Source organism: Coregonus lavaretus (assembly GCF_964263955.1).
Source record: "Coregonus lavaretus genome assembly, chromosome: 21".
Lineage (NCBI taxonomy): Eukaryota > Metazoa > Chordata > Actinopteri > Salmoniformes > Salmonidae > Coregonus > Coregonus lavaretus.
In genome coordinates, this window is record NC_140008.1 from 31,827,756 (window position 1) to 31,899,844 (window position 72,089).

The 72,089-nt window shown below is 43.1% G+C and overlaps 1 protein-coding gene across 1 annotated transcript; it reads left to right on the forward strand.

Annotated features, from left to right (window-relative positions):
• The first annotated feature begins 29,369 nt into the window (after positions 1-29,369).
• LOC311149139 (uncharacterized protein) lies at positions 29,370-53,438 on the forward strand. Its single transcript, XM_084186229.1, has 11 exons — positions 29,370-29,542; positions 30,178-30,244; positions 30,350-30,441; positions 31,270-31,436; positions 31,628-31,788; positions 45,533-45,697; positions 50,860-50,895; positions 51,262-51,321; positions 51,772-51,836; positions 52,010-52,176; positions 52,422-53,438. The coding sequence occupies exons 2-11, from the start codon at positions 30,234-30,236 to the stop codon at positions 52,608-52,610; spliced, it is 1,113 nt and encodes a 370-aa protein (XP_084042355.1). The 5' UTR covers positions 29,370-29,542; positions 30,178-30,233; the 3' UTR covers positions 52,611-53,438.
• Positions 53,439-72,089: the final 18,651 nt, after the last annotated feature.

Below are 72,089 nucleotides of genomic sequence, written 5' to 3' on the forward strand. Positions count from 1 at the left end.
CATCCTAAGGGTCCCAGAGATCAAATGTAGCATAGTTTTGTTTGATAATATCAATTTTTATATTCAAATGCAGGAACTAGGTTCTACAGTTTGAACACCTGCTGTCTCTGGCTCCAATCCCACCCCGCCCGGCAATCTAGATGTGTGAAAGTCAGTGTATAAGCTAATGATCCATCATGTATGACATTCCTGGGAGTGTGTAAACCTACATTTTGTATTACCGTATCATTTTTGTATGTTCTCTATAGTTATGTAAACTCAGCAAAAAAAGAAACGTCCCTTTTAAGGGACCCTGTCTTTCAAAGATAATTCGTAAAAATCCAAATAACTTCACAGATCTTCATTGTAAAGGGTTTAAACACTGTTTCCCATGCTTGTTCAATTAACCATAAACAATTTATGAACATGCACCTGTGGAACGGTCGTTAAGACACTAACAGTTTACAGACGGTAGGCAATTAAGGTCACAGTTATGAAAACTTAGGACACTAAAGAGGCCTTTCTATTGACTCTGAAAAACACCAAAAGAAAGATGCCCAGGGTCCCTGCTCATCTGCGTGCACGTGCTTTAGGCATGCTGCAAGGAGGCATTAGGACTGCAGATGTGGCCAGGGCAAAAAATGTCTGTACTGTGAGACGCCTAGGACAGCGCTACAGGGAGACAGGACGGACAGCTGATCGTCCTCGCAGTAGCAGACCACGTGTAACAACACCTGCACAGGATCGGTACATCCGAACATCACGCCTGCGGGACAGGTACAGGATGGCAACAACAACTGCCCGAGTTACACCAGGAACGCACAATCCCTCCATCAGTGTTCAGACTGTCCGCAATAGGCTGAGAGGGCTTGTAGGCCTGTTGTAAGGCAGGTCCTCACCAGACATCACCGGCAACAACATCTTCTATGGGCACAAACCCACTGTCGCTGGACCAGACAGGACTGGCAAAAAGTGCTCTTCACTGACGAGTCGCGGTTTTGTCTCACCAGGGATGATGGTCGGATACACGTTTATTGTCGAAGGAATGAGCATTACACCGAGGCCTGTACTCTGGAGCGGGATCAATTTGGAGGTGGAGGGTCCGTCATGTTCTGGGGCGGTGTGTCACAGCGTCATCGGACTGAGCTTGTTGTCATTGCAGGCAATCTCAACGCTGTGTGTTACAGGGAATACATCCTCCTTCCTCATGTGGTACCCTTCCTGCAGGCTCATCCTGACATGACCCTCCAGCATGACAATGCCACCAGCCATACTGCTCGTTCTGTGCGTGATTTCCTGCAAGACAGGAATGTCAGTGTTCCGCCATGGCCAGCGAAGAGCCTAGATCTCAATCCCATTGAGCGCGTCTGGGACCTGTTGGATCGGAGGGTGAGGGCTAGGGCCATTCCCCACAGAAATGTCTGGGAACTTGCAGGTGCCTTGGTGGAAGAGTGGGGTAACATCTCACAGCAAGAACTGGCAAATCTGGTGCAGTCCATGAGGAGGAGATGCACTGCAGTACTTAATGCAGCTGGTGGCCACACCAGATACTGACTGTTACTTTTGATTTTGACCCCCCCTTTGTTCAGGGACACATTATTCAATTTATGTTAGTCACATGTCTGTGGAACATGTTCAGTTTATGTCTTAGTTGTTGAATCTTGTTATATTCATACAAATATTTACACATGTTAAGTTTGCTGAAAATAAACACGGTTGACAGTGAGAGGACGTTTCTTGTTTTGCTGAGTTTACTTGTATCAATTGACCAATTTGGCACATTTGGGCAGACTTGATACAAAATAGTCCAGTATTGCAACGCTTCACTGGATCAATATGAAACTTTGCACACACACTGCTGCCATCTAGTGGCCAAAATCTAAATTGCGCCTAAACTGCAATATTATATTGTGGCCTTTCTCTTGCATTTCAAAGATGATGAAAAAAAAAATATATATATGCATGTTTTTTGGTTTGTATTATCTTTTACCAAATCTAATGTGTTATTCTCCTACATTAATTTCACATTTCCACAAACTTCAAAGTGTTTCCTTTCAAATGTTATCAAGAATATGCATGTCCTTGCTTCAGGTCCTGAGCTACAGGCAGTTAGATTTGGGTATGTCATTTTAGGCAAAAATTGTAAAACAGGGTCCGATCCTTAAGAGGTTAATTCAATGAGCATGCCCTGCACTGTTGTTTGGTTAGAGGGTTTTCTGTAATGCAGTAATCGCACGTGATGATTATGTGTTTCATATACAGTGATTCGCATTGGGGGCATTTGCAGTGGTGTGAAAAAGTGTTTGCCCCCTTCCTGATTTCTTAATTTTTGCATGTTTGTCACACTTAAATGTTTCAGATCATCAAACAAATTTAAATATTAGTCAAAGAAAACACAAGTAAACACAAAATGCAGTTTTGAAATGAAGGTTGTTATTATTAAGGGAAATCAAAATCCAAACCCACATGGCCCTGTGTGAAAAAGTGATTGCCCCCTACAACCTAATACCTGGTTGGGCCACCCTTAGCAGCAACAACTGCAATCAAGCGTTTGCGATAACTTGCAGTGAGTCTTTTACAGCGCTGTGGAGGAATTTTGGCCCACTCATCTTTGCAGAATTGTTGTAATTCAGCCACATTGGAGGGTTTTCGAGCATGAACTGCCTTTTTAAGGTCATGCCACAGCATCTCAATAGGATTCAGGTCAGGACTTTGACTAGGCCACTCCAAAGTCTTCATCTTGTTTTTCTTCAGCCATTCAGAGGTGGACTTGCTGGTGTGTTTTGGATCATTGTCCTGCTGCAGCACTCAAGTTCGCTTCAGCTTGAGGTCACGAACAGATGGCAGGACATCCTCCTTCAGGATTTTTTGGTAGACAGCAGAATTCATGGTTCCATTTATCACAGCAAGTCTTCAAGGTCCTGAAGCAGCAAAACAGGCCCAGACCATCACACTACCACCACCATTTTTTGCTGTTGGTATGATGTTCTTTTTCTGAAATGCGGTGTTACTTTTACACCAGATGTAATGGGACACACACCTTCCAAAAAGTTCAACTTTTGTCTCGTCAGTCCACATAGTATTTTTCCAAAGGTCTTGGGGATCATCAAGATGTTTTCTGGCAAAAATGAGACAAGCCTTAATGTTATTTTTGCTCAGCAGTGGTTTTTGTCTTGGAACTCTGCCATGCAGGCCATTTTTGCCCAGTCTCTTTCTTATGGTGGAGTCATGAACACTGACCTTAACTGAGGCAAGTGAGGCCTGCAGCTCTTTGGATGTTGTTGTGGGGTCTTTTGTGACCTCTTGGATGAGTTGTCGCTGCGCTCTTGGGGTAATTTTGGTCGGCCGGCCACTCCTGGGAAGGTTCACCACTGTTCCATGTTTTCTCCATTTGTGGATAATGGCTCTCACTGTGGTTCGCTGGAGTCCCAAAGCTTTAGAAATGGCTTTATAACTTTTTCCAGACTGATGGATCTCAATTACGTTCTTTCTCATTTGTTCCTGAATTTCATTGGATCTCGGTATGATGTTTAGCTTTTGAGGATCTTTTGGTCTACTTCTTTGTCAGGCAGGTCCTATTTAAGTGATTCCTTGATTGAGAACAGGTGTGGCAGTAATCAGGCCGGGGTGTGGCTAGAGGAATTGAACTCAGGTGTGATAAACCACAGTTGAGTTGTGTTATAACAGGGGGGGCAAACACTTTTTCACACAGGACCATGTAGGTTTGGATTTTGTTTACCCTTAATAATAACAACCTTCATTTCAAAACTGCATTTTGTGTTTACTTGTGTTATCTTTGACTAATATTTAAATTTGTTTGATGATCTGAAACATTTAAGTGTGACAAACATGCAAACAAATAACAAATCAGGAAGGGGGCAAACACTTTTTCACACCACTGTAAATGACCTTGGAACATGTTTTAAAACCCAAACTTAATGAAATGTCACTTAAATATGGACAAATATGAATAATTGTTAATGTTTAGACAATTATTTTTCATATATCATTAATAAATACAGGTTGTTGACACTTTATACTATTACGTGGGGCACTTGGAAGTACGCTTTTAGTGTTGGTGACGAGACATTGATCATGTAATGAGTTCGCAAATCAAATGCCCAATGGTGGTGCCACCGGACAGCGAAAAACAAGTAAGTAAACCTTTATATATTGTAATTTAAATTATTTTGTAGTAGTTAAGTGTTGAGTTAGATTATACTGTAGCTACCTCAGTCGTTATTTCAAATAATTTCGGTGACTTCACAGCAATTGCTAGCTAGTCGAAATTTGCTAGCTAGCAGGCTCAGCTAAATAAAAATCCCCTTATATACATCCATGTCTCATAGTCACATCATGAGATTTGTAAATGAAAGAGAATTATAATAACACGAATTGAATGGAGTTTCCCATCTTCCCATTTACAGTTTCTGGCACAGCACAGAAATGCCCTTAACCATATGGTGTGACAAAGGCATTTCCTAACAGACCTGCTAACTTTCTTTGTTGTTACTTTTAAGGTTAGAACCAACATGCAGTACCTCCAGCAGGCAGAGAGGAAAGAACCATTCGTCTGCCAGTTTAGGGACAAGCTACACTATTCACATTCCTTTGTAATGTTCACTGTATTTGTATTGCTGGACTTTTTTGAAACTTAATGTATGTGTATTGTTTTAAAAATGTACAAATAAAAGGAAATGTATTGTTTAAACATGTCTTTAATGTTCATTTGTTTTAGCTGTTAGTGACAATTCCCTAAGTGTTAATACGTTTGTGTTTACATCATTAAGCCTTTATGTATTTGTTATGAATGACCAAAGGTGTTTGACTTCATAGTAAGTACAGCGTCATATGGTACAAGGCATTTATGTATGTGTTATAAGTGACTAAAGGGGCCTGACTTTAAATTAAATACAGCGTCATGCGATATGTAGTCTTTATGGATGTGTTATGAATAACCAAAGGTGTCTCACTTCAAACTAGGTATTACAGGATACTATATAAAGTGTAAATAAATAGGTTTTTAACGTTCTGCTGATTTATGAAGGTTCTCTCATGATCCACAGGTTACTGTAGGGTGTGAGAGGTACTGTTTTTAAATGGGTTGATGGACCTGCAAAGCTTTTGTGTGTGTCAGAGCCACGATGATTTGGAGTAGTCCAACCTGACATTGCCGCAGCAGGTTTTCCTCTTCTGTTCCCATGCTGCAGACCAGGGATTGATTACAACCTGTTACATTGGTGCCAACCTTTTGTGGCTGATCTTTCAGTGGGGGAGTGGGTGAATGTGTCAAAGGCCTGATGGGCCCAACACTGCATGGTATAGCTCGTTTTTGTTGTGTGCATGTTTGTGTGCTGAGGAACATGTAACTTGCTTCCAGAAGAAAGACACTTTCAATGTATTTAGGTTGAGTTTGGGGGCTTATACAGTTGAAGTCGGAAGTTTACATACACACACTTAGGTTGGAGTCATTAAAACTCGTTTTTCAACCACTCCACACATTTTTTGCTAACAAACGATAGTTTTGGCAAGTCGGTTAGGACATCTACTTTGTGCATGACACAAGTAATCTTTCCAACTATTGTTTACAGACTGTCACGCCCTGACTCAGGGGACGCTTAAATGTTGAGTCAGGGTGTGTATATTCTTTGTTGTGCGTTTTCTATGTTTATTATCTAGTATGTGTATTTCTATGTTGGCCGGTGTGGTTCCCAATCAGAGGCAGCTGTCGCTCGTTGTCTCTGATTGGGGACCATACTTAGGCAGCCTATGGTCACTATTGAGTTGTGGGATCTGGTTCTGTGTAAGGTATGTTGTGTGTGCTACCTTGGACTTCACGTTTCGTTTCATTTGTTGTTTTGTCGTGGTGTTTATCAGTAAATAAACATGTACGTATATCACGCTGCGCCTTGGTCTGACCCGTCCTTCAACGAACGTGACACAGACAGATTATTTCACTTATAATTCACTGTATCACAATTCCAGTGGGACATGAAGTTTACATACACTAAGTTGACTGTGCCTTTAAACAGCTTGGAAAATTCCAGAAAATTATGTCATGGCTTTAGAAGCTTCTGATAGGCTAATTGACATCATTTGAGTCAATTGGTGGTGTACCTGTGGATGTATTTCAAGGCCTACCTTCAAACTCAGTGCCTCTTTGCTTGACATCATGGGAAAATAAAAAGAAATCAGCCAAAACCTCAGAAAAAAATTGGAGACCTCCACAAGTCTGGTTCATCCTTGGGAGCAATTTCCAAATGCCTGAAGGTACCACGTTCATCTGTACAAACAATAGTATGCAAGTATAAACACCATGGAACCACGCAGCTGTCATACTGCTCAGGAAGGAGACGTGTTCTGTCTCCTAGAGATGAACATACTTTGGTGCAAAAATAAATCCCAGAGCAACAGCAAAGGACCTTGTGAAGATGCTGGAGGAAACAGGTACAAAAGTATCTATATCCACAGTAAAAGCGAGTCATATATCGACATAACCTGAAAGGCCGCTCAGCAAGGAAGAAGCCACTGCTCAGAAACCGCCATAAAAAGCCAGACAACGGTTTGCAACTGCACATGGGGACAAAGATCGTACTTTTTGGAGAAGGTCTAATGAACCAAAAATAGAACTGTTTGGCCATAATGACCATTGTTATGCTTGGAGGAAAAAGGGGGATGCTTGCAAGCCGAAGAACACCATCCCAACCGTGAAGCACGGGGGTGGCAGCGTCATGCTGTGGGGGTGCTTTGCTGCAGGAGGGCCTGGTGTACTTCACAAAATAGATGGCATCATGAGGATGGAAAATTATGTGGATATATTGAAGCAACATCTCAAGACATCAGTCAGGAATTTAAAGCTTGGTCGTAAATGGGTCTTCCAAATGGACAATGACTCCAAGCATACTTCCGAAGTTGTGGCAAAATGGCTTAAGAACAACAAAGTCAAGGTATTGGAGTGGCCATCACAAAGCCCTGACCTCAATCTTATAGAACATTTGTGAGCAGAACTGAAAAAGCGTGTGCGAGAAAGGAGGCCTACAAACCTGACTCAGTTACACTAGCTCTGTCAGATGGAATCGGCCAAAATTCACCCAACTTACTGTGGGAAGCTTGTGGAAGGCTACCCGAAACGTTTGACCCAAGTTAAACAATTTAAAGGCAATGCTACCAAATACTAATTGAGTGTATGTAAACTTCTGATGCACTGGGAATGTGATGAAAGAAATAAAAGCTGAAAGAAATAATTCTCTCTACTATTATTCTGACATTTCACATTCTTAAAATAAAGTGGTGATCCTAACTGACCTAAGACAGGGGATTTTTAATAGGATTAAATGTCAGGAATTGTGAAAAACTGAGTTTAAATGTATTTGGCTAAGGTGTACGTAAACCTCCAACTTCAACTGTATGTGCTGTGCACACACAGCACATATAAGCCTGGGATATCAACTATTCAAAGTTGGTCTTAGTGGGAGTGACCACATAATTCTATAGGAGAGACCTTACTGAGTAAAGTATTTGTCATCGTCACTAGTTAAAAAAAGTCATAATTATGTCTAATCCCTGCCCATTCCTACAAGTTATCTTCAAAAAATGTGATTTTAAACCTAACCCTACCTAATGAAGGCCAAGTTGGCCGGAAGTGTCTGGGAATGAGATTAGGTGTATTGTGACTAAAATGACATCACTTTAGACTGTATTCCAATCCTTTGACCCAAAATGTCACCATTTATAAAGCACGTTTATATCATATTCAACAGTGGGTTATGTAACATTTGACATAGGTGATTATGTCACACAGTTATGCCATATCTATGAACCCTTTATAAACCTCATGACATAGGGTTACAGATACTTTATAGCACATTTATGTAGTGTTTATGAAGGCATTATGAAGCTTCTATAAGCTGAACTTCATTTAAAGCGGGACCCAACGTTTAGAGAGCCCTTCAGAATTTGTGTTGCTGCTTTTACTTCAGGATAAAATAGCCCATTAGACGTTCATTCTTTCCACATCCGTTGCTTATTACTCACGTTCTTCATAACGTGGAATGTTAATGGAGTTAATCTTGTTGATGAAGAGTTTCTGCCCATCCTCTTCCTCCCAGACATTCATCACACAGAGAATGACTTCCTATTTCTAGTAAGCTTCAGTGAGGAGGACGGAAGTAATGGCTGCTCCAACATAAACTATACAAACTATACCATACAGACTAATATTTACACATGGCTCCATTAGATAAACTGGCAGCTAATTGTACCATTCCACAGCTTATAACAACTGGTGGCCTCCATTAGAGCCAATGTAATTAGTTGAAATGTGCATAATTAAAGAACAAACAATGGTCTAATCATTTATGAATACTCAATCAGAGGATAATTACCAGAACTTGATCTGAATCTTCAGGCAGCAGGCAGGAAAGGAGAGGAGGAGAGGACATAGTCAGATTGCAGGACATTCTCTCTCTCTGTGTGTGTCTGTGTGGGTCTCTCTCTCTCGCAGCTGAAACCAAAACACTGTAATTTAGTCATTGGGAAACGACTGTGTTTATTAATGTCTGGTGGCTTGTGATGTGAAATTGTAAAATACTTTTCATTTTTCTCATTCGTGTCCGTAAATATGTCTGGCACAATGGTACCCCTTCTGTTGGTGTGTGGTGAGAATCAATCAATCACATGTTTTTATAAAGCCCTTTTTACATCAGCAGAAAACCAGCCTAAAACCCCAAACAGCAAGCAATGCAGATGTAGAAGAAGAAAATAAAATATCCCTAGAAAGGCAGGAACCTAGGAAGAAACCTAGAGAGGAACAAGGCTCTGAGGGGTGGCCAGTCCTCTTCTGGCTGTGCCGGGTGGAGATTATAAGAGTACATGGCCATTAAGGCCAGATTGTTCATCAAGATATATAAACGTTTATAGATGACCAGCAGGGTCAAATAATAATCACAGGTCAGCACCTCAGGAGTAAATGTCAGTTGGCTTTTCATAGCTGAGCATTCAGAGGTTGACACAGCAGGAGAGAGAGAGAGAGAGAGAGAGAGAGAGAGAGAGAGAGAGAGAGAGAGAGAGAGAGAGAGAGAGAGAGAGAGAGAGAGAGAGAGAGAGAGAGAGAGAGAGAGAGAGAGAGAGAGAGAGAGAGAGAGAGAGAGAGAGAGAGAGAGAGAGAGAGAGAGAGAGAATTTAAATTCACACAGGACAGCAGATAAGACAGGAGAATTACACCAGATATACAGTAACATACTGACCCTAGCCCCCCGGCACATAGACTATTGCAGCATAGATACCGGAGGCTTAGACGGGGAGGGTCGGGGGACACTGTGGCCCCGTCCAACGATACCCCCATACAGGGCCAACCAGTCAGGATATAACCCCACCCACTTTGCCAAAGGACTGCCCCCACACCACTAGAGGGATATCAACAGACCACCAACTTACTACCCTGAGACAAGGCTGAGTAAAGCCCACGAAGATCTCCTCCACCGCACAAGCCCGAGGGGGCACAAGACCGGAGAGACTCAAGCCACTCAAGTTGAGTATAGCGCAAAAAAGCCTGGCACGATGTGACGCACCCCTCCTAGGGACGGCATGGAAGAGCACTAGTAAGCCAGTGACTCAGCCCCTATAATAGGGTCAGAGGCAGAGAATCCCAGTGGAGAGAGGAGAGCCGGCCAGGCAGAGACAGCAAGGGCAGTTCGTCATTCAAGTGCCTTGCCAGTCACCTTCGCACCCCTGGGCCAGACTACACTCAATCATAGGACCTACTGAAGAGATGTGTTCAGTAAAGACTTAACCTTTTCACATGTGAGTTCCAAATATCTCTAACGGTCACCCTGGCGTGAGTTGTTTCATGCACGTGATGTCAGAATGCACTCACTGTTACGCAACAGGACAGTTGACACGCACTGCCTGCTAATTATCTATAGGCTATGTTTCAACTAGTCAATTTCCAATTATTTTCTAACAAGTTGTATTTTCTAACAACAGTTTGAATTGAGGTGTGTTCAGCCTCCTCATTAATTAACATAGAAGTAGCCCATTTCAGTGTTGCGGACAATTTATGTTTGAGGATTTACTGAGCCGGACAAACTTCCCTCTTCGAGGAGAGCCCTTCCCCATTTTTCCGCACATCAAGTATGCAGACATTTGCACAGTCTTGCACATTTTCTGACTGGCGCTCGCATTGCCTTCCTTACAAATAACAACTTTGGACGTGTGTGTTCCTATAAAAATAAGTGCCTTATTTTCTGTATATCGTGTTCTCGTTTCTACTGTAGCATACAGTATGAATGTACAGTACCAGACAAAAGTTTGGACACGCCTACTTATTCAAGGGTTTTTCTTTATTTTTACTATTTTCTACATTGTAGAATAATAGTGAAGACATCAAAACTATGAAATAACACATCTGGAATCATGTAGTAACTAGAAAAGTGTTAAACAAATCAAAATATATTTTATATTTGAGATTCTTCAAAGTAGCCACCCTTTGCCTTGGTGACAGCTTTGCACACTCTTGGCATTCTCTCAACCAGCTACATGAGGTAGTCACCTGGAATGCATTTTCATTATAAGGTGTGCCTTCTTAAAAGTTAATTTGTGGAATTTCTTTCCTTCTTAATGTGTTTGAGCCAATCAGTTGTGTTGTGACAAGGTAGGGGGTATACAGAAGAAAGCCCTATTTGGTAAAAGAGGATGTCCATGTTATGGCAAGAACAGCTCAAATAAACAAAGAGAAATGACAGTCCAACATTACTTTAAGACAAGAAGTTTAGTCAATACGGAACATTTCAATACCTTTAAGCGCTTTGATGAAACTGGCTCTCATGATGACCGTGACAGGAATAAAAGACCCAGAGTTACCTCTGCTGCAGAGGATAAGTTCAGTCGAGTTACCAGCCTCAGAAATTGCAGCCCAAATAAATGCTTCACAGAGTTCAAGTAACAGAAACATCTCAACATCAACTGTTCAGAGGGGACTGTGTGAATCAGGCCTTCATAGTCAAATTGCTGCAAAGAAACCACTACTAAAAGGACACCAATAAGAAGAAGAGCCCGGCTTGGGCCAAGATACACGAGCAATGGACATTAGACCAGTGGAATTTTTTACTTTGGTCTGGAGTCCAAATTTGAGATTTTTGGTTCCAACCACTGTGTCTTTGTGAGATGCGGTGTTGGTGAACGGATGATCTCCGCATGTGTATTTCCCACCGTAAAGCATGGAGGAGGAGGTGTTATGGTGTGGGGGTGCTTTGCTGGTGACACGGTCTGTGATTAATTTAGAATTAAAGGCACACTTAACCAGCATGGCTACCACAGCATTCTGCAGCGACACGCCATCACATCTGCTTTGGGCTTAGTGGGACTATCATTTGTTTTTCAAAAGGACAATGACCCAACACACCTCCAGGCTGTGTAAGGGCTATTTTACCAAGAAGGAGAGTGATGGAGTGCTGCATCACATGACCTGACCTCCACAATCCCCCGACCTCAACCCAAATGAGATGGGTTGGGATGAGTCGGACGGCAGAGTGAAGGGAAAGTAGCCAACAAGTGCTCAGCATATGTGGGAACTCATCTTGTCTCCGCTTACCATCTTTGGTTGACACGAAAAAACAAACATGGCGGCGCGCACAAACTACCCTTTGTCAGATTACTTTCGATTTCAAGAAAGTGTTTTACTCAATTATTTCGATCAATTTGGAGCTCACCCGTGATGTGATGAATTACAAATAGTAATTTCTATTAGCTAATTCATATTGTGGTTTCTGTCAGCTAAGAGATATCTAAATGTGACTGCTTGTGTTACGTTAATCTTTCCTCAGTTAGCACTAGGACTAATGTAGCCTACAGTCTCCGGTTTGGATGATTGTGTATGCTATCGCTACTTCTGTGAATGTCTGAATATTGCATCCCAAAATAAACTGGTCACATTCAGGACATAACTTTGTAAGGACTGTGTTTGTGCAAAATGTTTCTGTGAAAAAAAAGTGCTTCTAGCTCAAATGCTGACTGTTACATAAATTGAAACTGGACATTCTAAATAAGCATTCTAATCACACCGGTTTGAGCGTACGCTGCAGGGACCACTGTAGAATGATCACACCCATTTGTTGGTACGTGTTTAAATGTTAAAGGCCTTGACTATGTTCATGAATGTGTCGAGAGATACAGGATTTAAAAAACTTGAGTGTCTCCATTAATCCTAGGAACTGGCAGTTCTGTGCAGACTCAGTACAACTGAGCTTTGGAGAAATACGCTGTAATGAATACTCAGGGAGAAAAAGGTGTAGATTTACGAGCAGAGCGTGGCAGGTGTTTATTTCGCCTTCGCAAAAGGCAGGAATCGTGGTCACAGGCAGGCAATGGTCATTCACAGGTAGGCAAACAGGCAGGAGAATCAAAAACTAGGAAGGAAGACTATAACTGGTTCTCACAAACGAGCTAGGAAAAGGCTTAGTAGAGTCAAAACGAACAATACCTCAAAAGGCACAAACAGAATGAACTGGACTACATAAGGAGCTAATGGGACCAGGTAAGTAACAAACACAGGTGAAATCAATGAACAAAAATGAAAGACAGGGCTACGTTCAAGAACACAAAGAAACAGGGCTATGGTCAAGAACAGAAGGTTAACTAAGGAAATAAATACAGAACCTTACAGAACCCCTTTTTTTGCAGGGGAGGCGGAGCCGGATGTCTCTGGTAGAGAGCCACACACGCTGTCTGGGGTGACAGAGTTGCGTAGGTTGGCGGCGTCTGTCGGCAAAGCGTTTCTGGGTATCAGAGGCTTCCTGCAGATGCCGGTGAGCAGTCTCCCATACCCGCTCACTATGCAGAAACCAGTCGTCGACAGCTGGGACAGTACCAGGCTCCGCCTCCCAGGGAAACATGGGGGGTTGGTAACCAAGTACACACTGAAACGGAGTAAGATGAAGGGATGAATGCATGAGTGAGTTCTGAGCGTATTCGGCCCAGGCCATATACCGACTCCAGTTGTGTGGAGAGGCAGAACAGAGGTACTCCCTATCCGGAGGTACTTCCCTATTTCTTGGTTCAGGTATTTTGTCTGCCCGTTGGTCTGTGGATGGTACCTGGAGGAGAGGCTGAGGACGACCCCCAGTCATTCATAGAAGGTTCGCCACACCCGGGAGACAAACTGGGGCCCACGGTCAGGGACGATGTCCTCCGGAATCCCATACAGACGGAACACCTGCAGGAACACTCAGCCAATTCCATGGCGTTAGGTAAATGAGGAAGAGGAAACAGACGACACATTTCTGAAAAACGGCCTACTATGACAAGGATGGTGGTGTTACCAGAGGATTCAGGAAGGTCTGTGATGAAGTCAGCAGCTATGTGGGACAAGGGTCTGTGAGGGATTGGCAAAGGTTGAAGCTTACCGGAAGGGAGATGACGAGGGCTTTTGGTTTGGATGCAGACTGGACAGGAGAGTACGTAATCCCTTATGTCAGATGCCAGTGAGGACCACCAGAACTCACGGGCTAGAAGTTCATGGTTCGTGTAATGCCCGGATGTCCTGACCCCAAGGACGTGTGACACCATTGCATCAGTTGGGGTCTAACAGCTGCTGGTAGGTAACTCTTCCCAGCTGGTGTCTCAGGAGGATCCGGGTCTAAGGTTAGGGCTTCTTGTATATCAGAGTGAGCCTCCCACTGTACCGGTCCCATAATGCAAGAGGAAGGAAGAATGGGTGTAGGGTCTGAGTTACTGGTCGGAAGGTCAAACCGGCGGGAGAGAGCATCAGCTTTTAAGTTTTTCTTTCCAGGGATGTAAGTAACATGAAATTGGAAGTTTGTGAAGAAGAGAGCCCATCGGGCTTGTCTGGAGTTGAACCTCTTGGCCCCTCTGATATATTCCAGATTACGATGATCTGTTAGGATGAGAAAGGGATGTTGTGCACCCTCCAACCAGTGGCTCCACTCCTCGAGGGCCAGCTTGATGGCGAGGAGTTGTCTGTTCCCCACATCATAATCCCTCTCAGCAGCGGATAACTCCCTGGAGAAGAAGGCACAGGGATTTTGGAGGTGTTCCCACCCGCTGAGAGAGTATGGCTCCTACTCCTACTTCGGAGGCATCCACCTCCAGGGTGAAAGGAAGGGTCGGATCATGTTGGCGAATGACAGGAGCTGAGGTGAAGAGACGTTTTCAAGTTGTTAAAAGCAGTCAGGGCAGTATCAGTCCATTGAAGGGTCCGGGTCTTATGGCTGGTAAGGGCAGTGAGGGGAGCGGCAGTAGAACTGAAGTTCTGAATTAACCGGCGATAGAAGTTGGAGAACCCAATGAAAAGTTGGAGTTCCTTAACGGTGGTGGGTTTGGGCCAGTTACTGACGGCAATGACTTTGTTCTCATCCATGCTGACCCCTCTAGGTGTCAGTACGAAACCGAGGAAGTTTACAGAGGTTACATGGAAGGTGCTCTTTTCAGTCATCACATACTGTGGGGAGAACAAGTATTTGATACACTGCCGATTTTGCAGGTTTTCCTACTTACAAAGCATGTAGAGGTCTGTAATTTTTATCATAGGTACACTTCAACTGTGAGAGACGGAAAAAAAAATCCTGAAAATCACATTGTATGATTTTTAAGTAATTCATTTGCATTTTATTGCATGACATAAGTATTTGATACATCAGAAAAGCAGAACTTAATATTTGGTAAAGAAACCTTTGTTTGCAGTTACAGAGATCATACGTTTCCTGTAGGTCTTGACCAGGTTTGCACATACTGCAGCAGGGATTTTGGCCCACTCCTCCATACAGACCTTCTCCAGATCCTTCAGGTTACGGGGCTGTCGCTGGGCAATACGGACTTTCAGCTCCCTCCAAAGATTTTCTATTGGGTTCAGTTCTGGAGACTGGCTAGGCCACTCCAGGACCTTGAGATGCTTCTTACGGAGCCACTCCTTAGTTGCCCTGGCTGTGTGTTTTGGGTCGTTGTCATAGTGGAAGACGCAGCCACGACCCATCTTCAATGCTCTTACTGAGGGAAGGAGGTTGTTGGCCAAGATCTCGCGATACACGGCCCCATCCATCCTCCCCTCAATACGGTGCAGTCGTCCTGTCCACTTTGCAGAAAAGTATCCCCAAAGAATGATGTTTCCACCTCCATGCTTCACGGTTGGGATGGTGTTCTTGGGGTTGTACTCATCCTTCTTCTTCCTCCAAACACCGTGAATGGAGTTTAGACCAAAAAGCTCTATTTTTGTCTCATCAGACCACATGACCTTCTCCCATTCCTCCTCTGGATCATCCAGATGGTCATTGGCAAACTTCAAACGGGCCTGGACATGCGCTGGCTTGAGCAGGGGGACCTTGCGTGCGCTGCAGGATTTTAATCCATGACGGCGTAGTGTGTTACTAATGGTTTTCTTTGAGACTGTGGTCCCAGCTCTCTTCAGGTCATTGACCTGGTCCTGCCATGTAGTTCTGGGCTGATCCCTCACCTTCCTCATGATCATTGATGCCCCACGAGGTGAGATCTTGCATGGAGCCCCAGACCGAGGATGATTGACCGTCATCTTGAACTTCTTCCATTTTCTAATAATTGCGCCAACAGTTGTTGCCTTCTCACCAAGCTGCTTGCCTATTGTCCTGTAGCCCATCCCAGCCTTGTGCAGGTCTACAATTTTATCCCTGATGTCCTTACACAGCTCTCTGGTCTTGGCCATTGTGGAGAGGTTGGAGTCTGTTTGATTGAGTGTGTGGACAGGTGTCTTTTATACAGGTAACGAGTTCAAACAGGTGCAGTTAATACAGGTAATGAGTGGAGAACAGGAGGGCTTCTTAAAGAAAAACTAACAGGTCTGTGAGAGACGGAATTCTTACTGGTTGGTAGGTGATCAAATACTTATGTCATGCAATAAAATGCAAATGAATTACTTAAAAATCATACAATGTGATGTTCTGGATTTTTTTTATAGATTCCGTCTCTCACAGTTGAAGTGTACATATGATAAAAAGTACAGACCTCTACATGCTTTGTAAGTAGGAAAACCTGCAAAATCGGCAGTGTATCAAATACTTGTTCTCCCCACTGTAAAGGTTATGGTCAAGGAGCCCTTGAATAACCTTTTGTACATGTTGTATGTGTTCCTTCAGGGAGTGGGAGTAAATCAGGATGTCATCAATATAGACGATGAGAAAGCAGTTGATCATATCCTGGAAAACCTCATTCATAAAGGATTGGAAGACGGCGGGGAGCGTTAGTAAGGCATGACCAGGTATTCGTAGTGCCCTCGTGCGGTGATAAAGGCTGTCTTCCATTCGTCGCCTTCACGTATACAGGCAAGGTTATCTGCACTTCGCAGGTCGAGTTTTGTATAGATGTTGGCGCGACCCACTTGTTCAAGGGTCGCTGGGATCAGAGGAAGAGGGAAACGGTTCTTGACCGTGACGTCATTCAGGGAACGGTAATCAATACATGGACGGAGACCACCGTCCTTTTTTCCAATGAAGAAGAAGCTGGATGCAGCCGGGGAAGAAGGACGAATGAAACCGTTTGAGTCCTTCATCAATGTAGTTCTCCATTGCCTCATTTTCCGGGATAGATCATGGGTAAACACGGCCCGTCGGTGGGGACACTCCAGGGAGTAAGTCAATAGCACAGTCCACTGGGCGATGTGGTGGCAGAGTGGAGGCCTTGATTTTGCTGAAGACATTGCTGTACTGGGCCTATTCAGATGGTATAGTGGGTGGCACTGCAGAGGCAGAGTCCTCAATGGTGGTGGCTCTGCAGGGTAGGCTGAGACAACTGGTGAAGCAGGTAGAAGACCAGGACAGTAATTCACCTTGTCGCCACGAGAGGGCATGGTCGTGACGACAAAGCCAGGGGTGTCCGAGGATGAGTGGCTGTTTGGGGGATGATAGTTCCATGAGTTGAATGGTTTCGGTGTGGAAGACTCTAATCTGGAGGGTGAAGCTCTATGTCAGGTGCGTAATGAAGCTCTTGCCCAATGGTTGCCCGTCCAGGGCATTAATCCTTAAGGAAGGGGTGACAGGTGTTTGATCAATGTCAAGCTCTTGTACTAGCTGCTGATCGATAAAATTACCTGCTGCTCCCAAATATATCAAGCCCTCTACGTACTTAGTAACCCTCTTCGCGGTTATCAATACTGGGATAGATAATTGCTTCTGGGAGATATTTAGAAATAAGGACACGCCTACCTGCATGGCAGCGGAGGGACCCTTCTCATCTCTCTGTGGGGTGTGAACAGGGCAATGGCTGAGTAGATGATCTTTCCCTCCATCCAAGAGCCCTTCTTGGATCCGCCTTTGACATTCGATACACGGGAGAGGAGCATGGCCCAACTGCATGGGCTCTGGAAAACTCAGACAGGATGACGGAATCATGGAAAGACAAGGTTTCAGGTTCCTGGGTGGCAGAGTTCTTCGACGGTCGGCGATAAGGTGGTCGATTGAGATGGACATACGAATGTATTGATTTAAATCCTGAAGGTCACCTCTACAGGCCAGCTCCACCTGAAGTTCCCTGCTGAGCCCTCTTCGGTAGACGTAAGCAAAGCAGCCTCACTCCATCCACTCCCTGCAGCCATGAACTTGAGGGCACACTCGGTAGCTGAATTGCGTCCTTGTTGAAGTTCTATGAGGAGGTCACCTATAAGGCGACCGGAAGGAGAGTGATCGAATACCTCTTTGAAGAGGGTATGGAAATGGGTCTCGGATCCGAATTCTGTGCTGTTGGCAGTCCATATGGCGGTGGCCCAATCCTGGGCTTTGCCTGTGAGTAGAGACACATCAAAATCCACCCTGCTCTTGTCGGTGGCAAAGTTAGTGGGATTGTGCTCAATGTATTAGCTGCATTGCATCAGAAATCCCTGACATTTCCCAGGTGAACCGTCATACTTTCCAGGCATGGATATAACTGAAGGAGGGCTACGGGTTACGATACCTGGCATCGGAGGTGTAGGGATAGGCTGGCGGAGAAGATGGCAGATTTCCTCCATACACTCCTCTTGCTGGGTTAGGCACCGCTCTAGCTCCGCTGAATCTATTCCGTTTTTTGGTGAGGTATTCTGTCATGAATACTCAGGGAGGAAAAAGGTGTAGATTCACGCGCAGAGCGCGGCAGGTGTTTATTTTGCCTTCACAAAAGGCAGGAATCGTGGTCACAGGCAGGCAATGGTCATACACAGGTAGGCAAATCAAAAACTAGGACTGAAGGCTATAACTGGTTCTCACAAACGAGCTAGGAAAAGGCTTAGTAGAGTCAAAACGAACAATACCTCACAAGGCACAAACAGAATGAACTGAACTAAATAAGGAGCTAATGAGACCAGGTGAGTAACAAACACAGGTGAAATCAATGAACGAAAATGAAAGACAGGGCTACGTTCAAGAAAACAAAGAAACAGGGCTACGTTCAAGAACACAAGGTTGACTAAGAAAATAAATACATAACCTTACATACACAGATTCAAAGAGGAGTCTGTAATTTGCTTTCTAATGATCATGATCTTTTCATTGAAGAAGTTCATGAATTCATCACTGCTGAAGTAAAGGCCATCCTCTCTTGGGGAATGCTGCTTTTTTGTTAGCTTTGCAACAGTATCAAAAATACATTTTGGATTGTTCTTATTCTCCTCAATTAGGTTGGAAAGTAGTCTGATCGAGTGGCAGTGAGGGCTCTTCGATATTGCAAGGACTGTCTTTCCAAGCTAGTCGGACGACTTCCAGTTGGTGGAGCGCCATTTCCTTTCCAATTTCCTGGAAGCTTGCTTCAGGGCTCGGGTACTGTATTTAATGTATACCAGGGAGCCAGTTTCTTGTGACAACAGTTTTTTGTTTTAAGGGGTGCGACTGCATCTAGGGTATTGCGCAAGGTTACATTTAGATCCTCAGTTAGGTGGTTAACTGATTTTTGTACTCCGACGTCTGGAAGGGCATCGAGGGATCTTTGGGTTGTCCGAGAATTTATAGCACGGCTTTTGATATTGCTTGGTTTGGGTATGAGCAGATTATTTGTTGCGATTGCAAACATAATAACATGGTTGTCCGAAAGTCCAGGATTATGAGGAAAAACGTTTAGCTCCACAATATTTATTCCACAGGACAAAACTAGATCCAGGGGATGACTTTTGCAATGCGTAGGTCCGGAGACATGTTGGACAAACCCACTGTGTCGATGATGGCTCCGAAAGCCTTTTGGAGTGGGTCTGTGGACTTTTCCATGTGCATATTGAAGTCACCAAAAAGTAGAATATTATCTACCATGACTACAAGGTATGATAAGAATTCAGGGAACTCAGTGAGGAACGCTGTATACGGCCCAGGAGACAAGTAAACAGTAGCTATAAAAAGTGATTGAGTAGGCTGCAAACATTTCATGAATAGAAGCCCAAAAGACAAAAACGTAGACATTATTTTTTTGGGTAAATTGAAAATTGCTGTCGTAAATGTTAGCAACACCTCCACCTTTGTGGAACGCGCGGGGGATATAATCATTAGTGTAACCAGAAGGAGAGGCCTCATTTAACACAGTGTCGTGACTTTAACATTAATCTGAAGACTGTTATTTCTAATTAACTAACTATGTTTAATTGTTACCCGATTTAAATTATCATGTAAAAATTAACTCATTAGGATCTGGGGCACCACAAGAAAGGTTCTTTAAAGAGTTACCATCTCCCAAATTAAACTATAAAAGGTATTTACCTATCACATCTATAAACAGTCAACTTCTTTATCATAACCTCGTATCATATCATAATTCTGAACAGTCGTAACCTCCTTGCATCTGCAAAAACCTGAGCCTTACTTATGATTCAGTTCTACACAAATTGGTTTAATTATTTATTTACTAGCTAATTAAATGGGAACACAGGATAAACATGCACCGGTTATTGACTGGAGAAAACAGGTCCCTAGCGGAATGACAACAACATGGCTGCTTGTTAAAAAGAAAAGATGGAGAGGGACAGAGAAATAATACCCTGATACATTCAGACACTACGCTCACCTACAGTACCCATATACTTTGCATATGACCCGCCACCCGCTTTGAGTAAGAATTCATGAATGTATTTACGTGAAATGCCTTGGTTTGCCGGGAATCTCTCGGTGAACCGGACCGCCTGGGAAGGGGGTTGGGCCTTTTCACAGCACGCTTGTAAGTCTCTTATTGTTTAAAATGGTTCCAACAGTCGTCTACTGTTGTCTTTCTTCGGAGTTGTCCGGTCTCCGATAACTTGTCATGTAGTCCTGAACAAAACTACATAATTGATTACTCACTGTTCAAAGTTATGTAAAACAATTATCTCTTAGAACTTCTCAAATCACATCCCTCTCTTAACAAAAACACTTTAATCATTTTTCATATTACATGCACAACGCATAATATGGAGACTTCATACATGCAGTGGGTATACTTTCCAAGTTACAGTATTTCCTTTATAACATTTTTTATGACATCACAAAATAACAAACAAAAGGATATTAGTGTTCTATAGATATCCTCTGACCATTCCCAATGTTCTACGTTTGAAATAATAAACAAAGACATTCCTTTTGTGAATCTTGAGGAGGGAGAGAGAGATCTTCTTCCCTTGATTTATGACAGTGTGTGAGTTGTTAACCCCCCTAGTGCTTTCCTTCCCCCTCTACGGGTGAGAGGGGTTCTGATTGAAGTTATTCATTGCAAACCAGATCTGACATATTTGGATTCTCGTGAACAGTCATGACAACAGGCTTGAGCCATGTTTCAGTCAGGCCAATCACATCAAGGTTATGATCAGTGATTAGTTCATTGACTATGACTGCCTTGGAAGTGAGGGATCTAACATTAAGTAGTCCTATTTTGAAATGTGAGATATTATCACAATCTCTTTCAATAATGACAGGAATGGAGGAGGTCTTCATTCCAGTGAGATTGCTAAAGCGAACACTGCCATGTTTAGATTTGCCCAACCAAGATTGAGGCACAGACACGGTCTCAATGGGGAAAGTTGAGCTGACTACACTGACTGTGCTAGTGGCTAACAGCCTGGCCTGAACCCTATCTGATTGTGGAGCTAGAGGAGTTAGAGCCCTCTATGTTGATAGGTAAGATGAGAGCACCCCTCCAGCTCACTCCTCTAGGCTTGGTCCTGTTTGTGGGGGAGTCCTAGAAAGAGGGCCAGTTACAGTGCCTTGCAAAAGTATTCATCCCCCTTGGCGTTTTTCCTATTTTGTTGCATTACAACCTGTAATTTAAATGGATTTTTATTTGCATTTCATGTAATGGACATACACAAAATAGTCAAAATTGGTGAAGTGGAATGAAAAAAATTACTTTGCTATGAAGCCCCCAAATAAGATCTGGTGCAACCAATTACCTTCAGAGGTCACATAATTTCTTAAATAAAGTCCACCTGTGTGCAATCTAAGTGTCACATGATCTGTCACATGATCTCAGTATATTACACCTGTTCTGAAAGGCCTCAGAGTCTGCAACACCACTAAGCAAGGGGCACCACCAAGCAAGCGGCACCATGAAGACCAAGGAGCTCTCCAAACAGGTCAGGGACAAAGTTGTGAAGAAGTACAGATCAGGGTTGGGTTATAAAAAAATATCCGAAACACTGAACATCCCACGGAGCACCATTAAATCCATTATAAAAAAATTGAAAGAATATGGCACCACAACAAACCTGCCAAGAGAGGGCTGCCCACCAAAACTCACAGACCAGGCAAGGAGGGCATTAATCAGAGGCAACAAAGAGACAAAAGTTAACCCTGAAGGAGCTGCAAAGCTCCACAGTGGAGATTGGAGTATCTGTCCATAGGACCACTTTAAGCCATACACTCCACAGAGCTGGGCTTTACGGAAGAGTGGCCAGAAAAAAGCCATTGCTTACAGAAATAAATAAGCAAACACGTTTGGTGTTCGCCAAAAGCCATGTGGGAGACTCCCCAAACATATGGAAGGAGGTACTCTGGTCAGATGAGACTAAAATTGAGCTTTTTGGCCATCAAGGAAAATGATATGTCTGGCGCAAACCCAACACCTCTCATCACCCCGAGAACACCATCCCCAAAGTGAAGCATGTGTCACACCCTGGCTCTGGGGACTCTATATGTTGAGCCAGGGTGTGTAGATTCTATGTATTCTAGTTCTGTGTTGTAGGTCTATGTGTTCTATTTCTATGTTGGCCAGTGTGGTTCTCAATCAGAGGCAACGAGTGTCAGCTGTGGCTGGTTGTCTCTGATTGGGAACCATATTTAAACAGTCTGTTTTCCATTCGTGTTTGTGGGATCTTGTTCCGTTTGGGTTGTGTTAACCGTAGGACGTCACGTTTTCGTTTTGTTGTTTTGTTCGTGCCTTCATTATATAAATAAATATGTTCGTTCATCACGCTGCGCCTTGGTCTACTCCATATAACGATCGTGACAGAAGATCCCACCATACCAGGACCAAGCAGCGTGTCCAGGAGCAGGCAGCCTGGACGTGGGAGCAGATCTTGGACGGGCAGGGGTCCTGGACCTGGGAGGAAATCCAGGCCGGGATGGATCGCCGTCCATGGAGGGAGACGGTAGAGAGGCGACGTAGAGAGGAGCAACGGCGTAAACAGTGTCGTCGTCGGTCGGACGAGAGGCAACCCCAAAAAAATTTTAGGGGGGGGGCACACGGCATGGGAGACTGGGCAGCAGGAGGCTGCCACAGGGCGATTTGGGAGATTTGGAGAGGAGGCCACCGGGTTTGGGGGGCCAGAAGGCAGGTTGGCGGAGCCTGGATGGAGAGCAGAGCCAACTCCCCGTACTCAGGCATGGCAGCATGGGACTGGGCAGGTTCTGCGGTATGCGGAGCTGCGTACTGTGCCACCAGTGGTCCGGCATAGTCCGGTACGTCCTGTGCGAGCACCCCGCACGTGTCGTGCGAAGGTGGGCATGCAGCCAGGACGGAGTGTGCCGGCTCAGCGCTCGTGGTCTCCAGTGCCTCTCCTCAGTCCCGGATATCCTGCGCCAGTGTCACGTGCTGTTATGCCAGTACGGGTACACAGCCCTGTACGTCCTGTGCGGATGCCTCACACAGAGTGTGTGAAGGTAGGCATTCAGCCAGGACGGGTTGTGGCCGCTCTTCACTCCAGGCCTCCTATCCGTGTCCACAGCCCGGCCCCGCCTGTTCCTGCCCCTTGCACCAAGCCTACGGTGCGTGTCGCCAGCCCGGCCCGGCCTGTTCCTGCTCCACGCACCAAGCCTACGGTGCGCGTCGCCAGCCCGGCCCGGCCTGTTCCTGCCACTCGCACCAAGCCTACGGTGCGCGTCGCCAGCCCGGCCCGGCCTGTTCCTGCTCCCCGCACCAAGCCTACGGTGCGCGTCGCCAGCCCGGCCTGTTCCTGCCACTCGCACCAAGCCTACGGTGCGCGTTGCCAGCCCGGCCCGGCCTGTTCCTGCCACTCGCACCAAGCCTACGGTGCGCGTCGCCAGCCCGGCCCGGCCTGTTCCTGCCACTCGCACCAAGCCTACGGTGCGCGTCGCCAGCCCGGCCCGGCCTGTTCCTGCTCCCCGCACCAAGCCTACGGTGCGCGTCGCCAGCCCGGCCTGTTCCTGCCACTCGCACCAAGCCTACGGTGCGCGTTGCCAGCCCGGCCCGGCCTGTTCCTGCCACTCGCACCAAGCCTACGGTGCGCGTCGCCAGCCCGGCCCGGCCTGTTCCTGCCACTCGCACCAAGCCTACGGTGCGCGTCGCCAGCCCGGCCCGGCCTGTTCCTGCCACTCGCACCAAGCCTACGGTGCGCATCGTCAGCCCGGTCCGGCCCGTGCCTGGGTCACCGGTGCCTGGTCAGGTACCGGTCAGCTGCTCCACACCGGAGCTGAAGCAATCCGCTCCTACGATGTCCAGTCCAGCTCCAGCCAGCGGGGCCAGACCGGACCAGGGGCGCTACGGGGGGAGTATTGAAGGGTGGTGGTCAAGCCCGGAGCCGGAACCGCCTCCGAGGAGGAATAACCACCCAGCCCTCCCCTGGTTTGTCTAGTTGAGGCGCGGTCGCAGTCCGCGCCTTTGGGGGGGGGTACTGTCACACCCTGGCTCTGAGGACTCTATATGTTGAGCCAGGGTGTGTAGATTATATGTATTCTAGTTCTGTGTTGTAGGTCTATGTGTTCTATTTCTATGTTGGCCAGTGTGGTTCTCAATCAGAGGCAACGAGTGTCAGCTGTGGCTGGTTGTCTCTGATTGGGAACCATATTTAAACAGTCTGTTTTCCATTCGTGTTTGTGGGATCTTGTTCCGTTTGGGTTGTGTTTACCGTAGGACGTCACGTTTTCGTTTTGTTGTTTTGTTCGTGCCTTCATTATATAAATAAATATGTTCGTTCATCACGCTGCGCCTTGGTCTACTCCATATAACGATCGTGACAGCATGGTGGTGGCAGCATTATGCTGTGGGGATGTATGCACTCACTAATTGTAAGTCGCTCTGGATAAGAGCGTCTGCTAAATGACTAAAATGTAAATGTAATGTTTTTCATCGGCAGGGACTGGGAAACTGGTCAAAATGGAAGGAATAATGGATGGCGCTAAATACAGGGAAATTCTTGAGGGAAACCTGTGTCAGTCTTCCAGAGATTTGAGACTGGGACGGAGGTTCACCTTCCAGCAGGACAATGACCCTATGCATACTGCTAAACCAACACTCAAGTGGTTTAAGGGGAAACATTTAAATGTCTTAGAATGGCCTAGTCAAAGCTCAGACCTCAATCCAATTGAGAATATTTGGTATGACTTAAAGATTGCTGTACACCAGCGGAACCCATCCAACTTGAAGGAGCTGGAGCAGTTTTGCCTTGAAGAATGAGCAAAAATCCCAGTGGCAAATGTGGCAAGCTTATAGAGACAAACCCCAAGAGACTTGCATCTGTAATTGCTGCAAAAGGTGGCTCTACAAAGTATTGACCTTGGGGGGGGGGGGAAATAGTTATGCACCCTCAAGTTTACACTCGCCAGTTTTAGTCTCAGCCAGCACCATCTTCAGATTAGCCTTTATGTCGGTAGCCCTGCCCCCTGGTAAACAATGTATAATTGCTGGATTATTCTTTTTAAGTCTAGTCTTGGGGGTAATTGAGTCGCCAATGACTAGGGTTTTCAATTTGTCAGAGCTAAGGGTGGGATGCTTCGGCGACTCAGACCCCGTAACAGGTGGAGGAGAGACTTGAGAAGGCTCGGCCTCTGTCTCCGACTCGTTGCTTAATGCAGAGAATGGTTGAAAGTTTCTGTCGGCAGAATGGGAGACACCGTTTGAGCATGCCGACAGCATTTCTTTCCAGAAGCCTTGAAAAAATAGTCCGGCTGCGGGGACTGTGCGGGGGGATTTAAACTACTATCTGTACTTACTGGTGGCAAAGACGCTATTTCATCCTTTCCCACACTTAAATTACCCTTGCCTAACAATTGTGTCTGAAGCTGGGCTTTCAACTCAGCTATCCTCACCATAAGGTGATAGTTCTCCTGCAAATTATGAGTACAGCGACTGCAATTAGATGGCATAGCATTAATGTTACTACTTAGCTTTTTTTGTCTGGTGGCGGTCCTGCAGAACCATGTCCAGATAAAGCATCTAGGGTAAAAAAAAATTGAATGAAAAAAGTTCAGCGAGGAAAAACTAAGACATTGGTAAATATGTTAAATGCAGAGTTTTAATGAAACGGTTATTAAAAGTAAAAAATTAAAAGTTTGGCAGGGATCCAAGTAGCAACAAACAGCACAGTACCATGGAGACAACGCGGAAATGATTGAATGAGATTACGGAGAACAACTAAATAAACAGCAAAGACTGTGTTGAATAGGGATATTGTACAGTGGCTGTGCATGTAAGTGTTATTGTGTGGTGAGCCTGCAGACAGACTGATGTTATTGAGGATAAACACAGACCCACTGAGACTGACAGATTACATATTACATACATACAGCCAGACAGCAGCAGCAGCAAACCAGACAGACAAAAAACACATTAAATGGGAACCCTGACAGCGAAAAGGTAATAACTTTCTAAGTATTAATATTGCTGCTCTGCATCAGGAGTGTGAATAAGGGAAACAATAAGGAAATGACTTGTGGTTGAACACAATGAGTACATCAAACTGCATTCAACGTAGCCTTAGCCCATATGGTGTGTCCTTCCAGTGAAACAGAGAGACAAACACTAAGGCCATGAAGCAGTGGTAGCTGAGCTTTTAACATGAGCAATAGCGGCCACAGCAGCTCTGTGCTAGGCCAGAGGACGAGGAGGGGAAGAGAGAGGAGGAGGATAGGGAGAGAAGCCTAGTAGAGACAGAGCTCCCCACAGTGGCTGATGGTATGTTGGTCATAGGATGTCAGCTGGGGATTTGGCGATGCATACAATCAGGTACTGTATTGTACACCAAATGAAAAAGAAATGCATAGTGTGTATGTATGAGTGTGTCTGTGGGTCAGAGAGAGAGACATTTAGTGAAAGAGAGAGAGAGAAAAAGAGAGATAGAGCTTTACGTAGAGCATCGACTGTTAGATGCATCCTCCGCTATTGGTAATGTTTGAAACAGTGGAGAAAGGTACTCCGCCAGGCCGTCAATGTACCGGAGAACAAGCGCCCACGCGTGGACTATTCAGTCTCTACATCTACCCCCCCCCCCCCCCAGAATGGTTTGATGGAGAGCCACACCTTGAGTTGTGTGTTGTGCCCCCTGCCTGCTCCGAGAGCAAGCGAGGCACATCGCCGTGGGTGGGTGAGTGTGTCTGTCTGCCTGTGTGTCTGTCTGTCTGTGTTTTTGTGTGTATGCATGCACTGTGGCTGTGGCCGGCGCCCCCTCGTCGCAACGAGAACCTCCTTGAAACTCGGCCCGTGGCTACGTTCCTCTGCATCACCGTGTTGGCCCTCTTTGAGGGATTTGTTCGGCCTAAGCACACCGAGGGAGATGGGGGGTGACGAGGAGCAATCAGCCCCTTTGCCAGCCAGCCCGCCCCTGTGAGAGAGAGAGAGAGAGAGAGAGAGAGAGAGAGAGAGAGAGAGAGAGAGAGAGAGAGAGAGATTTGTCCCGGTATGCCTGGTGGTCAAATGCTATGTAATTAGGGAGTAGTGTTGCCACAGAGCAAACAGAAGATAGAGAAGAGGAAGACTGCTGGCTAATCAACTCTCCAATCAGTATGGGGTGGTAATCACCATGAGTCCATGTGAAAATGGAAATCAGATTAATTAGATATGGATGTCCCAGTCCTGTTTCTCCTGTCATAACAAAAGTTAATTAAAGTCCCAGTGCAGTCAAAAATATGTTTTTCCTGTGTTTTATATATATTTCCACACTATGAGGTTGGAATAATACTGTGAAATTGTGATAATGCGCTTTTAGTGTAAGAGCTGTTTGAAAAGACTGCCTGAAATTTCAACCTGTTTTGGTGGGATGCAGTTTAGGTCTGCCTGGTGACATCACCAGGCGGTAAATTAGTTAATTGACCAATAAGAAAGATAGTTCCAAACCTCTCTGCCAATAACATTTCCCCTCCCCACTCAGACTACTCCCAGAGAGTCCTAGAAAAATTATTGCTTGAGAAATTGCTCTTTGGTAAGAAGCTATTTTTGTTTCTTTTTCACCATTTTAATTGAAAACAATCACAGCACGGTATTTAATTGTTACCCAGAAATTATTTGATATTGAGATCAAAACGGCTGCATTGGACCTTGAAGAAATAATAATTATATTCAAATCTCTTGTTGGTATCCGCTCTCTCCATCTCTTTCTGTCTCTCTGTTTTTCCATCTTTCGCTATCTCAAATGTTCTCCCAATAGAGAGAATGGATTTGAGTGAATAGAGAGATTTGATTGAAAATCAGTGGAATGTTATTTTCTTCTTATATAAATAAGTCCTCCACAGGTTTGATTCAGTATGCATGGAGAGCAGTGGTGGTTATTCAAATCAGGAGTTGAGCTGAGCCAAACTACTTCAGGGAGTCTCTATTGCCTCTGCAAATATCTAGAAGTTTACACACTGTTTACCTAAGGTGTCTAAGGAGGTGTAGGATACTGAGGGATTTTTTTATGTTTACATTTACACTTGTGAAATCTTTGTAGCACATTAAAAAATCTTGAGTATCTTGACGCAGTGTTGTAAAACATGCATTATCTACTGCAGGTGTCTGCTTCAAGAGCGTAGATGTTGTATATTTTACAGGCATCATTTATCACTCATGTACCTGATTCATTCCCAGCTGGCCCACCTCTCATCTCCAGTGCAACCCTTCCCCTTTACTCAACATCTCTGCTCTCCTTCCACTGCAACCTTTCCCCTGGTCATTGTTGTATATGAGTAATGTACTCTCAATCACATACCCTGGTGGGATGAAGGTCAATACATAAAGGTCAAGAAATGATTTCATCACAAGCCTCAACAGGACTGAGTGTTCTCACCTTGTGAATGGATGAATAGAGGGAGGTTGGCTGGGAGATGAATGTCTGTTTCATTCAGCTTGGCAGAGGCACTGAGCCCAAAGGATAAACTGGCCTTCACCTGCCCTTGTGTACAGCAAAGCCATGGCCTTAGTTCAGAGTGAATTAATGCATGACAAATACATGACAAATAGGAAAAGGGCTAAGCCGGGTTTTATGTCTACTCCTGGACACAGACCAAGGGAAAGGCCGCGGGAAACCACACAGAAGAAGCATGGCCAATCATGACCATGGAGGCCAGCATGTGTGTACAGGCTTTTGTAACATACCTAATTCAACACTATCCACCTAATACATGGTCTTAAACATTGCCCACGGTTAGTTGAATTAGGTGTGTAAGTGCTGGGCTACAGAAATGCCTGCATACATTGTGGAACATGGCACAGAGGCTGTGCATCATGAAACAGAGGCTCAGATCTGACAAGTTTTGTTTGCGTAGTCAGGTTCCCAGCTGCAGCAGTCACAGCAGCAGTGTTTTTACAGCACCTATTCTCATTCTCCTGACTGGCCAACAGCGTCTCATCGAGGGCTCACAAATCAGCCGTCGGTACGGGAGAGGGGTGGACAGGTAGAGACACTCCGCTGTGTCTGTCCCCGAAGTTGTCGCTCGTCCCCCCTTGCTCACTACACTGCCAGTGGCTCTGTCTTCAGTCATTTTCATAGCCCTCGTAACTGGGGGACGACGGTGTCTGTCTGTGTCCCCCTCTGTCTCCCTCCCTCCTTCCTTTCTTCCTTCTTCTTCCCCTCTCCTCTGCTGCTTGTCTTCATGGGAGAGTGATGGGCAAATGGTTTATCGTTGAACTGGGTCAAACATCTCTCTCTGATTCTTCAAGCTTCCTTGATTCCCACCCTGGGAATTCCAAAATGAACAGTAAAATCTCTGAATCACCTCTTAACCCTCCCATCTGCCAATCCTCCTCCCAGTCCAACATGTGGATACTTGTGTGTTTTAGCCAGAGGGGAATAGCAAACGGGGGAATAGAATAGGGAAGTCCAACTAGAAGTAGGAAAAAAATCAGAGGTTGTTGAGCATATCGAACAGTGCTAATTTTTCAGGAGTACAAACTGCTTTTCAGGGATATAGCTTTTCAGGGATTTTGAACAGATTTTTGATAACCATATACATACATTGTAAGTATGAGCTTTATACTTTTCTTTGCCTGTATAGCGAAATTGAGAAAGCCTTGGGTTGTGACCGTTCCTTTCACATTCCTTTCATTCTGTACTGAACAGAATGCTCCTGTTGTTTGCATTTCTATGTACAAAGGAATTATGCTTCATTGTAAGTGATTAGTAGTTCATAGATCGTGAGGCTGATACAGAACACTGCTCACTGATAAATGGTAAAACATTAGAGATTATTGATTGTTTTAAACTATTTTGACATGGGGAATGCTCATTATTTCCATAGCAAACTGTTGGTCACTCATTTTGGAGTAATTCTTGTTATCTATTAATGAATCAATAATTATAATGGATGATCAGTGTCTTCTGAAACATCAGCAGATTCTGTCAGCTGAAGTTTAGAGGTTTTCTTTTTCCGTCCCATAATTCATAGCGAAACTGTCCGGTTGCTGTTCTGCTTCTGCATTTTTTGGCACAAAAACATCTTTGACTAGACAGGCTTCCTGTGCTCTGTTGCCTCTCTCTTTCTCTGTCTCTCTCTTCGTGTCTCTCTCTATGTTTCTCTCTCTGTCTCTCTCTCCCCCGTCTTTCACTCCCTGTCTCTCTCTCTCTCTTCTTTCTCTGTCTCTCTCTCATTTTAGATCAGTTGTTTCCATCCTCCATCTCTCATGTTAGGTCGAATATCAGGCAAAGGGGCATGGACAGGAAGTAAGTCAACATCATGTTCTCTATAAATGTAAACCATTTGAACATCATCATAATCACCACCAATATCCCATTCATCATCAACAACAAAAAATTAAGAGTCTCTAGGCTTTTTTGTTGTTTCTGTAGGGTCCCCAAGCCCCCCAATGATGAAGTCGTGTCATGGCGACAGTCCCTCAAAAAACTTCTGGAGTGTAAAAGTAAGACAATGTACTCTTCTTTACTCTCTCTCTCTCTCTCTCTCTCTCTCTCTCTCTCTCTCTCTCTCTCTCTCTCTCTCTCTCTCTCTCTCTCTCTCTCTCTCTCTACTGATTCTGTTGTTTGATACTGTTTATACAGTCCTACTAAAGCAAGTGCAGAGAAGTGGTGCCAGTGTAAGCCTGAAGTCCTTGGAACAGGGGGGACAAGCTGGCTGCCATTGCACTAATTTTGTCTTGTGTCGATTAAAGTCAGTTCTCAAGCTGTGATTTATGTAATGCAATTAGTGTGAGTAATGTTGGATCACGCAGTTTGCTGTTTGTTTGTGTTCCCAAAAGACTAATAACAATTGGCACACCTGCACGGATCTATAAGCAAGCTAAGCATTTTGAGAAGGCTACAGTATGCTACAGGACACAAAGGACAACTATTCCCATATGACATCTAAAATAATGACTCACTCACATCTAAAACAACTAATGTTTTTTGGCATTGTACATTTAACACCCTTATTATGTTGTATGTTAATTTACTGTAACAGCATTGGAGGTTGCAAAATAACAGTAGAAGTCCATTTTAAAATGGAAACCCAGAACATCTGTTGTTGTGCTTGAACAAACATATTCCTTTAATAAGTCTCTGTCACTTAAGGACTCACTCAAACTAAACCAGTTTGACAACTTTGTGGGCCAGCCTACTCTCTCTCTAAACCTGCAGGTCATGGGCAGTGGCCATGCTCACATGTGTGTGCCTGCCTGTATGAATGTTAGTGTGATTCTGTCTGTAATTCTAATTTCACACCATCTCCTTTTTCTGTCTCTACTGTATAGCAGGGCAGCTGGCCTTCAGAGAGTTCCTGAAGACAGAGTACAGCGAGGAGAACATCTTGTTCTGGCTGGCCTGTGAGGAGTACAAGACCATCACCTCCAACACTGAGATGGCTGAAGCAGCCAAAAGGATCTACACAGAGTTTGTACAGGTCGACGCCCCCAGACAGGTACATAGAGACATCAGATGGAACAACTCTATTGGTGTAACTTAATATTTCTTTCTTTCTCTCTTTCTTTCATTTTCTCTCTCTAGCTCTCTCCCTCTAGCTGTCTCTTAGTCTTTCTCTCTATTTCCCCCTTTCTCTGTCCAACATAATGGTTTCACAAAGACGATGTTTCATTCATTACTCAATTCCAGATAAACATCGACTGTGAGACCAGGCAGGAGATTACAAACAGCATGTCTCAGCCGACCCTGAGCTGCTTCGAGAAGGCACAGAGAGTGATATACAAGCTGATGAAAAAGGACAGTTATCCCAGATTCCTGAAATCTGAAATCTATCAGGCTCTTTTAGAACCGTCAGACGCCAGCTGAGGTTCCAGGACCAGGTGAAGAATAATACCTGTCTACAACCAACAGGCTGTGGGCTGACAGTGATTCAACTCTCTCTTCTCTAACTAGCTGTCCATGTTAGTTCAGCGTGGTTTAACTTTGGGCTGGAGCACAAAACACAGGGGCCATGCTTAGCAGTCTCTCTAATGATAATTCATCATCGAGCTCAGTGGCTCCCAATCGTGTTCTATTGTTGTAAGGCGGGATACTCTATCCATATAAAAATGCTACAATTATAGATATGATTAAACATTTGATACTATAAAGACTTTATTTACAGTATAACGTATTATGTATTTTATAACTTTTAAACTTTTTTACAAGGTTAGTATTATCCATTGGTTATCCATTGATTGTTACTTTGCACATGAACTGTAATAATTTATGGTATTCTTCCACTGTCTATGTAAACTATGATATGTCAGACTTGCCATTAATGTACAAGTTCAACATTTCTGTCTATTTGTTCATTTCTGTCTTGTTTCTGTCTATGACAGGAATTCAACAGGCCAACCCAATGCAATTTGGTGTGCGTGTGTGTGTGTGCATGTGTAATTGGGATTCAGAAGGCCAAGCCAACACAATCAGTGCAGCATCAGCTGAGGTCGTAGTCTCTGTCTCTCAGTCGTACCCTCATGTTGTTCCTCTTTATCTCTCATACCCAGACCAACCCCAAACACTCTGCTCCCTAGGCCACCAGGCCAATGGGCCATCTTTTGAGACATCTCTCTCTCTCTCTGTATCTCTCTCTCTCTTTCTCCCCCTCTGCTTCTCCCTTCTGTGTTCTGTTTTCACACACTGTACCACGTGATTTCATGTTGTCTACCTTAATCTACCCTCTCAGTGTTATGTCTAACACCAGTCCAAGTGTGTATGGTCTCTCCCCAGCAGGAGTCTATGAAGAGTAGAAGCATCAACCACCTGCCCACACTATAACACCCCTGACATTCCCCTTTTTGCACACAGACCCCCTACAAGGATACACACCTGGTGTCTTCCACTAGTAAACATGGACACATGCAAGTGTAGCATGTACAAACCTGCTCTGGGATACAATATCATGCTCACTTGAGTTACACATCAATGTTCCCTCAGTGAGTTTCACATGCATGCACGCACCCACACACAAATGGGAACTTTAATTGTGTTTCTGGCCAAATCTACTGCATGTGTTGCTGGTATACATCACTCTCTGCAGGAGGCTGTATCAACCTGGGAGGAAACAGCAAGGGACACTGAGACTAACACAGCCTGTTGGGTCCTGGACTACAGTCTTATTACTGTCATTATGTCTTCCTATATGGCCCCCTGACGTCTTCCTCTCTCCAAAAGCTGTGGCGCTTTCATTTCCATTCATATCAACAAATCTTATCACTGTTCCAGCTGTATGTGCACATGGATATCTTTACAATTGGCCATAATACATTAAAGCCCTGTCTCTACAACGCTGTCTGAATCAGATGTACTGTAATCATTAGCTCTGGGATGGGATGTGGATTTCTGTTTTACAGATGGATGAAAGTAAGTAGAGTTAGGATTATTATGTGGAATAGTGTTGCCTTTCCAGGAATACATTGGGAGAATATGATGCTGATGTTTCTGCCAAAAGGCAGGGGGTTCTACAACGTGACCCATTTGTTACTGTTTGTCTGTGTTTGTGTTTGTGTGTGTGTGTGTTTCTGTCTTACTACAGAGGACAGGAAAGTTCTCCAACCAAGACAGCATCTGACATTTGGGATATGAAACTTGAAGACAGTGTTAATAAGACAGTAGGGTGATAAATCTGAGATGAGACCTGTGACACAGCATAAAATCAACATAATAATCCACCAGGCAGGGATACAGCAGGGATTTAGGTGTCTGCTTCTACGAAACATACTATTGCATTAAAATAATATGTTCCTCTGTCTTCCTCTATCTCCCTTTCCTGGGATTATAATACAAATGTGCCTGAACCAATACAAAGATTGGCTCAAAGCAACATAAACAATATCTCTGTCAATTATAGGACATGGCATTGTTTGGGCCTAAAGAAAAGACAATAACACTGCATACTGGGTCTGGAAACCAAGAAACATTACTTAAAGTTCCAAGTTTATCGTGAATTCATGTTCGGTAGCCTAGCTCAAGTTGGCATTACATAGAGAAACACTTTTCTGTGTTTATTCCTTTAAACCCTGCTTGCATAAACAACGTAGAGCAGGTAGGGACAGACATCAACATTGTGTGTGAAATCTCACCACATGACTAGAGGCTTCATGCCATCCAAGCCACAGATCCCTCTGGGTTGGCAGAGGGCCGGGGACATTGGGATGAAGTATAGTTTTGAAATCCTCTCTTCCATCTCTCTCTGTGTGTGCGTGTGTGTGTGTGTGTGTGTGTGTGTGTGTGTGAAGGACAAACGCCCACCTGCCTAACTGTGAGAAGACAGCAATCTTATTCCATTCCGTCCCTATTCTGATGGACCCCTGTGAGGGCTGGTTGCTGAGTTGGGAAGCAGGCAGGGAGGGGAGGGAGGGAGGTGTCGAGGACCCAGCAGGTAGGACTACTCTGGGCTGCGGAGGAGATAACTCCCTAGGACTTTGTGTCTGGTAAAGTAGCTCACGGAGGGAGGGAGATAAGGTGTCTGGGACTCTGCTGAGTCCCACAAATTGTCCCTGCTCCTGACTGGGGAAGGCTGAACTCCTTTCACAGCTTAGCTCCTGCAGTAGGGCTTCCAGCACTCTAATACTAAGCTTTAAAGGTTTAGAAATGGCTTTCTTACATTATCTGGGAACGTACCTTATCCCAGGGGTTGGAACCGCAGGGAACATAACAGAACACCGGGAAATAACAACAATTTTCAAGAAACAGAAACAGAATACTGGAACGAAAGTGATCCATACTGTTCCAGAACAGAACCATTATTTTAAAAGCATGGAAACGGATTAATAATGTTATTTTACATTCCAGGCATTTTTTTCTAGTCCCACAACAAAACACAACAAAGCGCCTATATGCTAAGCCTTCACTCTCTCACTCAGAAACATATTCCAGTGTCTGCCTGCAAGCTGACAATCTTTGCCTGTGCGTGTTTAGGCAACCTGCCCCTCCCCCCTCTGAAGCATAGGCTAATGTACTGATATTGCAAGCTTGATTCAGAAGATAAGGGGAGAGATTTTTAATTAGCAAGAGAAGAATGGATTCACTTTTTCCAATGCAAGTTAAGGATACCATAGGCCTAGTTATCACGTTTCAAGTTGGATTTATTATCCTCTTAAATGTAAAGTCCCCATATTTAGGGACCCTTTTCGATCATTTTTATTCAATTCAGTCTGGTATGAGAACGGTAGCTCCTATCTGTAAAAGCATGGTGTCTGCAGAAAGCTGAGTATCTTGGCTATTGATATGTGCCTTAAAAGCTTTGGTGTGACTTACTACCATATATAGCATTCGAATGTATAAGGGCAGGCTGAGCCGATAACCTCGTTTCAAGATGGCTGCTACCTACGTTCCGGTTAGTGTTGTGAAGCATAAATGAAAATAAACAAGGAATAAATCGATGCACACCAACAGCCAGAACTCCACAGATTATGAGGATGTCTTATACATCTGCCTGTGACCTACCGTTATTGATCACCAGCCATGAGAGTCAAAATGTTTATTTTACACAACGTTTTCACCAAACAGCAAACATCTTACAAGGTAAGCTTTGATTTGGTCTGTGTTTGAGCTACATGGGGGATATGAAATTAATCTTAACGTTTGTAGGAACAAATCTAGCCTATTGTCAATGTTATCTGACGATGTATGACTTAATGGCAACATTGAATGTCCACCGAGTGACTATATCTTTGCGCATTAAAAATATACCTAGGCTAAACGTTCAGGCACTTTAGAGAGGTTGAAAAAACACTTGGATATCCCCTGTATGTCCCCCGACACCACCACAATGTTTGAGAGAGGTTGGTGTTGTAGAAATTTAGTTTTTGTAGAGAACAATAACTTTTAGGCACATCCAGTGTGCAAAAACAGTGCAATTACCACACTTGACACCACTTACTAAAACATCTGCCCATTTCTAGTTGTTAGGGCTATCAATCCCATTTTTTTTCTGATAGTGTTCACATGTGGAAGCAATCTGATGTGTTTCTAGCTCTGGGAATCAATAATTCACATAGCTTGTCAAAGAAAGATGACTTTCAAAATAAAAACGGTTATTTTTTATGTGTTTGATCTTGTGTATTCTGACCTATGTAACTCCTATCTATCTTCTGATCATTTCCCAAAATTTCCCAGATGTCTTCTTTCCAAATATACCAAGTTTTGGAATGTCAGAATAATGTAATTACACATGAATAGCAGTTACTTTTGGGTATGTCTATTTAGGTGGAAATCTAAATTTTGCCATTACATTTAAGAGGTACAGAAAGGTAAGAAGTATTTTTTAAGTATGGTGCCACTGCACACACAAGCGTGTTAGCTAGCTAGCTCAAGCTTGTTAGCTAACTAGCTCAAAGGACATTCAAAGTTCCTCCATATAAGCCACTCCCCCTAGGACTTAATTCATATAATGCATGGCATAACAAGATGCCCAGCACTTCAAGCCTCCACCTCAACCCTCTCTGGCTCTCTCCCCCACCCGCAAAATTTCAGTCGCATCTTGCCCTATAGGCTACACTTGTCTATCCATCACGCATGTAAATAACTAGCTTACTTGCTCTATCCACACTGATTGGTGAAGTAATTTAATAAGCTAAATGTAAAAAATGGTTGATTTCACAGGTTAAAATAAAAACATTAACTGTTACTTTTTTTTTTGTTGGAACCGGTTCAGAACTTTATTTTCCTGGTCGGAACAGTGGAACGAAACTGAAAAAAAAAATAGATTTTCTGTTCAGAACGAAACGATTGGAAAATAATTTTGGTTCCAACCCCTGCCTTATCCCCAGTTCGTTCTGAACAACCCCAGTCTGAACACATGCTTGTGTGTACACACACAAACACACACACTCCTCACCTCTGATTCCCTTACTGCATATGCTGCTTTGCTAGATACTGATCTGTTTGCATTTACTATGATGAAGGGTTTGCAGGTTTGTTTGGTCAGTCAGTATCTGAGGAAAGTTAGATTAGATTTTTTCAAATGTATTTATTGAATCATATGTTCTCCATTCTCAGCATTACTCTGCTACTGAATGTACTGTACGTCGCTCTGTTTCTTATTAATAGCCACTAGATGGCAACAAAGACAGCATTTCAAATGCAAGTTTCTGCCCTCTTACAGCAGCAATAACTTATCTTATGTTAAAAATGTTTCAGTACAATTGATTCATCTAAAGAGTCAAGTTTCAAAGACAAATTCAACAACAAATAGATCATGGAACAACTTAAATTTGGATTTTGTCTTAACCTAAACATTGAACAGGGACCTATTTTATCTTTGAATAACGCTATTGCATAAACTTTTTTCACTTATGTGAACAAGTAAATAAAGTCTCTTGCAACCAGTCAACCAGACACACATGAGGATTTTGACCGTAACGCCTGAGCGGGTTTTCTCTGAGGGGATTTCAGAAACCACACAATGTGAAACTGTCAGTCTGACTTCTGCCTGAATCCCCTGTGTTTCCTTGGATGCCAAGCTGTTTCACTTCCACCTCAGTTCAGAGGAAGTCTGCAAGGGTTTCGCTAAATTACTTGCAACACAGACTCCCAGCCTGTCCTCAGAGCTGTGAAGAATGGTGTCCCTCATCCCAACACCCTGCAGCTCTGACAATGGGTGCCAGCTCTCTAGCACACAGGTTTTCCCCCTTCAAACACACACACGCACATACACAGGCACACACTTTCAGCTTAATATTTCTTCATGCACCACTCCCTCTTTTTCAATTTCTAGCTTAGATACCAGTTATTATCAAATGTTTCCTACAAACAATACTTGGAATAAAATTGAATTGAGTTGAACACTAAGAAACCCATGCATGTCCAACTCAATAGACAGGAGTTGCACTGAAACCAACCCCAACTGGTTTCTGCTTCTGTTGTCTCCAGCTCTGTGAGACAGGGTAGCACTCTCTCCTGAAAGGCAAGTTATCTGAGAGAACAGTCCCCTCATCCTCTCAGCTTTCGCTCATAGCATGGTCTCAATAGTCGTAACTTGCTTCCTTTCCTCTTCTCCTTTCCTCTACATGTACTGCCATCTATGAACTGAAAGCAAATTCCTAGCTGACATCCACCATATTGCTTTCACCTCTCCACCAGTTTTCCGATTTCAGGGAAAGGAAAGGAGGAGAACAGGAAGACACTTCTTACTATTGAGAAGCACCCACAGTGAGTCCTGCATCACAAACTGTGATAACCTCAACTATCGTAGGTGTGTACATCATGAGAGGCAGCAGAATAGGAAGTGTGTGCACGTCCACTTGCTTTATACGACAATAAAGCATCAGCAGCACACTGTCATTTTATTGTTGCTTTGTGTAGTTCGACAATATAATTGGCACCCCTTAGATGAGATTGTCCATGACATATTTGCAATTTATCCCAATATACTGTAGCTACAATGCTTATCTGATAATAGGGCTGTTCACATTGTCTACTATACCTCCATGTTGTAACACAATAGTAGTCTGCCTTCCTGTTCTTACACTACGCAAATAGTAATTATTGTAAAGATAATTTGTTTGCTAAATAAAAGTGAGGTGCTAGTGCACTGCAACAATTCCTGCTAGTAGGTCAGATATTAGGTCAGATAGTATTGACAACAGTAAGAACCTCTCAAGAATCAGAACTGAGGCAAGACAGTCTTCTTTCTGTATGTTTGGAATATTGAAATACTGAATTTCACAATTTATGCTGTGTTGCTAAAATGAGTTAAAATCAGTAGCACTTTTGCAATAGGGATTGCCAAAAAAAGTGTAATCGGAGGGAAAATAAACGGTTTCATTGACATCCTGAGGCGTTAGTTCTGTTTGCAGTCATATCAGAGGTGGTTAGGTGCAAGTTGATTTGAGTGCATTCTGTGTAAACCAAAGTAATATGTTATCAACCACAACTAGGACCTCTTTCTTGGTACCACACCATCTCATTATCATTGAATTACCACTAAATTAAATCAGCCAGCTGTCTAAAGAGCTCCTAGTAGGAGTCATAGGCTGAGGCTCCACTTCAGAGAGAGCGAGAGAGAGAGAGAGAGAGAGAGAGAGAGAGAGAGAGAGAGAGAGAGAGAGAGAGAGAGAGAGAGAGAGAGAGAGAGAGAGAGAGAGAGAGAGGCAGGAAGAGGGATAGCTGCTCATTGAGGGTTTGTCTTTGCTGGTAGATACAATGGCACAGCATACTTCTGCTAGACATTTAGGAATGTCCAATCAGCTATCACAAGTAAGATCATTCTGTCAGGGTTTAACCTTTAGATCATAGTCTACAAATATAAATAATGGTAATTTTAGTGACATTTAGTTGCCCCATAGTGGTGACTATTAACTTTTATATAGGAAGTAAGTAATACAATGAAGAAGATGTTGACTTTTTATTTTATTTTATTATTTTACCTTTATTTAAATAGGCAAGTCAGTTAAGAACAAATTCTTATTTACAATGATGGCCTACACCGGCCAAACCCGGACGACGCTGGGCCAATTGTGCGCTGCCCTATGGGACTCCCAATCACGGCCGGTTGTGAAACAGCCTGGAATCGAACAAGGGGGTCTGTAGTGACGCCTCAAGCACTGAGATGCAGTGCCTTAGACCGCTGCGCCACTCGGGAATGTAAAACAATCAAAACATTTGACTGAAGTAATTGCTTATTATAATGTGTCAAAGTGAGAGGGTAAAAATACAGATGGAGCCATTTACAGTATCAATAATTTACTTTCAATCATGTTTCCTTTGGATTACAAGTCATGTCCCAATGTCTGCATCCTATGATGCAACATCATGACTGACTGGTAGATACACACCCTGTGATGAAATCATAAAAAACTTGTAGCCCAACCCTTCCGATGTGTGTGCAGGCATTTGTTCCAGCCCAGCACTAAGACACCTGAGTCAGCTAATCAAGGGGTTGATCATTAGGTGATTATATGTTGATTATTGATTGATTGATCAATTTAGCTTGAGCACAATGCTCCATGTGTTGGTGGCCTCCTTTCCATCCTCAACTTCAGTTCCATTACATACAGTGAGGGAAAAAAGTATTTGATCCCCTGCTGATTTTGTATGTTTGCCCACTGACAAATAAATTATCAGTCTATAATTTTAATGGTAGGTTTATTTGAACAGTGAGAGACAGAATAACAACAAAAAAATCCAGAAAAACGCATGTCAAAAATGTTATAAGTTGATTTGCATTTTAATGAGGGAAATAAGTATTTGACCCCCTCTCAATCAGAAAGTTTTCTGGCTTCCAGGTGTCTTTTATACAGGTAACGAGCTGAGATTAGGAGCACACTCTTAAAGGAAGTGCTCCTAATCTCAGCTTGTTACCTGTATAAAAGACACCTGTCCACAGAAGCAATCAATCAATCAGATTCCAAACTCTCCACCATGGCCAAGACCAAAGAGCTCTCCAAGGATGTCAGGGACAAGATTGTAGACCTACACAAGGCTGGAATGGGCTACAAGACCATCACCAAGCAGCTTGGTGAGAAGGTGACAACAGTTAGTGAAATCCTGCCGCGCCCGCAAGGTCCCCCTGCTCAAGAAAGCACATATACATGCCCGTCTGAAGTTTGCCAATGAACATCTGAATGATTCAGAGGAGAACTGGGTGAAAGTGTAGTGGTCAGATGAGACCAAAATGGAGGTCTTTGGCATTAACTCAACTCGCCGTGTTTGGAGGAGGAGGAATGCTGCCTATGACCCCAAGAACACCATCCCCACCGTCAAACATGGAGGTGGAAACATTATGCTTGGGGGTGTTTTTCTGCTAAGGTGACAGGACAACTTCACCGCATCAAAGGGATGATGGACAGGGCCATGTACCGTCAAATCTTGGGTGAGAACCTCCTTCCCTCAGCCAGGGCATTGAAAATGGGTCGTGGATGAGTATTCCAGCATGACAATGACCCAAAACACATGGCCAAGGCAACAAAGGAGTGGCTCAAGAAGAAGCACATTAAGGTCCTGGAGTGGCCTAGCCAGTCTCCAGATCTTAATCCCATAGAAAATATGTGGAGGGAGCTGAAGGTTCGAGTTGCCAAACGTCAGCCTCGAAACCTTAATGACTTGGAGAAGATCTGCAAAGAGGAGTGGGACAAAATCCCTCCTGAGATGTGTGCAAACCTGGTGGCCAACTACAAGAAACGTCTGACCTCTGTGATTGCCAACAAGGGTTTTGCCACCAAGTACTAAGTCATGTTTTGCAGAGGGGTCAAATACTTATTTCCCTCATTAAAATGCAAATCAATTTATAACATTTTTGACATGTGTTTTTCTGGATTTTTTTGTTGTTATTCTGTCTCTCACTGTTCAAATAAACCTGCCATTAAAATTATAGACTGATCATTTCTTTGTCAGTGGGCAAACGTACAAAATCAGCAGGGGATCAAATACTTTTTTCCCTCACTGTACGTCCAACCGGCCTCACAACCGCAGACCACGTGTAACCACGCCTGCCCAGGACCTCCACATCCGGCTTCTTCACCTGCGGGATCATCTGAAACCAGCCACCCGGACAGCTGATGAAAATGTGGGTTTGCACAACCGAAGAATTTTTGCACAAACTGTCAGAAACCGTCACAGGGAAGCTCATCTACGTGTTCGTTGTCCTCACTGCAGTTCGGCGTTGTAACCGAGTTCAGTGGGCAAATGCTCACCGTCGATGGCCACTGGCACGCTGGAAAAGTGTGCTCTTCACGGATTAATCCCGGTTTCAACTGTACCGGGCAGATGGCAGAAAGCGTGTATGGTCGCGTGTGGCGAGCGGTTTGTTGATGTCAACATTGTGAACAGAGTGCCCCATGGTGGCGGTGGGGTTATGGTATGGGCAGGCATAAGCTACGGATAATGAACACAATTGCATTTTATCGATGGCAATTTGAATGCACAGAGATACCGTGACGAGATCCTGAGGTCCATTGTTGTGCCATTCAAACCTCATTGAGCATGTTTGGGATGCTCTGGATGGACGTGTATGACAGCGTGTTCCGGTTCCCGCCAATATCCAGCAACTTCGCACATCCATTGAAGAGGAGTGGGACAACATTCGACAGGCCACAATCAACATCCTGATCAAATCTATGCAAAGGAGATGTGTCGCGCTGCATGAGGCAAATTGTGCTCACACCAGATACTGACAGATTTTCTGATCCACGCCCCTACCTTTAAAAAAAAGTTATCTGTGACCAACAGATGCATATCTGTATTCCCAGTCATGTGAAATCCATAGATTAGGGCTTAATCAATTTATTTAAATTGACTGATTTCTTTATATGAACTGTAACTCAGTAAAATCTTTGAAATTGTTGCATGTTGTGTATATATTTTTGATCAGTGTAGATTACTTCTCTTTCGAACCAGTCATGCATCTCAGATTCAAAATCTTAGATTAAAATGTATCCCCTTCCCTGAGGGTGAATATCATTGTTGTGTTTTCTTTCACACCTTCCCAGCACATGTGGAACAGAGTCTGTTATTGATACCGTCAACACATTGGTAGTGATATGGGGCTGGTCATTGGTGTGTATGGGGCGGGAGGTAGTCTACTGGTTAAGAGTGTTCGGCCAGTAAACGAAAGGTTGCTGGCTCAAATCCCTGAGCCGACTAGGTGAAAAATCTGTCTTAGCCCTTGAGCAAGACACTTAACCATATTTGCTCCTGTGAGTCGCTCTGAATAAGAGTCTGCTAAATAATAAACTGGAGAGCCATAATGCTGTGTGCACACACTACAGTATATACCTAGGACGTGACTCATTTATTAATCCTTGTCCTAATCTGATTCACCAAGACACACCTATATTAGTTTAGTTAAGGTAATCTCTTATTGTGTATACTCATAATATCTGCATACATCTAATTGAAGAATGAGTGTACAACAAACTATTCCATCAGTTAGTTCAACAGTTAAATGAAGTTTAAAAAATGTTAAGGAATTATTACTCCATTAATAACCCTATTATTACATTATTGATGCAAAACACATAATACAAGTAACAAAAATCACCACAAAAGGTCACATCCATGTGAGTATATTAACTATTTCCTACTGGGGTTCTATCTTACCATTTCCACTACCACAAACTGCATGACATTTCATATTCTCTGAGTCACAAGCCGTGTGTGGGTGTGTATGTGTGTGTGTGTGTGTGTGTGGACGTGTTTAAACAAACGGGGAGATTTTGTTAGTCCCCACGAGGTCAAATGCTATTTCTAGGGGGTTTAGGGTTAAGGTTAGAATTAGTGTTAGGGTTAAAACATTACGTTAAGGGTTGGGGTTAGGGTTAGGAGTTAGGGAAAATAGGATTTTGAATGGGACTTAATTGTGTGTCCCCACCGGTTAGCTGTAGAAGACTGTGTGTGTGTGTGTGTGTGTGTGTGTGTGTGTGTGAAGAGGACTGGCTTCCCTCAGAGCCTGGTTCTTTTCTAGGTTTCTTCCTAGGTTCCTGCCTTTCTAGGGAGTTTTTCCTAGCCACAGTGCTTCTACATCTGCATTGCTTGCTGTTTGGGGTTTTAGGTTGGGTTTCTGTATAAGCACTTTGTGACATCTGCTGATGTTAAAAGAGCTTTATAAAAACATTTGATGTGAGTTTGTAAGTGTGTGTGTGTGTGTGCGTGCGTGCGTGTGTGTGTGTGTGTGTGTGTGTGTCTGCCCGTGTGCATGTTATGCGCACATGTTAACAGCATAACAGTGTAACTAACGGCTACCCATTCAGATATTTGAGAGGAAATAGACTGCCATGCCTCCTTTCACCATTACATATTATTTGTCATCTTATTTAAGTTCCGTTTTTACTATTCACAGTAAATGACAGATGTTCTCAGGAAGTAGACATGTGGAGGAGTATAGCTGTGAGTAAACACTGAAGATTATTAAGGTGGGCAGACAGACACTGCTCTCAACATCTGCTCCTTAACATGCAATGTCTTCAGAGGGAATTATTATAGTGTTGAATGAGCAAGATGTGTCTTCATATAGTGTGCTATTGTAATATATCTGTAAAACACAAACACTTTAGGAAATATTTCACAAAAAAACAAACATTTGTAAATATTTGGAACAGGAATCTTACAGGAATGTAAATATCCATGAGCCAAAGATGTTACTTCCTAGGTGAGTTTCGGTAAGCTGTGTGTTTATACCCGAGGCATCTAGGGGGCTGCACCAGCACACCCCAAACGTCAGCATAACACACCTCTCCTGAGACGCTAAATACCTGCCCAGGATGGGCCTGGAATGTTTACTAAGACCATACGGTCTACAGCTAACTCCTAGGAGGAAACGCTGTCAATTATGTGAAGATACCCAAACTATTGTTTTCAGAGATACGGATCTATGAAATTAAGGATATACTGCAAAATAGGACACAGACAAGAAGGTAAGCTAAATTATCTATCTAGGAAAGGGACCTTTAAATCGCAGTTCATGATACGTTTGTGTTTGTGTTATGATACTACTTCCTCAATTTCCACAGGATCGATATCCTTCTAAGCAGAAAAAGACATCCAGTGTATTCTGGCACAAAAGATAAATGATGAGTCCTTTTCTACAAAAATCAAGTAAGTATGGCAACAGTGGAGACTATTTCACAACAATAACATGTCAAATAGCTTACTTAGTAATATTGACTTACAAAACCCATATAATCCCCCCAAAATTTGTTTCAATCTTTTTAAGTCAAGAGGACAGTAGAAGAATTCAACCAACTCTTGAGAACTTGTTGAAGGACAAAATAATTGACAACTGTTTTACCTATGTTGGTCCAGAGTACATTCATTATCTTCAATAGGACAGTCTGATTAGACCACCTTCTGACTTTAGCATCAATTATCCCCCAGGGTGCTTTGCAGCCTTCAGAGCCTTCCTGCAGTCTGAATTCAGTGAGGAGAATATTGAATTTTGGCTAGCATGCAGAGACTACAGAAATACCACCTCACCAGCTGACCTGTCCTGGAAAGCAACAGAGATCTACCAGGAGTTCCTCCATCCCCAGGCCCAGAGAGAGGTCAGTTAGTCAGGCTATGCTTCAGCTTTCACCTTGGCAGTATCTGGATGCAGTTATCTAAAATACTAACATAATACAAGCTAAAGTAGCATGATCACAAATATAGCTATAATTCCTAAGGTGTGACTATGTAATTCCATGTACTTTGCTGATGTGGGAAATTGACTATTTCAAAGATAACTTAGCCTATCATTAGAATAATTTGAAAACCATTGTAACTTTCTGACGTGATAAAATCCTTCCATCAAAAATACAGATAACAAGCTGATGGGACAAGATATGATAACAACAAGCTCCCGCAGTGAATGAATGAATTGGCAAGCTTAGGGTGACCATATCACTCAGCTCAGGCTTTTCATAACATTAGCTGCACAAATGTGTGTAGAACTTTCCCTTGGCACTCATTGTCATGGTTTCCCCCCTACAGATCAACGTTGACCACCACATTTAAAAACCATTTTTTTTGTCATTTAGCAGACTACATACATATATATTTTTTTTTCATACTGGTCCCCCGTGGGAAACAAACCCACAACCCTGGCATTGCAAATGCCATGCTCTACCAACTGAGGGACTACATCCACGAGAAGATCAACAGGTCCATGAAGGCTCCTCGTCTGTGCTTCTTTGACGAGGCAGTGAGACATGTGTACAAACTGATGGAGAGGGACTTGTACCCCAGGTTCCTCAGGTCAGACTCCTACCTGGGGCTCAGACACAAAGCCAGGACCCTCTGGTATAGGTTAGGGGTCAAGAATTTGTGAGTCAAGATTCACCAAGTCCAAATAAGGAGGATTCCAAACGAGTCATGGAAACATGAGACTTTAGATCCTGAGGAAAGAACTGGAAGATCCCAACATGAAGTGAAAAATAATGACCACAGGAAATGACTTATGAGTTGGAGAAGAATAATAAATTAATATAGAGTATGGAGAAGCATTGAGTGTTAGAGATGAGTGGTGTGTGGTGATGAGTAGTGTCAATGATTCAGAGTGCTAAACAGTACATTCATTCAAACCTCTTGACTGACTGATGCATCAAAAGTGGCGTTGGCGTAAAAAATGTAAGTCTGGGAATAGTTTTAGGTAAGAACAGAAGGTACAAAATGTCTAAATGGAAGGACTTACTGTCACGATCGTTGACTGAAGACACGGACCAAGGCGCAGCGTGATAAGCGTACATACTTTTATTTAACGTACTTAACAACAAAAAACAAACGATAATTGAAGTCCTGAGGTTATAACACAACAAACCTTTACGGATCAAGATCCCACAAAGACTAGTGCAAAACAGGCTGCCTAAGTATGGTCCCCAATCAGAGACAACGAGCTACAGCTGCCTCTGATTGGGAACCACCCTGGCCAACATAGATCAAACGATCTAGAACAAAAACATAGAAAAACTAAACATAGCAAATCCACACCCTGGCTCAACATTTAAGAGTCCCCAGAGCCAGGGCGTGACAGTACCCCCCCCCCCCCCCCCCAAAGGTGCGGACTGCGACCGCGCCACACAAACACAAGAGGGTAGGGGCCGGGTGGGCATTCCGCCTCGGAGGCGGATCCGGCTCCGGGCGTGACCACCACTCTCTCTCCACCCCCCCGTTGTGCCCCTGATCTGGTCTGGCCCTGCTGGCCGGAGCTGGACTGGACACCGGTGGAGCGGATTGCTTTGGCTCCGGAGTGGATCCGCTGACTGGACTTGGACCGGACCCCGGTGGAACAGGCACGGGCCGTGCCGGACTGGACACACGCACCACTGGCTTGGTGCGGGGAGCAGGAACGGGCCGGAACCGGCCTGACGACGCGCACCACTGGCTTGGTGCGAGGGACAGGAACAGGCCGGACCGGGCTGGCGACGCGCACCACTGGCTTGGTGCGAGGGACAGGAACAGGCCGGACCGGGCTGGCGACGCGCACCACTGGCTTGGTGCGAGGGACAGGAACAGGCCGGACCGGGCTGGCGACGCGCACCACTGGCTTGGTGCGAGGGACAGGAACAGGCCGGACCGGGCTGGCGACGCGCACCACTGGCTTGGTGCGGGGAGCAGAAACAGGCCGGGCTGGACTGGGAACACGCACCATTGGCTTGGTGTGGGGAGCCGGAACGGGCCGGGCCGGACTGTGGAGGCGGACTGGAGGTCTGGAGCGGAGAGCTGACACAACCCGTCCTGGCTGAATGCCTATTTCCACACAATATGTGTGAGGCATCAGCACAGGACGTACAGGGCTGTGCACTCGTACTGGCGCTACAGCACGTGGCACTGGCGCAGGATATACAGGACCGAGGAGGGGTACTGGAAGCCACGAGCGTTGAGCCGGCACACCCCGTCCTAGCTGCATGCCCACCTTAGCACGACACGTGCGTGGTGCTAGCACAGGACGTACAGGACTGTGCCGGAACACTCGCGGCACAGTACGTGGCTCCGCCAAACACCCTTTTAGCCCCCCCCAATAAAATTATTGGGGCTGTCTCTCGGGCTTCCTCCCCGGCCGGTACCCTCTGCGTTGCCGCTGCTGCTCTCTGTCTCCTCTCCTGCCTGGGCATTCACCTTTGCCCATGGCCCTTTCCCCACAAATATCTCCTCCCAAGACCACCATTTGCCCACCTGCGACATCGCCATCTTCTCCTCCTGGGCACGCTGCTTGGTCCTCTTATGGTGGGATCTTCTGTCACGATCGTTGACTGAAGACACAGACCAAGGCGCAGCGTGATAAGCGTACATACTTTTATTTAACGTACTTAACGACAAAAAACAACAAACAAACGATACGTGAAGTCCTGAGGTTATAACACAACAAACCTTTACGGATCAAGATCCCACAAAGACTAGTGCAAAACAGGCTGCCTAAGTATGGTTCCCAATCAGAGACAACGAGCTACAGCTGCCTCTGATTGGGAACCACCCTGGCCAACATAGATCAAACGATCTAGAACAAAAACATAGAAAAACTAAACATAGCAAATCCACACCCTGGCTCAACATTTAAGAGTCCCCAGAGCCAGGGCGTGACACTTACATTACAAATGGTTACAGAAATTTGTTACGTATGGTTAAAAGGCTTTTAAATATTCCATGAAAGTGTTATTTTTGGTGGCAAAGGAAAAAATCAGTATTTTCATTTCATGCTTATTTGACACTCATGATATGGATCTGTCAACAATATGAAACATGAATGCCTGTTATTCATTTAACTCTTAATACTAATATAGCATGGATTTAGCCTGTCAGTTTAAATATACAGTATACTTTCATAAATCAGGATGTAAATGTTGTCAGGATGAAGAGTTATCTTTAATTTGTCCTGTGACACTGAGTAATAGCGTGTGGTCGGTGGGCAGGGAGAATCGGAGAAAATCTTTTTCCACAGCCTGCTGCCTGCCTGCCTGCCTGTAAGTCTGTTGTGATCACACGTCAGCTGTCTCAGCTAATTGGCCAGAGCCAGCCCAGCGACGGTATCTTGAAGTTGGAAAAATTAGCCCTTTCACCGTTGACCCCACTCTGTAGATGGCTCTATTTCTCAAAGTTGTGTCTTAAAAAGGCAATCTGGACAGCTCTAAGAATAACTGTTAGTTTGACCCAGAACACCCAACAGTGGATTGGAGTCAGTGGATGCTCTGATGCATGGCAAATTGGCCTGAATGTGTCCCTTTGTTAGGGAAGTAATCTCATCACCAAGGAACAACTGTTTTGTGATGACTTTTAGCATCAGCATGGCACACTATGCACTTTCCTCTCTCCGTCTAGATGTCCTACCCGCATAAAAGACAAATGTCTGGAGGCTAACGCAGCAGGATCTTCAATTGAACATTGCACGATGATTATGAGATTAACTAAATGTTATTACTACATACAAGGTTATAAATAGACCCCAGGAAGAGTAGCTGCTGCTTCAGCAATAGCTAATGGGGATCCTAATAAAATACTAAATACTAAAAGCAGTCTTCAAAGGGAATGTCTTATGTGAGAGTTGTTATTTTCAATGAGGACTATTGGATAGAGGGAAGACCAGACAATAGCGACTTCTCTTGCTATTTATTTGCTCAGTAAGACGATAGCATGGTATAATATATTAAATTAAACAACATACAGTACCGTTCAAATGTTTGGGGTCACTTCGAAACGTTTTTGTTTTTTTTGGTCCATTAAAATAACATCAAATTGATCAGAAATACAGTGTAGACATTGTTAATGTTGTAAATGGCTATTGTAGCTGGAAACGGCTGATTTTTTATGGAATATCTACATAGGCGTACAGAGGCCCATTATCAGCAACCATCAGTCCTGTGTTCCAATGGCACGATGTGTTTCCTAATCCAAGTTTATCATTTTAAAAGGCTAATTGATCATTAGAAAACCCTTTTGCAATTATATGTTAGCACAGCTGAAAACTGTTGTGCTGATGAAAGAAGCAATAAAACTGGCCTTCTTGAGACTAGTTGAGTATCTGGAGCATCTACACTGTATTTCTGATCAATTTGATGTTATTTTAATGGACAAAAAAATTGCTTTTCTTTCGAAAACAAGAACATTTCGAAGTGAATGGTAGTGTATGAGGGGATGTTCTTGCTAGATGACAGAGACCTCACCTCTCCTGCATCACGACAACGTCACACCACTTTGTCCTTCACACAGAGTCTGACGCTGTTTTCCTCTGTCCCAAACGGTTGCCTTGACAGCCGAAGGGAAGTGAGTAATGTGCAGTGTATTTCTGATACTGTCTGAGTTACTCAATACCGTCACTCAGGAACTTCTAGAACGGATATTGTTCATATTGGTGTAAAGCAGAAGTAGAGAGGAGATTCAGCAACCCTTGCAGGACAATGTAATAACATTTAAAAAAGCTTATTTATGGTGTCAACCACACAGGTGATTGTGGTGTGTTCATTTAAAACCTCTGATCAGTTTTTATTGTAAGATGTAAAGGTAGTTGTGTGGTGGTGTGGACTAGAGGGCACAAGGCACATTAACTATAACTGGACATGTTTTGGTGTCACTTGGTTGTGCTTGACTGCTTGTGGCCATCTTTGGGTAAGTTGAGGAGAACCACGTCAGTTACTGTGCAGAATGACAAGGGACAGGTCATTGGACATGGCTGCCTAGAGTCATATGCACATTGGCCATGAGTTGTCTATATGACTCTGGTTACTCTATGAAAAGGCTATAAACCCACAATCTACAAACTAAACAGCTGACTGTGCATATTGAATTTAATCATCATATATTCTAGTAAAGATACACCTTGCTGCTGGATACAGTATGAGAGCTGAAACATCCCAATGACATTTCAACAGCGTATCAAAACACGTACCAAGCGAAGGTCATTATTTGCCTATCACTATGTCTCTGTCATTTGCATTTTAGCAGCTCAGACTAAAAATACTGTGGACATAAAGAGCACACTTTGAACGAGGAGCAGCTAGGCTGCCCGGAGAGAGAGAGAGAGAGAGAGAGAGAGAGAGAGAGAGAGAGAGCGAGAGAGAGAGAGAGAGAGAGAGAGAGAGAGAGAGAGAGAGAGAGAGAGAGAGAGAGAGAGAGAGAGAGAGAGAGAGAGAGAGAGAGAGAGAGAGAGAGAGAGAGAGAGAGAGAGAGAGAGAGGAGGGAGAAAGAGAGTGTCGCAAAAAGACAGAGAGCGCATGTCACAGGGAGAGAGAGAGAGAGAGAGCATAGGGGCTTCCTCTCTTTCTACGGTTCACTGGGCTGAGTCAGTGATGTTTCAGTGTTTCACCTTCCAGCCCTGCATATAAAGACCTGAGGTGGAGGGAGACCCATCTATACAGAGAGTGTTTCACCCCAGCATGAGCAGCAGCAGGGGACAGAGAGTGTGGAGTTAAAACATGCCCAACCTAATCATCACAGAAACACTGACACAAACACAGCACTTCAATATGGAGCAGGACGACAGGAGGAGGAACAAGGAGGAACAAGAACTTGTGAGTGTAGCTTATAGCTTTTTTATACTCTCGACAGCTGGCAATTTTGGAAAATGTATTGTGGAGCTTTTGTATATTTTGTAAATATTAGGCCATATATTCAATGTACTCTCATAATACTATGGATTTGTCATATACTTTCTAAATACTAAATATTTTGTATAGTTTTGTCATACAATGCTTGTACATATGTATTAGCGTCATACTACATACTATAGGCCACACATTGTATATAAACACTGCATATGTTATACTAAACCTGTGAATACCTTCTACCTAGATACTATATACTGAGATGTCCATATACAGCAATGGAATAAGTTGTTTTATGAGACGATCATGACCGCTCTTTTTTTCTCTCCATAGAGGAAAGAACTTTATGTGCCGACTGCAATGCATGTTCTCACATTCATCCACCTCTGAGAGGTAAGGATTCTTACCCTTCCTTACACTGTTACTCTGTGTTGATCCTAATTGTTGTTGTTATTATTATTATTATTATTATTATATTATTTTAAATATATATATATATTTTACATATATATATATACATATATGTATATATATATATATATATATATATATATATATATATATATATATATATATATATATTACATATATTTTATTGTTCAAAATCAAATACCATGTGTGTTGTAGCATCCATTGGTGTTAGTGGGTGGGAATCCAAATTAAACTTCAGAAAGCAGGCACGCACACACGCACATAGGCAAGCACACGGTGCAACACACTTGATAACTGTGCGGTATAATTGTTTCCAAATTATGTTGGTTCTATGTGCCCTTTTGCCATACCAGTTTTATTTTTAACCAGATTTGATTCTAGTTGAGTAATCACCACACATTTTCTTCCCAGCAGGCTAAGTTTAGAAGATACCCAACAATGGTCTCAGTCACTGGAGAGACTCCTCGAGTCTAAATGTAAGTTTCACTTTATCAGACGATCAAAATAGTTCATGATAAGTAGCTAAATTAGATAAAATATCTAACTGAAAACAGCAAGATAGAAATGTGGAACAAAAACAGCACGTGTTTCCAGGCTTGGGGCTGTATCATTGTTTCATGCTTTGGTGTGTTTTTATTCTTCCCCACAGATGGACTGGCCACCTTCAGAACCTTTCTGAAGTCTGAATTCAGCGATGAGAACATTGAGTTCTGGCTGACGTGTGAGGAGTACAAGAAAATCAAGTCTTCATTCAGAATGTCATCGAAGGCAAAGAAAATATATGAGCATTTCATAAAGGCTGAGGCTCCTAAAGAGGTAAGACTGATATAATACAGTATGTATTACAGTACATGGCTACATGCTAGAGATTTAAATAGCTGCAGTGACATTTCTACAGAAAGCAACACTGCATTTGAACTCTCTGTAACATCATTAATGTTTCAATGTATTTCATCAATATCATCTGGTTACTAAACCCCCCTCAAATCTTTATTTACAGACATGCTATATGAAATGCATCTGTACTTTCTAAATCTAAATGAATCTTGCTCTTGTTCCAGATAAACATTGACTACCACACGAGGGAGCAGATCAAGAGGGCCGTGAAGAATCCTACACTCCAGTGCTTTGACGATGCCCAGAAGATTGTCTATGGGCTGATGGAGAGAGACTCGTACCCTCGCTTCCTGCGCTCAGACATTTACCGATCCCTCCTGGAGTCCCTCGCCACTGACGCCGTCAAGGGCTGATAGGAGCGGATTAGACAACACGAGAACATGAAAACAGTAACTGGAATGTTTGGGCTTCTACAGGATGGAAGGCTGACCAAGCACAGAGAGACTGACAGGCCTTTGTCCCTACAAACCATGGTCCCCACAATGAAGGACCACACCCTGAAACACTGCAAGTGGGATTCGCCAAGAGAAAAAGAAGGACAGAAGGAAAGGTAGAGAGGATATGAGGAACGCTACAGCACTGTGATTGCACTGGATGCTGCTGTCCTTTCTGTGACTCTGGAAGTGATGTCATATCATAGGTGATGTGTGTGTGTGTGCGCAACAGGATGCCTATGATACTGTGATAAGACATGAGATGCAAGGTGGACTTTCACTAGCAACACTAACCTATGTGGTCTGGAGTGAAACGAAGGAGAGAGCGCGCATACAATGGATACCAGCCCAAAATAATATACTGTACTTAATAATATTCACATTTCGTCTCTAAATTCAATCCAGTTTTTTGAAAGGCGGTTGGATCTTTAGATTTGCAAGGCAGTTAAAGACTTCTTACACTGTCTATCATTGAAGAATGACCTATTTAGAAGTAGAGGTTAAGTTGTGTGAGTGCAATTGTAGAGAGAAGAGTAGCCTATGTCCCACTTTGTATATTGAACTTTGAACTCCTACTTCTCTGATGCAGAATATTTTTTGATTGCTTACAGAGCAAGCACAATACAATGTTGATAAATTAAGATTAGAATTTTGTACTATTTATTACACACAGTCACTGTTTGGATTCTGACTTTTGCAATGCTTGTAAAAATGTTCACGATTAGATAGGATGACATTAAATTATTTGCAGACAAATTACTTCTTGTCAATCACTCCTTACCAACAATCTCTTCTGACTTATTCTCAATTAACAACTCAATCAAAAACCAACATTTCACTTTGCGGTTGCCCCTGTATGTCTAAGCCCTTAGATCGCAATATCTACTAAGCTAGAATATGGAAATGTTTTAAGACGATCATAAAGTTTATAATTTAGCCATTTGATTTTGAATATTAGGACCCCTGTAGGCATATATATATATATATATATATATATATATATATATATATATATATATAGATAGATATATATATATATATATATATATATGTATATATATATATATATATATATATATATATATATAGATAGATATATAGATATATATTTCATGAAACATTGAATTTGGCCTTTACTGCTATAGCCCATAAAAATGCATTGAATAACACATTTGTACATGGCAAAACAAGAGAAGTCAAAAAATAAATCATGAGGAACAAGTTTTTGAAGTGTCTGTCCTATATCTGAGAGATGTGTTTTTTTTATCAACAAAAAAAGAAATTTGACCCATGTTTGGTCACGTTATTTGTGGCACATTATTATTTGTGGCACATTTGACCCCCTATGAACTTTTTGCACATTTTACAGCCCGGTACTGGTTTCCCTTGAGACGATTCCCCTGAAGCTTGTGTGCGTCATAAACCAGAACACCTTCATTTTCGTGAATGTCTCCCCTTTTGATATTGGTGACATATTAGTTTGTAGCTCCAAAGGTTCGGTCTGGACAGTCGGTTTTGTGAGAAGATCTCATCGAAATGAAGACGTCCGCAAGACGTTCAGATGACTGCCGTACAGCTTGTAGATGCCAAACAACCAACACTGTAGTGTTCGTGAGAGTCTCATCTTTCGATGGCGGTGACTTATTAGTTTCTAGCTCACACAGTTCGGGTTTTACAGACGATTTCGAGACGATTGTCTTGTCCGGATCTTCTCATGTGAAAAAGGCCGCTTCACAAGCCCATGTTATGGAATAGGCACAAACTTTATATCGACAGAAAGAGGGGATTGAGCTGCAGCCACTACAAGTAAGTCTCTAGCTTGAACACTCGGGGAGCTATTCAATATTCAAAATGATGTCACCGTGTGATGCATGGGTGCGTCAATCGACTCTAGTGGGTGCTTTAACTCTAAGAGTCCTGAGACCCAAGCAAAAATCGGCTTTTCATTTATCTCCTTCATTTATCTACATTAGCCTCACTATGAAGTGTTTTACCATTTTATTTTCAGGACAACCAGGGCTACAGGTAGAACACACATTTTTTTGACATAAACAGTTGCATTCATGAGTTTAATTGACAAATGTAAATAAAGAAATAAGGTTAGCCAAAGCAAAATCCTGGTAAAAATGTATTTATATGAATGCTGTAAGAACAGAAATAGTTTGCTCAGTGGGAAATGAATATCCAACTAGTCAGTGATATTTGTGTGGAGTCTGTAGTTTGTGACAGCAACTATGTGAGCTTATTAAAGTATTATAGACACTATGTCCTGGGATTTCCTATGATCTTATATGTAGAAGAACCCCTTACCTTCTAACAACTCTTACAGTGCCTTGCAAAAGTATTCATCCCCCTTGGCGTTTTTCCTATTTGTTGCATTACAACCTGTAACTTAAATTGATTTTTATTTGGATTTCATGTAATGGACATACACACAATAGACCAAATTGGTGAAGTGAAATGAAAAAAATTGCTTGTTTCAAAAAATTCTAAAAAATAAATAACGGAAAAGTGATGCGTGTATTTGTATTCACCCCCTTTGCTATGAAGCCACTAAAAAAGATCTGGTGCAACCAATTACCTTCAGAAGTCACATAATTAGTTAAATAAAGTCCACTTGTGTGCAATCTAAGTGTCACATGATCTGTCACATGATCTCAGTATATATACAGTGGGGAAAAAAAGTATTTAGTCAGCCACCAATTGTGCAAGTTCTCCCACTTAAAAAGATGAGAGAGGCCTGTAATTTCCATCATAGGTACACGTCAACTATGACAGACAAATTGAAAAAAAAAATCCAGAAAATCCCATTGTAGGATTTTTAATGAATTTATTTGCAAATTATGGTGGAAAATAAGTATTTGGTCACCTACAAACAAGCAAGATTTCTGGCTCTCACAGACCTGTAACTTCTTCTTTAAGAGGCTCCTCTGTCCTCCACTCGTTACCTGTATTAATGGCACCTGTTTGAACTTGTTATCAGTATAAAAGACACCTGTCCACAACCTCAAACAGTCACACTCCAAACTCCACAATGGCCAAGACCAAAGAGCTGTCAAAGGACACCAAAAACAAAATTGTAGACCTGCACCACGCTGGGAAGACTGAATCTGCAATAGGTAAGCAGCTTGGTTTGAAGAAATCAACTGTGGGAGCAATTATTAGGAAATGGAAGACATACAAGACCACTGATAATCTCCCTCGATCTGGGGCTCCACGCAAGATCTCACCCCGTGGGGTCAAAATGATCACAAGAACGGTGAGCAAAAATCCCAGAACCACACGGGGGGACCTAGTGAATGACCTGCAGAGAGCTGGGACCAAAGTAACAAAGCCTACCATCAGTAACACACTACGCCGCCAGGGACTCAAATCCTGCAGTGCGAGACGTGTCCCCCTGCTTAAGCCAGTACATGTCCAGGCCCGTCTGAAGTGCATTTGGATGATCCAGAAGAGGATTGGGAGAATGTCATATGGTCAGATGAAACCAAAATATAACTTTTTGGTAAAAACTCAACTCTTCATGTTTGGAGGACAAAGAATGCTGAGTTGCATCCAAAGAACACCATACCTACTGTGAAGCATGGGGTTGGAAACATCATGCTTTGGGGCTGTTTTTCTGCAAAGGGACCAGGACGACTGATCCGTGTAAAGGAAAGAATGAATGGGGCCATGTATCGTGAGAATTTGAGTGAAACCCCCCTTCCATCAGCAAGGGCATTGAAGATGAAACGTGGCTGGGTCTTTCAGCATGACAATGATCCCAAACACACCGCCCGGGCAACGAAGGAGTGGCTTCGTAAGAAGCATTTCAAGGTCCTGGAGTGGCCTAGCCAGTCTCCAGATCTCAACCCCATAGAAAATCTTTGGAGGGAGTTGAAAGTCTGTGTTGCCCAGCGACAGCCCCAAAACATCACTGCTCTAGAGGAGATCTGCATGGAGGAATGGGCCAAAATACCAGCAACAGTGTGTGAAAACCTTGTGAAGACTTACAGAAAACGTTTGACCTGTGTCATTGCCAACAAAGGGTATATAACAAAGTATTGAGAAACTTTTGTTATTGACCAAATACTTATTTTCCACCATCATATGCCAATAAATTCATAAAAAATCCTACAATGTGATTTTCTGGATTTTTTTTTCTCATTTTGTCTGTCATAGTTGACGTTTACCTATGATGAAAATTACAGGCCTCTCTCATCTTTTTAAGTGGGAGAACTTGCACAATTGGTGGCTGACTAAATACTTGTTTTCCCCACTGTACACCTGTTCTGAAACGCACCAGAGTCTGCAACACCACTAAGAAAGGGGCACCACCAAGCAAGCGGCACCATGAAGACCAAGGAGCTCTCTGAACAGGTCAGGGTCAAAGTTGTGGAGAAGTACAGATCAGGGTTGGGTTATAAAAAAATATCAAAAATGTTGAACATCCCACGGAGCACCATTAAAAAAATCAAAAAATGGAAAGAATATGGCACCACAACGAACATGCCAAGAGAGGGCCGCCAACCAAAACTCACAAACCAGGCAAGGGGGGCATTAATCAGAGAGGCAACAAAGAGACCAAAGATAACCCTGAAGGAGCTGCAAAGCTCCACTGCGGAGATTGGAGTATCTTTCCATAGGACCACTTTAAGCCGTACACTCCACAGAGCTGGGCTTTACGGAAGAGTGGCCAGAAAAAAATAAGCAAACACGTTTGGTGTTCGCCAAAAGGCATGTGGGAGACTCCCCAAACATATGGAAGAAGGTACTCTGGTCAGATGAGACTAAAATTGAGCTTTCTGGCCATCAAGGAAAATGCTATGTCTTGCGCAAACCCAACACCTCTCATCACCCTGAGAACACCATCCCCACAGTGAAGCATGGTGGTGGCAGCATCATGCTGTGGGGATGTTTTTCATCGGCAGGGACTGGGAAACTGGTCAGAATTGAAACTTGTTTCAGTATTCCAGAGATTTGAGACTGGGACAGAGGTTCACCTTCCAGCAGGACAATGACCCTAAGCATACTGCTAAAGCAACACTCGAGTGGTTTAAGGGGAAACATTTAAATATCTTGGAATGGCCTAGTCAAAGCCCAGACCTCAATCCAATTAAGAATCTGTGGTATGACTTAAAGATTGCTGTACACCAGCGGAACCCATCCAACTTGAAGGAGCTGGAGCAGTTTTGCCTTGAAGAATGGGCAAAAATCCCAGCGGCTAGGTGTGCCAAGCTTATAGAGACATACCCCAAGAGACTTGCATCTGTAATTGCTGCAAAAGGTGGCTCTACAAAGTATTGACTTTGGGGGGTTGAATAGTTATGCACGCTGAAGTTTTCTGTTATTTTGTTTATTTCTTGTTTGTTTCACAAGAAAAAATCATTTGCATCTTCAAAGTGGTAGGCATGTTGTGTAAATCAAATGATACAAACCCCCCAAAAATCAATTTTAATTCCATGTTGTAAGGCAACATAATAGGAAAAATGCCAAGGGGGTGAATACTTTCGCAAGCCACTGTATGTAGCTTTTCATAGATAGCTTTTAATAGTTTGTAGCTCAAACCGTGTCTTTTTTACTGGGCCCCTTCGGGATCACCCTTGTCTCACAAACACCACTCTAGCTCTGTTCCCTTTAATGACACAGACTCATGGTCGGTATCAATGGATGCAGAAGAAAACTACGAATCCAATGGTATAAGCCAGAAGTATGTAACACACAATGTTTTAAAGGGGTTAGAAGTCCAAAACATGCCTGCGTCATGGTGGGACTGCAGGAGTTCAAGTTCACAGCTCAGTAAAGACTAAATGTTTCAGTCCATGATTTCTCACTACAATGTTTTACCAGCGAAACATAAGTATAACATAACCATTCCATGAAAAGTGGTATACAATTATAATTGTGTGGCAATATCATTACCAAATAAATGACACATGCTAATGTTATATTTGATCCATTGACACACCATATTCAAAGAAATGCATGGGAAGTAGTGAGAGGGCTATTACCACATAGAAAATCACGTGACAGCATGACGAGTTTGAGTACACTTGTAGGTCTTCAATGTACATGAAATCATCTCAATGTACAAAAATACAATTTTTCAATGACAAGCTATAGTCGTGGTCAAAAGTTTTGAGAATGACACGAATACTAATTTTCACAAAGTTCGCTGCTTCAGTGTTATGAGATATTTTTGTCAGATGTTACTATGGTATACTGAAGTATAATTACAACCATCCCATAAGTGTCAAAGGCTTTTATTGACAATTACATTAAGTTTATGCAAAGAGTCAATATTTGCAGTGTTGACCCTTCTTTTTCAAGACCTCTGCAGTCCGCACTGGCATGCTGTCAATTAACTTCTAGGCCACATCCTAACTGATGGCAGCCCATTCTTGCATAATCAATGCTTGGAGTTTGTCAGAATTTGTGGGTTTTTGTTTGTCCACCTGCCTCTTGAGGATCGACCACAAGTTCTCAATGGGATTATGGTCTGGGGAGTTTCCTGGCCATGGACCCAAAATGTCAATGTTTTGTTCCCCGAGCCACTTAGTTATCACTTTTGCCTTTTGGCAAGGTGCTCCATCATGCTGGAAAAGGCATTGGTCGTCACCAAACTGTTCTTGGATGGTTGGGAGAAGTTGCTCTCGGAGGATGTGTTGGTACCATTCTTTATTCATGGCTGTGTTCTTAGGCAAAATTGTGAGTGAGCCCACTCCCTTGGCTGAGAAGCAAATCCACACATGAATGGTCTTTACTGTTGGCATGACACATGACTGATGGTAGCACTCACCTTGTCTTCTCCGGAAAAGGTGTTTTCCGGATGCCCCAAATCGGAAAGGGGATTCATCAGAGAAAATGATTTTACCCCAGTCCTCAGCAGTCCAATCCCTGTACCTATTGCAGAATATCAGTCTGTCCCTGATGTTTTTCCTGGAGAGAAGTGGCTTCTTTGCTGCCCTTCTTGACAGCAGGCCATCCTCCAAAAGTCTTTGCCTCACTGTGCGTGCAGATGCACTCACACCTGCCTGCTGCCATTCCTGAGCAAGCTCTGCACTGGTGGTGCCCCGATCCCGCAGTTGAATCAACTTTAGGAGACGGTCCTGGCGCATGCTGGACTTTCTTGGGCGCCCTGACGCCTTCTTCACAACAATTGAACCTCTCTCCTTGAAGTTCTTGATGATCCGATAAATGGTTGATTTAGGTGCAATCTTACTGGCAGCAATATCCTTGCCTGTGAAGCCCTTTTTGTGCAAAGCAATGATGACAGCACGTGTTTCCTTGCAGGTAACTATGGTTAACAGAGGAAGAACAATGATTTCAAGCACCACCCTCCTTTTAAAGCTTCCAGTCTGTTATTCTAACTCAATCAGCATGACAGAGTGATCTCCAGCCTTATCCTCGTCAACACTCTCACCTGTGTTAACGAGAGAATCACTGACATGATGGCAGCTGGTCCTTTTGTGGCAGGGCTGAAATGCAGTGGACATTGTTTTTGGGATTAAGTTCATTTTCATGGAAAAGAGGGACTTTGCAATTAATTGCAATTCATCTGATCACTCTTCATGACATTCTGGAGTATATGCAAATTGCCATCATCAAAACTGAGGCAGCAGACTTTGTGAAAATTAGTTTTTGTGTCATTCTCAAAACTTTTGACCATGACTGTATACTACATGATCAAACGTATGTGGACACCTGCTCGTCGAACATCTCATTCCAAAATCATAGGCATTAATATGGAGTTGGTCCTCCCTTTGCTGCCATAACAGCCTCAAATCTTCTGGGAAGGTTTTCCACTAGATGTTGGAACATTACTGTGGGGACGGATGTTGGGCAATTAGGCCTGGCTCACAGTCAGCGTTCCAATTCATCCCAAAGGTGTTTGATGGGGTTGAGGTCAGGGCTCTGTGCAGGCCAGTCAAGTTCTTCCAGACCGAACTCGACAAACCATTTCTGTATGGACCTCGCTTTGTGCACGGTGTTATTGTCATGCTGAAACAGGAAAGGGCCTTCCCCAAACTGTTGACACAGATTTGGAAGCACAGAATCGTCTAGAATTCTGTAGCGTTAAGATTTCCCTTCACTGGAACTAAGGGGCCTAGCCCGACCCGTGAAAAACAGACCATTATTCCTCCTCCACCAAACTTTGCAGTTGGCACTATGCATTGGGGCAGGTAGCGTTCTCCTGGCATCCGCCAAACCCAGATTCGTCCATCGAACTGCCTGACTGTGAAGTGTGACTCATCACTCCAGAGAACGTGTTTCCACTGCTCCAGAGTCCAATGGTGGCGAGCTTTACACCACTCCAGCCGACGCTTGGCATTGTGCATGGTGATCTTAGGATTTTGTGTGGCTGCTCGGCCATGGAAAACCATTTCATGAAGCTCCCGATTAACAGTTATTTTGCTGACGTTGCTTCCAGAGGCAGTTTGGAACTCGGTAGTGGGTGCTGCAACCAAAGTTTTTTATGTGCTACACGCTTCAGCACTTGGCAGTCCCGTTCTGTGAGCTTGTGTGGCCTACCACTTTGCGGCTCAGCCGTTGTTGCTCCTAGAAGTTTCCACTTCACAGTAACAGCACTTTAAATTGACCGGGGCAGAAATTTGACAAACTGACTTGTTGGAAAGGTGGCATCCTATGACGGTGCCACGTTGAAAGTCACTGAGCTCTTCAGTAAGGCCATTCTACTGCCAATGTTTGTCTATGGAGATTGCATGGCTGTGTGCTTGATTTTATATACCTGTCAGCAACGGTTGTGGCTAAAATAGCCAAATCCACTCATTTGAATGGGTGTCCACATACTTTTGTACATATACTGTATCTCTTCATCATTGTGGTTAGATTTTACTTCATGCTTTTGTAATTTATCTGAAAGACACATCTGCTGTCTTGTTTCTATGTTGTTTTGTATATGTAGTGAACAACATATAAACAGGAAGGTGTGAGTTTCAGTTTCTCACGACAAGACCAGGTTTTTATGAGAAGTAATGTGTTATTACAGTAAATGGAAAGTTAAATAAACAATATGTGACAAGAGACTATGATCCTTGAGTTATTAAGAACCACGACATTGCAGATAAAGGTGTTTCATCATCTCAATGACAGTGGGCCCTCCTCATCTGACAAAGACCTTCATGGTTGTTTGTCTCTGCTGTATGTTACAAACAAGGTCTCTGTGCATGATGAATTCGCCATTTGGAAGTATTTATACTGTCCAAGGTATGGCCCTCACCTAAACTATTTCAGAGGCCCTCATGTAAACTACTTTACAAAGTCCAAAAACATGTTATTTTGCATCACTTGAAGTGGTTTGGAATGTCTTTAAAGGGTTTTAAGTGATCATTGTGTTCCATCCCATGCATTGCACATTACTATCATTGCTGTGTTTGCCAAGTTGTACAGTACACAGTTGCTTTAAAGGAAAGGTTCACCCATTTTGAATGTTATATATTTTTTGTGCATCTCTGAGTGATGTTCTATCGATTCCCTGGGTCATTTCATGTTTTCATGTGTATCTGAGTTACTGGCATTCAAACAGGCAGAAATCCAGCCAGTATGACGTAGCACCGTGATAAAGTCGCTCTCACTACAGTGGAAGTTAATAGGAACCCGACTTTTAGATCATGAAAACGTTTATCATACATGTCAGATTTCAATACTGGTCGATGTCATAACTCGGGAGGATGTCTTCTCTTGAATGAGCCATTAATAATATTTGTGCGATATTCCTACTTCGAGAAATGTGTAATTTAACGGAGGGTCTAGCACATTTTTCCTATTTGTCTGCCTCTTTAGTCCAGGGTGCATTGCATGGTGATGCTGTCAGAGATATTATAGAAAGGAGATAGGAATCCAATGAATTAATGAACGTATAACGCCCCACCCAGCAGACTGTCGACCAATCGCATTCACGTTGTCATGAGGTTGCTAAGCGAATCGTAACACAATCCCTTCTCAAAGTCAGTGTATACCGCATGTTGAGAAACGTGCCTATTTTCCTCAAAAGTATGTAATGTCACGATTCTAAAGCTATACAATGCTTCAAATAGTAAGTTAATTATCTCATATCTCAGAAAATATTTGTAATGTTGTAATTCTTGTTGATGAAATGTGTGCTAATGTTGGGTTTTTGAGCTAGCGCTCAATAGACTCCCATTCACTCCTTGAAGGAGAGTGCTCCTTGTACCAGAATCGCCCAGAATGCACCGCTCGGCTCATTGGCGTAGCATGGGCAACGTTTCGCATCTCCTCAAAAGTACTGTATATGTGCCGTTGCGAGTAATTTGAAGCACGTTGTTTTTATTTACCCTCATAAACAACACAACAAAACACGCACAGCCTGCAGGAGCACAACTAGTTCTTTCGGACTCCGGATGCTTAGGATGCCTAGTTGGGTACAAAATATGCTTCAGTGCTGGGAATTACCTACTACTACGTAAGGCTTTTTGGAAACATTAGTGTCTTGGTGGAAACTTGGCTCCGCTCCCCATTCTCTTATGAACAGTCAGCTGCTTACACACAGTCTGCACATCATAATGAACAGAACAGACCAGCCCCCTCTCTGTTTTGTTGTCCTCAGCAGGCCTGGTGATTGAGCTGCTAGTGCCAATTCACAATGAGAATCAAGACACAGAGAGATGCAGATGTACTGTACTAACAATGATATATTACAAAAATACCAAAGTGTTGGATGCATGGACTCTGCTCAAAGTTAGTCAAAGATGGATGGATGAATGGATGCTGTGAGAGTTGACTGACTCATACAGTATTAGGAAGGATGATGTACATGTGACAGTTATTCTGGGTGGTCCTCTGTAGCTCAATTGGTAGAGCATGGCGCTTGTAACGGCAGTGTAGTGGGTTCGATCCCCGGGACCACCCATACGTAAAAATTTATGCACGCATGACTGTAAGTCACTTTGGATAAAAGCGTCTGCTAAATGGCATATTATATTATTATTATTATAAGGAAAACAGACCCCTCGCCAATATCAACATGGTAGTCAAGCAAATCAACAGGGATGTAGTTTCTTAATATGGCTAATGTCTTAATCTGAACAATTTAGTACATTATGCCTGGGCAGGATTACAGTGGGGAGAACAAGTATTTGATACACTGCCGATATTGCAGGTTTTCCTACATACAAAGCATGTAGAGGTCTGTACACTTCAACTGTGAGAGACGGAATCTAAAACAAAAATCCAGAAAATCACATTGTATGATTTTTAAGTAATTAATTTGCATTTTATTGCATGACATAAGTATTTGATCACCTACCAACCAGTAAGAATTCCGGCTCTCACAGACCTGTTAGTTTTTCTTTAAGAAGCCCTCCTGTTCTCCACTCATTACCCGTATTAACTGCACATGTTTGAACTCGTTACCTGTATAAAAGACACCTGTCACACACTCAATCAAACAGACTCCAAACTCTCCACAATGGCCAAGACCAGAGAGCTGTGTAAGGACATCAGGGATACAATTGTAGACCTGCACAAGGCTGGGATGGGCTACAGGACAATAGGCAAGCAGCTTGGTGAGAAGGCAGCAACTGTTGGCGCAATTGTTAGAAAATGGAAGAAGTTCAAGATGACGGTCAATCACCCTCGGTCTGGGGCTCCATGCAACATCTCACCTTGTGGGGCATCAATGATCATGAGGAAGGTGAGGGATCAGCCCAGAACTACACGGCAGGACCTGGTCAATGACCTGAAGAGAGCTGGGACCACAGTCTCAAAGAAAACCATTAGTAACACACTACGCCGTCATGGATTAAAATCCTGCAGCGCACGCAAGGTCCCCCTGCTCAAGCCAGCGCATGTCCAGGCCCGTCTGAAGTTTGCCAATGACCATCTGGATGATCCAGAGGAGGAATGGGAGAAGGTCATGTGGTCTGATGAGACAAAAATAGAGCTTTATGGTCTAAACTACACTCGCTGTGTTTGGAGGAGGAAGAAGGATGAGTACAACCCCAAGAACACCATCCCAACCGTGAAGCATGGAGGTGGAAACATCATTCTTTGGGGATGATTTTCTGCAAAGGGGACAGGACGACTGCACCGTATTGAAGGGAGGATGGATGGGGCCATGTATCACGAGATCTTGGCCAACAACCTCCTTCCCTCAGTAAGAGCATTGAAGATGGGTCGTGGCTGGGTCTTCCAGCATGACAATGACCCGAAACACACAGCCAGGGCAACTAAGGAGTGGCTCCGTAAGAAGCATCTCAAGGTCCTGGAGTGGCTTAGCCAGTCTCCAGACCTGAACCCAATAGAAAATCTTTGGAGGGAGCTGAAAGTCTGTATTGCCCAGCGACAGCCCCGAAACCTGAAGGATATGGAAAAGGTCTGTATGGAGGAGTGGGCCAAAATCCCTGCTACAGTGTGTGCAAACCTGGTCAAGACTTACAGGAAACGTATGATCTCTGTAATTGCAAACAAAGGTTTCTGTACCAAATATTAAGTTCTGCTTTTCTGATGTATCAAATACTTATGTCATGCAATAAAATGCAAATTAATTACTTAAAAATCATACAATGTGATTTTCTGGATATTTGTTTTAGATTCCGTCTCTCACAGTTGAAGTGTACCTATGATAAAAATTACAGACCTCTACATGATTTGTAAGTAGGAAAACCTGCAAAATCGGCAGTGTATCAAATACTTGTTCTCCCCACTGTATATGTGCCTTCAGAACGTGTTCACACACCTTTACTTTTTCCACATTTTGTTGTGTTACAAAGTGGGATTAAAATTGATTTAATTGTCATTTTTTGTCAACAATCTACACAAAATATTATTGGAAAATAAAGCACTAATATATTTTGATTAGAGAAGTATCAACCCCCTGAGTGAAAACGTGTTATTATCACCTTTGGCAGTGATTACAGCTGTGAGTCTTTCTGGGTAAGTCTCTAAGAGCTTTGCAAACCTTGATTGTACAATATTTGCCCATTATTCTTTAAAAAAATCTTCAAGCTCTGTCAAGTTGGTTGTTGTTCATTGCTAGACAGCCATTTTCAAGTTTTGCCATAGATTTTCAAGCCGATTTTAAGTCAAAACTGTAAATAGGCCACTCAGAAACATTCAATGTCGTCATGGTAAGTAACTCCAGTGTATATTTGGCCTTGCGTTTTAGGTTATTTTCTTGCTGAAAGGTGGATCTGTCTCCCAGTGTCTGTTGGAAAGCATACTGAACCAGGTTTTCCTCAAGGACTTTGCCTGTACTTAGCTCTATTCCTTTTCTTTTTATCCTAAAAAAATCCCTTAACATGATGCAGCCAGCACCATGCTTGAAAATATGAAGAGTGGTACTCAGTGATGTGTTGTGTTGGATTTCCCCCAACATAATGCTTTGTATTCAGGACCAAAAGTTAATTTCTTTGCCACATTTTTTACAGTATTACTTTAGTGCCTTATTGCAAAAAAATATGCATGTTTTGGAATATTTGTATTCTGTACATGCTTCCTTCTTTTCACTCTGTCATTTAGGTTAGTATTGTGGAGTAACTACAATGTTGTTGAGCCATCCTCAGTTTTCTCCTATCACAACCAGTTAACTCTGTAGCTGGTTTAAAATCACCATTGGCCTCATGGTGAAATCCCTGAGCGGTTTCCTTCCTCTCCGTTAACTGAGTAAGGAAGGACACCTGCATCTTTGTAGTGACTGGGTGTAGTGATACATCATCCAAATTGCAATTAATAACTTCACCATGCTCAAAGGGATATCAATTGTCTGTAAGGGACCTTACAGATCATTTTATAAGTGGGGTACAGAGATGGGGTAGTCATTCAAAAATCATGTTAAACACCATTATTGCACACAGAGTTAGTCCATGCCACTTATTATCTGACTTGTTAAGGACATTTTCACTCTGGAAGTTATTTAGGCTTGCCATAACAAACGGAGTTGAATACTTATTGACGCAAGACATTTCAGCTTTTCATTTTTTATTAATTTGTAATACATTCTAAAAACATTATGGGGTATTGTGTGTAGATCAGTGAAAATCTAAATTGTATACATTTGAAATTTAGGCTGCGCTATATAAATATTGTACAATCCAGGTTTGCAAAGCTCTTACAGACATACCCACAAAGTCTCACAGCTGTAATCGCTGCCAAATATGATTATTTTCTTATTTTGTCCTTACAGTGTGATTGCTTGCATGTGTGGCTGTCATCAATGACCACTCGCAAGCTGCAGCTCAACCGTAACAAGCCTTAAAAAGGCCTTAAGAGTAGTTCCCTTTCCTTCCCACTTCAAAGCCCTCAACACCTCCACAGTTCCTTCACAGGGTCTCCGACCAGACAAAATCCTAGAGAACCGTATGGCCAATCTCAATTCAACCACTATCCCTCTGATATTGCTCATACTACTCATCCAATCTTTTCAGATCTATGAGAGGTCAAAGGGTAGTAGCTCGGGGTTGAGGTTGAGGTTGGACTGGGCCTGTGTGACCTTGGACAACCAATCAGAGTGGACATTAGAAGACCACTCATCCAATGGGAAGATCCAAACACTTGTACTACCATATGGAGAATTCTGCCTACATGTAATACCAGTGACTGCCTATGATTTTGAGCAGTAATTCAAAGACACTGATATAAACAATACCACTTTGTATTTACGGAACATTTAAAACATTGTTCCTGTACATGCAAATTCACAGATTTCCCATTACCTCTTTGGTCATCCCACACTGGCATACTGTACCTACAGTAAGCTGTAATTTCTGGGTAAGGACAAACATTAACATCATCCACCATGCATTTGCATGAAGTCAATGGGTGAATGGAAAGATGCAGCGATACTGCCAAGTCAGGTGATTTGTGTGCTATTATATTATCATGCTGGTGGGGCAAGAACCAGTCATTCAGGTTGGAGCGCTGCGCTGAAAACTCACATTGTCACTCTGGGTCAGTTGGACAAATACACAACTGTATTTTCTTTCATATGAAGACAGGAGATAATATTTGTTGAGTCTAGATCAAGGGTCCCGAACATGTCGATCATGAGCTACCAGTAGCTTGCAGCCCACCAACGAGTAGCTTTACAAACAATTTTGAAAGTATATGCAACTTTTAATGTGTTCCATCACAAACAAATCTCACATGTATCAGACACTGCAAGCTTCCAGCTACTATCTAATCAATGCAACTTTGACATTATCCCACCCCTGTTTAGTAACTATTTTCTTAAGAAGACAAACCTAAGACAATATCTGCCAATGATTTTCCAGCAATATTGCCCTTATCTGTCTGTGTGGTGTGCCCATTTGTCGATCACTCTGTGTGTAGCCAGTTGATGAGATAACCGTCTTGTGGATTGACAGAAATAATTTCCCCAAAACTTTCTCAATTAAATGTTAACTGCAAAGTAGGCTTACCTCACAGAAGTATATCATGAGTAAGTACAGTTGAAGTCGGAAGTTTACATACACCTTAGCCAAATACATTTAAACTCAGTTTTTTACAATTCCTGACATTTAATCCTAGTAAAAATTCCCTGTCTTAGGTCAGCTTGGATCACCACTTTATTTTAAGAATGTGAAATGTCAGAATAATAGTAGAGAGAAGGATTTATTTCAGCTTTTATTTCTTTCATCACATTCCCAGTGGGTCAGAAGTTTACATACACTCAATTAGTATTTGGTAGCATTGCCTTTAAATTGTTTAACTTGGGTCAAACATTTCAGGTAGCCTTCCACAAGCTTCCCACTATAAGTTGGGTGAATTTTGGCCCATTCCTCCTGACCGAGCTGGTGTAACTGGCCCTCTTGCTCGCACACGCTTTTTCAGTTCTGCCCACAAATGTTCTATAGGAGTGAGGTCAGGGCTTTGTGATGGCCACTCCAATACCTTGACTTTGTTGTCCTTAAGCCATTTTGCCACACATTTGGAAGTATGCTTGGGGTCATTGTCCATTTGGAAGACCCATTTGCGACCAAGCTTTAACTTCCTGACTCATGTCTTGAGATGTTGCTTCAATATATCCACATAATTTTCCTTCCTCATGATGCCATCTATTCTGCAGCAAAGCACCCCCACAGCATGATGCTGCCACCCACGTGCTTCACGGTTGGGATGGTGTTCTTCGGCTTGCAAGCTCCCCCTTTTTCCTCCAAACATAACGATGGTCATTATGGCCAAACAGTTCTATTTTTGGTTCATCAGACCAGAGGACATTTCTCCAAAAAATACGATCTTTGTCCCCATGTGCAGTTGCAAACCGTAGTCTGGCTTTTTGATGGCAGTTTTGGAGCAGTAGCTTCTTCCTTGCTGAGCGGCCTTTCAGGTTATGTTGATATAGGACTCGTTTTACTGTGGATATAGAAATGTTTGTACCTGTTTCCTCCAGCATCTTCACAAGGTCCTTTGCTGTTGTTCTGGGATTGATTTGCACTTTTCGCACCAAAGTACGTTCATTTCTAGGAGACAGAACGCGTCTCCTTCCTGAGTGGTATGACGGCTGCATGGTCCCATGGTGTTTATACTTGCATACTATTGTTTGTACAGATGAACGTGGTACTTTCAGGCGTTTGGAAATTATTCCCAAGGATGAACCAGACTTGTGGAGGTCTACCATTTTTTTCTGAGGTCTTGGCTGATTTCTTTTGATTTTCCCATGATGTCAAGCAAAGAGGCACTGAGTTTGAAGGTAAGCCTTGAAATACATCCACAGGTACACCTCCAATTGACTCAAATGATGTAAAGCAGAAGCTTCTAAAGCCATGACATCATTTTCTGGAATTTTCCAAGCTGTTTAAAGGCACAGTCAACTTAGTGTATGCAAACTTCTGACCCACTGGAATTATGATACAGTGAAGTATAAGTGGAATAATCTGTCTGTAAACAATTGTTGGAAAAATGACTTGTGTCATGGACAAAGTAGATGTCCTAACTGACTTGCCAAAACTACAGTTTGTTAACTAGAAATTTGTGGAGTGGTTGAAAAACGAGTTTTAATGACTCCAACCTAAGTATATGTAAACTTCCGACTTCAACTGTATATAATTTATATATATTATTTGCTATTTGCAAACTTTGCCATGAAAAGAACAGCAGCACTACAGAACCATCACTAGACCTGCATATAGATTGCACATTCCTCACTCGCTAGATGCATAATTAAAGGGCCAGATGTGCAATTAAAGGGGAATTACACTCAAAAATAAATTTGTTCATATTTTTCCAGACCTAAAAAAAATGTCTTCTGATTCGATTTAACCATCCTACTAAGCTATATGGAATTGTTTTAAGAAGGTCATACAAAGGATAATTTTGACATTTCATTTGGAATTTTAAGAACACTTGAATATTAGTATTTTTATTTTTTATGAATTGATAAAACAATTATTTTGGCCTTACTACTATTAATCCATTCATGTTACAGGAGGGGGTCGCAGTTCCGGAGTGACCCACTAGGTGTCCTCCTCCAACAACCTTAGGCAACTCCTCACTCACAGTCGGGACTAATCATCCTATAGGTGTCACCTGTGTCTATCGATTCACCTGTGTATTTGTGCCCTCACTTCCATGTGTTCCCTTGCTCAGTTTTCTCTGCTAGTTTCTCTACGTCCAGCAGTACTACTCAGTGTCTGATCAGAGATCTATGTACAGGTACTTGAGAAGTGTTCTCCCTGTTTCATTATTTGTTTCAGTCTTAGGTAGTATTTCATATTTTGGCTGTCAGACGGTTTTTGGAGACTTATTTGCTCTGCCTTCCTTTTATCGTGATAAGTCCGTTATTTTTGTATTTTGGCTTCGGGACAACCAGTAAAGATCCTTGTTTCACCATTTCTGCCTACTGTCTACTATATATCCTGCACCGCACCTGGGTCACACCTCATCCCAACCCTTACACATTCAAATGCATTGGATGACAGATTAACTACACGGAACAACAGATTCTAAAGGAAGTGTGTTCTGAAGTGTCTGTCCTATGTCTGAGAGATATAAGAAAGATCAGGAAACATTATTATTATAATTTTTTTTACATGTATTACATGTATTTAACACTTATACAGTGCATTTGGAAAATATTCAGACACCTTGACGTTTTCCACATGTTGTTACGTTACAGCCTTGTTCTAAAATTGATTAAAACATTTTTTTTAAATCTACACACAATACTCCATAATGACAAAGCGAAAACAGGTTTTTAGATTTTTTTGCTAATTTATTACAAATAAAAACAGAAATACCTTAGTATTGAGACCCTTTGCCATGAGAATCGAAATTGAGCTCAGGTGCATCCTGTTTCCATTGATCATCCTTGAGATGTTTCTACAACTTGATTGGAGTCCACCTGTGGTAAATTCAATTGATTGGACATAATTTGAAAAGGCACACACCTGTCTATATAAGGTCCCACAGTTAACAGTGCATGTCAGAGCAAAAACCAAGCCATGAGGTCAAAGGAATTGTCCAAAGAGTGCTGAAACAGGATTGTGTCGAGGCACAGTTCTGGGGAAGGGTACCAAAAAGCTTCTGCAGCATTGAAGGTCGCGAAGGACACAGTGGCCTCCATCATTCTTAAGTGGAAGAAGTTTGGAAGCACCAAGACTCTTCCTAGAGCTGGCTACCCGGCCAAACTGCAAACTGAGCAATCGGGGGAGAAGGGCCTTGGTCAGGGAGGTGACCAAGAACCCGATTGTCACTCTGTCCTTCCAGAAGGACAACCATCTCTGCAGCACTCCACCAATCAGGCCTTTATGCTAAAGTCGCCAGACTGAAGCCACTCCTCAGTAAAAGGCACATGACAGCCCGCTTGGAGTTTGCCAAAAGGCACCTAAAGGACACAGACCATGAGAAACAAGATTATCTGGTCTGATGAGAGCCTGAATGTCAAGAGTCACATCAACCTGGCACCATCCCTACGGTGAAGCATGGTGGTGGCAGCATCATGCTGTGGGGATGTTTTTCAGCAGCAGGGACTGGGAGACTAGTCAGGATCGAGGGAAAGATGAACGGAGCAAAGTACAGAGAGAGCACTCAGGACCTCAGACTGGGGTGAAGGTTCAACCTGTAACAGGACAATGACCCTAAGCACACAGCCAAGACAACGCAGGAGTGGCTTCGGGACAAGTCTCTGAATGTCCTTGAGTGGCCCAGCCAGATTCCGGACTTGAACCCAATCTAACATCTCTGGAGAGACCTGAAAATAGCTGTGCAGCGACGCTCCCCATCCCACCTGACAGAGCTTGAGAGGTTCTGCAGAAGAGAATGGGAGCAACTCCCCAAATACAGGTGTGCCAACCTTGTAGCGTCATACCCAAGAAGAATCGAGGCTGTAATTGCTGCCAAAGGCGCTTCAACAAAGTACTGTGTAAAGGGTCTGAATATTTATGTAAATAAGGTATTTCTGTTTTTTATTTGTAATACATTTGCAAACATTTCTAAAAACCT

Excerpts from the sequence above, each read along its gene's own strand:
- LOC311149139 (XM_084186229.1), top strand. Across the intron at positions 45,698-50,859 it reads CACAAAGCCAGGACCCTCTG|GACGACAGGAGGAGGAACAA; the intron begins GTATAGGTTAGG and ends AATATGGAGCAG. Across the intron at positions 51,837-52,009 it reads GAGACTCCTCGAGTCTAAAT|ATGGACTGGCCACCTTCAGA; the intron begins GTAAGTTTCACT and ends TCTTCCCCACAG.